Source organism: Manis javanica, chromosome 1 (genome assembly GCF_040802235.1).
Source record: "Manis javanica isolate MJ-LG chromosome 1, MJ_LKY, whole genome shotgun sequence".
NCBI lineage: Eukaryota > Metazoa > Chordata > Mammalia > Pholidota > Manidae > Manis > Manis javanica.
The window spans coordinates 117,263,861-117,324,808 of NC_133156.1; the positions used below are offsets into that span (position 1 = coordinate 117,263,861).

At 36.6% G+C, this 60,948-nt stretch overlaps 2 protein-coding genes across 8 annotated transcripts; both read right to left on the bottom strand.

The window, feature by feature from the left end:
• Nucleotides 1–17,681: 17,681 nt before the first annotated feature.
• Nucleotides 17,682–31,648, bottom strand: FBXO4 (F-box protein 4). 7 transcript variants are annotated; one of them, XM_073236637.1, is made up of 7 exons: nt 31,420–31,646; nt 29,986–30,167; nt 27,467–27,687; nt 24,000–24,075; nt 23,718–23,893; nt 18,998–19,173; nt 17,682–18,057 (listed from the first exon to the last, which is right to left on the bottom strand). In XM_073236637.1, exons 1-7 carry the CDS (start codon nt 31,606–31,608, stop codon nt 17,968–17,970), a joined length of 1,110 nt encoding a protein of 369 aa, XP_073092738.1. In that variant the 5' UTR covers nt 31,609–31,646; the 3' UTR covers nt 17,682–17,967. The 7 variants fall into 7 exon arrangements, 4 of the variants coding, with proteins under 4 accessions (XP_073092738.1, XP_017522312.3, XP_017522316.3 ...); XM_017666823.3 differs by having other exon boundaries at nt 29,986–30,221; nt 31,420–31,644; XR_012131371.1 differs by lacking the exon at nt 17,682–18,057 and adding an exon at nt 20,927–21,180 and having other exon boundaries at nt 19,037–19,173; nt 29,986–30,221; nt 31,420–31,648.
• Nucleotides 31,649–35,639: 3,991 nt separating this feature from the next.
• RIMOC1 (RAB7A interacting MON1-CCZ1 complex subunit 1) lies at nt 35,640–59,980 on the bottom strand. The gene is made up of 9 exons (XM_017666822.3): nt 59,856–59,980; nt 58,668–58,928; nt 53,821–53,993; nt 52,721–53,249; nt 49,579–49,685; nt 47,672–47,815; nt 46,412–46,543; nt 45,433–45,547; nt 35,640–40,274 (listed from the first exon to the last, which is right to left on the bottom strand). The coding sequence occupies exons 4-9, from the start codon at nt 52,818–52,820 to the stop codon at nt 39,991–39,993; spliced, it is 882 nt and encodes a 293-aa protein (XP_017522311.3). The 5' UTR covers nt 52,821–53,249; nt 53,821–53,993; nt 58,668–58,928; nt 59,856–59,980; the 3' UTR covers nt 35,640–39,990.
• Between the last annotated feature and the right edge of the window lie 968 nt (nt 59,981–60,948).

The window sequence follows — 60,948 nt, forward strand, 5'->3', positions numbered from 1 at the left end:
CCCGTGACCCCTCACACCATGTGTACTAAACATAATACCCCTCAGTCTCCTTCTTCCTCCCTCCTGACCTGCCCTCCCACATGCCTCCCCTTTGGTAACCGCTGGTCCCTTCTTGGAGTCTGTGAGTCTGGTGCTGTTTTGTTCCTTCAGTTTTGCTTCATTGTTCTACTCCACAAATGAGGGAAATCATTTGGCACTTGTCTTTCTCCACCTGGCTTATTTCACTGAGCATAATATCCTCCAGCTCCATCCATGTTGTTGCAAATGGTAGGATTTGTTTCTTTCTTATGGCTGAATAGTATTCCATTGTGTATATGTACCAACTCTTCTTTATCCATTCATCTACTGATGGACACTTAGGTTGCTTCCATATCTTGGCTATTGTAAAAAGTGCTGCTATAAACATAGGGGTGCATATGTCTTTTTAAGTCTGAGAAGTTGTATTCTTTGGATAAATTCCAAGGAGTGGGATTCCCAGGTCAAATGGTATTTCTATTTTTAGTTTTTTGAGGAACCTCCATATTGCTTTCCACAATGGTTGAAACTAGCTTATATTCCCAACAGCAGTGTAGGAGGGTTCCCCTTTCTCTGCATTCTCGCCAGCATTTGTTGTTCTTAGTATTTTTGATGCTGGCCCTCCTTACTGGTGTGAGGTGATATCTCATTGTGGTTTTAATTTGCATTTCCCTGATGATTAGTGATGTGGAGCATCTTTCCATGTGTCTGTTGGCCATCAGAAATTCTTCTTTGGAGAATTGCCTCTTCATATTATCTGCCCAATTTTTAATCGGGTTATTTGCTTTTTGGGTGTTGAGGCGTGTGAGTTCTTTATTTATTTTGGCTGTTAACCGCTTGTCAGATATGTCATTTACAAACATATTCCCCCATACTGTAGGATGTCTTTTTGTTCTGTTGATGATGTCCTTTTCCATACAGAAGCTTTTTAGTTTGATGTAGTCCCATGTGTTCATTTTTGCTTTTGTTTCTCTCGCTTGAGGAGATGCGTTAAGGAAGAAGTTGCTCATGTTTATATTCAGGAAATTTTTGCCTATGTTGTCTTCTAAGAGTTTTATGGTTTCATGACTTCCATTCAGGTCTTTGATCCATTTCAAGTTTACTTTTGTGTATGGGGTTAAACAATAATCCAGTTTCATTCTCTTACATGTAGCTGTGCCGTTTTGCCAACACCAGTTGTTGAAGAGGCTGTCATTCCCCCATTGTATGTCCATGGCCCCTTTATCATATATTAATTGACCATAAATGGTTGGGTTTTTATCTGGGCTCTCTAGTCTGTTCCATTGGTCTATTGTTTTGTTCTTGTGCCAGTACCAAATTGTCTTGATTGCTGTGGCTTTGTAGTAGAGCTTGAAGTTGGAGAGTGTAATCCCTCAGCTTTATTCTTCCTTTTCAGGATTGCTTTGTCTATTCAGGGTCTTTTGTGGTTCCATATGAATTTTAGAACAATTTGCTCTAGCTCATTGAAGAATGCTATTGGTATTTTGATAGGAATTGCATTGAATCTGTAGAATGCTTTAGGCAGGATGGCCATTTTGACAATATTTCTTCCTAGCCATTAGCACAGCCATTAGGATGTGTTTCCACTTACTGGTATCTTCTTTAATTTCTCTCATGAGTGTCTTTTAGTTTTCATAGAACAGGTCTTTCACTTCCTTGGTTAGGTTTATTCCTAGGTATTTTATTCATTTTGATGTAACTGTGATTGGAATTGTTTTCCTTATTTCTCTTTCTGCTAGTTCATCATTAGTGTACAGGAATGCAACAGATTTATGTGTATTAATTTTGTATCCCACAACTTTGCTGAATTCAGATATTGGATCTAGTAGTTTTGGAGTGGATTCTTAAGGGTTTTTTATGTACAATATCATGTCATCTGCAAACAGGGACAGTTGAACTTCTTCCTTGCCAATCTGGATGCCTTTTATTTCTTTGTGTTGTCTGATTGCTGTGGCTAGTACCTCCAGTACTATGTTGAATAAAAGTGGGGAGAGTGGGCATCCTTGTCTTGTTCCTGATCTTAAAGGAACAGCTTTCAGCTTCTCGCCGTTAAGTATAATGTTGACTGAGGGCTTGTCATATATGGCCTTTGTTATGTTGAGGTACTTGGCCTCTCTACCCATTTTGTTGAGAGTTTTTATCATGAATGGATGTTGAATTTTGTCAAAATGCTTTTTCAGCATCTATGGAAAAGATGATGTGGTTTTTGTCGTTCTTTTTGTTGATGTAGTGGATGATATTGATGGATTTTCGGTTGTACCATCCTTGCATCCTTGGAATAAATCCTACTTGATCATGGTGGATGATCTCTTTGATATATTTTTGAATTCAGTTTGCTAATATTTTATTGAGTATTTTTGCAACTATGTTCATCAGGGATATTGTTCTGGAATTTTCTTTTTTTGTGGTGTCTCTGCCTGATTTGGGTATTACAGTGATCCTGACTTCATAGAATGAGTTTGGGAGTATTCCCTCCTCTTCTACTTTTTGGAAAACTTTAAGGAGGATGGGTATTAGGTCTTCACTAAATGTTTGATAAAATTCAGCAGTGAAGCCTTCTGGTCCAGGAGTTTTGTTCTTAGGTAGTTTTTTGATTAACAATTCAATTTCGTTGCTGGTAACTGGTCTGATCTATGTGACTCATTTTTAAGAGAGGAAACCATCAATTAATACCTCTTTCAAAGATGGTCCAAATGTTAGAATTATCAAAGAGGGACTTCAAAATAACAATTATATAGTAAGAAATCTCATGAAAAAGGTGAATTGCATGTTTATACAGATGGGGAATTTTAGCATGAAGATGAAAACAACACAAAGGAGCAGAGAGTAATCTTAAAAATGAAAAATAAAAGATGAAGAGTTATTTTTGATGGGCTTATTAGCATACTCATCAGATGAAAGTATCAGTGAATTTGAAAACAATAAAAATTATTCTAATTAAAACACAAAGAGAAAAAATTTTAAAGGGGGTGATCCAGAACATCCAATTAACTGTGAAACATTATCAAATAGGCTATCATTTATGCAGTTGAAATTCCAAGAGAAAAGAACAGAAGAAAAATTGGAAGAGACAATTTTTCCAAAATTGGTGAATGAAAAATATCGATTCAGTGACATAAGTAGTTCAGTGAAACCCAAGAAGAGTAAATACAAACAAAAAACACACATAGGCATATCATAATCATACTGCTGAAATCAAATAGATGAAATTTTGAATCAAAGAAAAAAAAGAAGTATCTATACAATGAACAATGATGAGAATGATAGCTGACTTCGTATCAGAAAAAATGATGGGGATTAGCAATGTAAGGCCATCTTTAAAGTACTTGTGGAAAAATTTATCCAGAAGTGTGTATCTAGTAAAAATATCCTTTAAAAATGAAGTCAAAATAAAGTCTTTGGAAGCCAGAAAAACTGAAATGAATCATCTCCTGTAGACCTGCAGTATAAGAAATATTAAATACTAATGCTGTAGGTTTATTTTTCAATCATTTTTGTTTCATTTGTATAGTTTTGATCACCCAGTCTTCAAGTTCAATAACCATTTCTGCATTATTATTAATCCTACCAGGATTTTATTTTTCATTTCACACATCATAGTTTTCATTCCTGGAAGTCCAATTTTGGTCTTTCAAATCTTCTATCTTTACTTAAGCATGCACTTTATTTAGCATGCACAACATTTACTCCAGCTTCTTGAACATAGAGATTATATAATTGTTTACTGCCCTGGTTTACTAATTCTGTCTTCCATATCACATCTAGATTGGTTTGATTGAGGATTTTTCTCCTCCTTATGAATCATAGTATCTTGCTTCTTTGCATGCTAATAAATTTTTGATCAGATGGTAGACATTATGAATTTTATCTTGTTGGAAGTTGTATATTTTTACATTCCTATAAATATTCTTGAGCTTTATTCTTGAATGCTATTAACTAACTTAGAAATAGTTCAGTCCATTCAATCTTGCTTGTAAGCATTGTTCATAGGAACCAGAGCAATATTCCATTTAGGGTTGATTTTGCTATTGCTGAGGCAAAACACTTTCTGAATACTCTACACCACAGTCCATAAATAATGAGGTTTCCTACTTTAGCTGGTGCCCTCTGTAAGCTCTGGATATTATTTCAGTTCTTTCTGGTGGTTCTTTTTCCAGGCTCAAGTAGTTTCCTCACCTTCATGCACTGATCAATACTCAGTTGGAGACTTACAAAGGATTCCAGATCTCCAGAGATCTCTCTCCCCCTCTCTGCACAGCTCTTTCCTCTGACAGCTTCCTTGGCTTCCCTGGACTCCCTACTTCATCTTCTCAACTCAGGGAGAACACTAGGCTCCTCTCTCTTCTTTGTGGCCTGGGAAATTGGCAGGCAATGAGCTGGTGCAATTATAGGTCTGATCTCATTTGCTCATATAGTGAAGGGAATCACCACCCTTCATTGCCTGATATTCAATGTCTTGAAAACCATTGTTTCATATATTTTATTTAGTATTTCATTGTTTGGACAAGAAAGTAAATTTTATCCCTCTGGTTTTGTCCTCCATCTTGACTAGAAACAGAAATCTTTGTATGATGCTTTTTAAAATATTCCAAGTCTCTGTAGTCTGTACATTATGACAGAAATGCTGATTTTTCCTATCAGACCCATTTAGGTAGGAATCCTTCTAGGGTTTGTATGATATAAAATTTAGGATACAATATAAATAGTAAGTATTGGCTTTGGAATGAGTAAAATAATCCATACATGGTAGTACACACAAAAAAAGAAAAAGCATTTGAAAGAACAGTGACCCTATGACACTCATCCCGGTTTACCTACTTTCTTCTGCTTTTTAGAATTCTTCTGACACTACTTACCTTTAGGAACATATGTTCTTGTATTTCCTGTGATACTTCCTACTTTGGGGAGGAAGTAGTATAGGATGTCTAAAAACCCTTTTAGATAATGAAGATTTTCTAAGTTTCAAACTTTGTTTTGTCTAGGTAAAGTAGCCTTATGTGCTTTCTCCAGAATCTCTCAGAAGCAAAGAAATGCAAACACATGCAACACACACATATCTACCAATTTCATACTAAATCAGTGTCTATGCCTTAGTTTTGGACTGGAAATGTAATTTAAGGATTTACTTAACTGAAATTAATCTCTGATGTCTCTCTTTTAGACCTCCCTTCTTCACTTCAGATAAACGTATTTGTTACAATCAATGATTATGAAATGATTAAAATAAAGTCACATTGTCTTCCAAAGTACACTGAAAAAAGGGCAACATGAGTAGTTTATAAATGCTTCTATTATTTGCAGCATTGAGAATAGACCACCAGCTGGTGTTCATATAACTAAATCCTTTTACTGAAAATCTAGAATAGAGGGATTGGCTAGATGTGGATGATGCATTGTTTATATGATTCAGTGCTATGCTCAGGCCTTGTTGCTTGGAGGAGAATGGCTATACAGCTCTAATGACTAAGCATCTTAATTTGAAATTCATATTACATGTTGCCTGCCAATGAAATAGAAAAATGGGATTGTATGACACACGTAATAGAATACTTTTTGCTTCCATCTCTGTTAAAAAATATATAACAGCATCTTATGAAGTTTTTACTGTTCAAAATACCTTTAAATTTACCATTTTAAAGTAAAAATCGTATTAGTTTTTAAATATTAGTTAAAAGTTAAAAAATAGTTTTAAATCCTTACAAAGACAAACACTTTAATTTTACCTCTCTCAATTATGTTTGAGTCTATTAAAACAAAATAATGTTTAAAAATGTCTTAAAAATGAGAAAATTATTTGGATAAATTCAGGCAAAACTTTCCTAGGTAATGTTTGAAGAAAAAAATTGTAGGAACTGAAGCACTGGGTTCTATATTAAAAACTTTGACTGAATGCTGTAACTCTGGAATTCCTCACATCAATCCCTTTTTAGCCATATTCCATAGTTGACCTCTGAATAGGAGGGTGATCTGGCCTTTTGGCAAAGTGTCCAATTAGAATTTAAGACCTTTAGACCTGGAATGCTAGCTTTCTAGTTCAGTGGTTTTCAACTCTTGCTTAGCTTTGACACATGAAGGATGATGTCGCCATGCATTATACAAGGCATATGCATTATCTAGACTTCCCATCTGTAATTCCACTTCACGTTTAAGAAATTTGGGGAGGCAAGTGAAATAGCATGACTTTTTTATGGAATTAAACTTGAATCTTACCAAATTTACTTTTAAAGTAAATCATTGTCAGGGTAGGAAATAACTTGATGCATGTAGTCCCCAAGTACTTTACTAATAAGCAGGCTCTCTTAGATAACAGGCAGCCAATTTAGGGATAGCGTAACTGTCTTGAATATTTGAAGCCTTGTGAATGTCAAGTGCCTGCTTGTTCCTTTCATTCCTCACTATATACACAGACACTAACCTAATATTAAATTGACAGATAAGTGTGTGTTGCACATACTCAAATTTTTTATTAGTCTAGTTCTCCTACTACAAAGCCACAAGTCTGTAAGTATTTGAGTATTTAAGCTAACAATGAATTACATCTCATCTTCCTAATATGTTGTTTTCCAATGACTATAGAATACATGAGTTTGAGTATTGGCTCTGTCACTTACTATCTGGGTGTCTATGGTTAAATCACTTAATCTTGAAGAGTCTCATGTTACAGACATAGTTTCTCTAAAGACTTAATGAAATAATGAGGAATGTGGTAAACTAGAAAATATGCATAAATATAAGGAAATTTCAATATCAGTGCCCTAATTTGTGAGGCAGTGATGACATTTATATTTTTTTGTCACTATTTTGTTCCTATGGTCCCAAACTAGGTAAGTTTGTAGATTTTTTTTTTTTTGCTTATTCTTTATGCTCTAGGCTTAAGTTCATATTTCTTTCTTCCACGCCCAAATCTTCAGGTTTATTTCTCTGCTCTTTAATAAAGATATGAGATCACATGGAAGTAGAGGTGGGAAAGCCACATAAGGAAAAATACATCATTTAGCTTTATTTAGTCCCATTTTTGGTTTTCACTAGTAGCCACCACCAAAGTTGGTAAGAAAATTCTTGCCAATCATATATGCTCACTCTATCTTCTCAACTTCCACTGCCCCATTCAATTTCCCCATCATCTCATTAAGGTGTCTTATCATCTTCCTGTTTGAACCCTCTAAGTTCTGTGCTCACTGAAGTTGTTTAGCACTTCAGGATTTGCTTGCATAATCACATAAAAATCCTCTTGGTGCCACATAAATGAGAACAAGCAAAGCAGTACTCTTTTACTTGATTAGCATTCACTTTGCAGCACTAGACTTCTAATGAAGATTCATAAGTATTCATATTCATTCAGGCTATTCTACATTTTATTTGACACATTTGGCTAGAAACATTTAGACACATTAACTGTTCTGCCAGTCAGAACAAATGCTTCCTGCGTTTGTGGATAAGCCAATTGATAATTATCCTTTGTTAAAAGCAAAATATAAAAACATGTTTTTTCCCATTTTCAATCTCCCTTTCTGTATGTAAATCATTATATTTGGAAAAAAGGAGGTAATTGTTCTTAGAGAACATTTGAATTGTTATTTTTAGCTTTTTCCAATGGTAATAATGCCCTCAAATTATGTTACCAAATACAATATAGACATGAGCTGGAGAAGTTGGCATCTTTGATTAAAAAAGAGTGATCTGATGGAGGAAAGGGTGACTTGAAGCTCCACCACCTGAGTAATGGTTGAAGGATCGATAATTATTCCAGAGAAAATATTTTATGGGTTAGAAAACAGATTTTGTTAGAGGATAAGAGAGGAATTTGATTTAGTCTGTGTGGTCTCTCAAGACACATAAATAGAAATCATAAGGAAGAAAATTGCAACTCAAAAAAGAAAGACATACTTAACAATTATATTTGTTCAAAAATAAAGAAAAAAATCATCTATGAAATAAAGACTAAATTGGACAACATCCAAGGGAGAACAAATTAGACTGAGTATATAATAAGGGACATAAGAAAAAAATAACAAAAATAAAAGGTAAAAAGGATCATCAAGAAAGTTGACAGGGAAAAATTTTAAGGAAATGAGCATTAATGAAGATATTAATGCAAAGATAACCAGAAGGACAGAAATATAAACACCAACATAAAATACATATTTTATATACAACATGTAAAATACAAAAAAAATATTTAGAGAACATATAAAAACATAAATAGACAATATAGAAAAAGAAATGCAATAAATATACACAGTATAATATTACTTAAAAGAGTATGTAATAATCATATCAATAAACAAAAATGGACTTAACTGACCTATTAAATAAAAACATTCTCAAATTGTCTCATGGAGCAAAACCCAGTTGCTGAACAAACCCAACTATTAAATAAATGGACCCACTTTAAACAAACTGACTCAGAAAAACTAGACCAAGTAAATGCAAGTAAACAAGAAGTCCTGATATTCTATAAGGGAGACTTGAGGCTTAAAAATATTAAATAAGACCAAGAGTTTACTTCATAATGTGAAAGGATCCAATTCACAGTGAAGAAATAATGGCTATGAATATATATTCACCAAATAATGTAGTAACTTTCTTAATAAAGCATAAATTACAGAAAACACAATGAGAAATAAATACAGTAATAATAGGGGACTTTAATACTTCATTCTCAAAAATAGATGAAGAGAAAAAACTAAGTAAAGATACATACAACCTATATAATGCAATTAATAAGGCAGATCTTTTTGATACACATCAAAAAGAACATACCTTCTTCTCAAGTACACATGAATCATTCAGTAAATTTGACTATCTATGAGATCACCACAAAACTTCTGTTTCACAAAGGAAAATTAATACCACATTTGTGATTATAAAACAACCAATAATAATTAATTAAAAACAAAATAAAAAGACCTTCACTGAAAAATTTAAAACTTTCTATTCAACAATTCTTTGGAAAAGAGGAAATGAAAATCAAAATTTCAGAATTTCTAACATATCATAGTAAAACACTACATTAAAGGTAAATTCCCTTATAACTTGGGTATGGGTAAGGCATTTCTAACTATGACTCAAAATATAGATACAACAAAATAAAATATTAATCAATTGGACTAGATTTTTAAAACCTTTGCACAGAAAAAAATAAAGACAGAAAACAAATTATGTGCTGGGAGAAAATCCTTCCATAATGCATCAGAGATAAAGAGTAGTCTTCCTGATGAAGAGTGCTTTTAAGTTTGAGGAAGAACAAGAACAATCCAAAAGAAAAATGGGAAAAGGAAATGAACTGAAAGTTCATAGAAAAGAAATATTCAGATGGTTCTTGAACATAATCTTTATAATAACCTAGAAAAATCAGGCTAAAGAGTTGTCTATACAATTACAACATATCAATTTATTACTAGCTACTATTTCATTTAGTAAATTATTTGTCTAGATTTCTAACCTAGTAATATATTGTTTTCACATGAAAGGAAGAAATACATATGCTTCAGGATTAGCCACTGAAACTCACTAATGTACAGTGTAACTCTTCAAGAAGAGAACCAAGTGTCTAGACAGATGTTTGAAATAAATCTTATTGCCATCCACCCCCATCACCCTCTCCCCAGCCCTTAACAGTCAATTATTTAGTCTATAAACTTGCTTATTTTGGCTATGTCATATCAAAGAAATCATACATGCAGCCCTTTGTGAGTTGCTTCTTTGACTTAGCATAATATTTTCAAGGTTCATCCATGTTAGAGCAGTCATTACTTCTTTTTATTGCTGGTATTCCAGTCATTGTACGATATACAGCATTTTATTTACACACTCATCAGTTGATGGACAGTTGGGTTATTTTCACTTTTTGGCTATTATAAATAATGTTGTTATGAACACTCATACAAGTTTTTGTATGCACGTTTTTTATATTTCTCTTAAGTATGTACCTAGCACTAGAATTTCTGGGTCATATGGTAACATGTTTAGCATTTTGTGGAACTGCCAAACCATTTCCCAAAGTAATTGCACCATTTTACATCCTGACCAGGAATGTGTGTGCTTTTCTATTTCTCAACATCCTGGCTAATACTTCTTGACTATAGTCATCCTAGTGGGTATGAAATGGTATCTAGTTGTGACTTTGATTTGCATTTCTCTGATAGCTAATAACGTTAATTGTCTTCTCATATGCTTTATGGCTATTTGTAGATCTTCTCTAGAGAAACGTTTTTTTAGATCCTTTGCTCATTTTTAATTGTTGACTTTTTATTATTGATTTCTAATAGTACTCTACACATTCTGGATACAACTTTTATCATATATACCATTTATAAATTTTCTCCCATTCTGTGAGTTGTCATGAAAATATTTAAAGTCATAGTTTATTGGGTTTAAATTTCTCTAAAACCATTTTCCCTAAGTTTGTTCTACAAATATAAATATGTGTGCATGTGTGTGTGTGTGTGTGTGTGTGTATATATATATATATAATGTATAATATCCTTAAATATACTTTGTAAAAAGGGGATTAAGTATGAAATAAGTAAAATGAGAAATGCCCCCAAAGTAAATGATCTTTAATTCACATTTTATGTTAGCATATAAAATTATGAGATGTTTTGGGAAATTGGCTTTATTTAATCCACTAAGAACTAGTGTTAATTCAGTTATCAAAAGAATTATTATACTTTAGAATACTGAAAATTCAATCTGATCAAAATCATAAAAGTCAAGTTAAAATAGTTATTTGTTGGTCACAAATTCTCTTTCTGTAGGTAGCAATAGTACCATCTCACAGAAATCTGGGGATAGCAGGTGAGAGGATTAAAGATGGTGGCATGAGAGGTGAGAAGAGGCCTCCTCCTATAACCACATATAATATGAAAATATAATTAAAACTAATCCTGGAAGAGCAACAGGAAAGAAGGCTGCGCCAGACTACATACACCTGGAGAAAGAACAGACTTCATAGAACAGAGTAATGTACCAAAGCCGTGACCCGGCAGGACCCAAGCCCTTCCTGCACCCCAACTCACTGGCAGTAGGAAGAGAAACACAGCAGGGAGGGAGTGGAGGCCTGGGACTGCTGAACACCTAGCTCTGGAGATCTGCTCTGGGAGCACAAACCTATATTGCATGGTGCTCTGGTGATTAGTGGGGTTCAAAAGCTAAGACAGGCAGAATACCTGGAGAGACTGAGATTCCAGCCACTTGTGAAAGACAGGGATCCATATCTGGCTGCTCTGGGACAAAAGAAAGGCAGGCAGTCTGAGAGACTTCCTAACAGCAAGAGGGCTGCTAAAGAGTCAAGGATTGCACAGAGCTTACTGCTCAAGAGAAAGGACAGGTAGACAAAATTGTCCCGGTGCACTCTGCCTAGCAGGTTGGGAACTTGCAGGAGCTTCAGGCACTCCATCCCTCTGGCTGGATATGCAGATCCATAGCCCCCCACTGTGACAACACAGCCTGCTGCACCTTCCTCCCAGCTAGCCTTCACCTGGCTTGCCAACCAGCAGCCACTGCCCTGGCATCAGGCCAGCCAGAGGGAAGCCCTGCCTACAGCAACTACAATTGCAAAGCATAGAGGCTTAAACCTGTGTGTTCGGCCCACTGGTTCTGGCAGTGAACAGAGGCATAACAGCCAGGAAGCAGGAAACACCTCTTTCTTCCCCCAGGCAACAACATCACTCCCCTGCAACCCCCGACAATGCTCCAGGGGCTTAGCAGCTCCAGAGACTAGAGCTTCTGGGCACTAGAGGGCACCACATACAAATATAAAATGTCAAAGGAACCTGGTTCAAACAAAAATCGAACAAACACCAGAAAAAAAGTAAAAGGAAACCAATCTCATCAATCTTCCTGAAAGAGATTTCAAAATAAAAATCACAAACATGATGATGGAGCTACAGAAAAATATTCAAGAACTCAGGAACAAATTCCAGTCAGAGATCCAATCATTAAAGAACACAATGCAGGGTTTTAAAAGCAGATTAGATATGGTGGAGGAGACGATAAATAAAACAGAAATTAGAGAAGAGGAATACAAAGAAGCTGAGGCACAGAGAAGAAAAACGAACTCTAAGAATGAAAGAATATTGAGAGAACTGTGTGACTAATCCAAAAGGAACAATATTTGTATTATAGGGGTACCAGAAGAAGAGAGAGAAAAAGGGATAAAGTCTTTGAGGAGATAATTGCTGAAAACTTCCCCAGTCTGGGGAAGATCATCTCTCAGGCCATGCATGGAGGTACACAGATCTCTCAACACAAGGGACCCAAGGAGGATACCACCAAGACATATAATAATTAAAATGGCAAAGATCAAGGATAAGGACAAACTATTAAAAGCAGCCAGAGAGAGAAATAAGGTCACATACAAAGGAAAACCCACAAAGCTATCATCAGACTTCTCAGCAGAAACCTTACAGGGCAGAAGGGAGTGCATGATATATTTAATGCAATGAAGCAGAAAGGCCTCAAACCAAGAATACTCTCTTCAGTAAGATTATCATTTAAATTTGAAGAAGGGATTAAACAATTTCCAGATAAGCAAAATCTGAGAGAATTTATGTCCCACAAACTGTCTCTACAGTGTATTGTGGAAGGACTGTTACAGAAGGAAGTGTTCCTAAGTTTAAACAACTGCCACCAGAGGTAATAAAAACAAAGTAAAGAAAGTAGAACAATTAATTACTAAGCAAATATAAAATTAAATTAACTACCCCCAAAGTCAGTCAAGGGATAGACAAAGTGTATAGAATATGATACCCAATATATAAAGAACAGAGGAAGAAGAAAAAGGAGAAAAAGAAAAAGAACCTTTAGATTGTGTTTGTAATAGCGTACTAAGTGAGTTAAGTTAGACTCTTAGATAGTAAGGAAGTTAACCTTGAACCTTTGGTAACCACAAATCTAAAGCCTGTAATGGCAATAACTACATATCTGTCGATAATCACCCTAAATGTAAATGGTCTGAATTCACCAATCAAAAGACATAGAGTCACTGATGGATAAAAAAACAAGATACATCTAAATGCTGCCTACAAGAGACTCACTTCAAACCCAAAGACATACACAGACACAAAGTGAAGGGATGGAAAAAGATATTTCATTCAACTAATAGGGAGAAAAAAGCAGGAGTTGCAGTACTCATATGAGATAAAATAGACTTCAAAACAAAGAAAGTCACAAGAGACAAATAAGGACATTACATAATGATAAAGGGGTCAATTCAACAAGAAAATATAACCACTATAAATATCTATGCACCCAACACAGGAGCACCTACATATGTGAAACAAATACTAATAGAACTAAAAGGGGAAATAGAATGCAATGCATTCATTCTAGGAGACTTCAACACTCCACTCACTCCAAAGGACAGATCAACGAGACACAAAATAAGTAAGGAGACAGAGGCACTGAACAGATGGACCTAACAGACATCTACAGAACACTCCACCCAAAAGCAGCAGGATACACATTGTTCTCAAGTGCACATGGAATATTTTCCAGAATAGATGACATTCAAGGCAAAAAAATGAGCCTCAGTAAATTCAGAAGAACTGAAATTGTACCAACCAGCTCTCAGACCAAAATGTATGAAACTAGAAATAAATTATACAAAGAAAACAAAAAAGCCCACAAACACATGGAGGCTTAACAACATGCTCTTAAATAACCAATGGATCAATGACCAAATAAAAACAGAGATCAAGTAATATATGGAAACAAATGAAAACAATAACTCAACACCCCAAAATCTGTGGGATGCAAAGAACATGCTGAGAGGGAAGTATTTTGCAATTTCGGCTAATCTCAAGAAAGAAGAGCAATCCCAAATGAAGAGTATAAACTTACAATTAATGAAACTAGAAAAAGAAGAGAGAGAAAAAAAAACCCCAGAGCTTTGCATGATAGGAAGAATTAATATTGCCAAAATGGCCATCCTGCTTAAAACAATCTAGAGATTCAATGCAACCCCTATCAAGATACCAATGACATTCTTCAATGAACTAGAACAAACAGTTCTAAAGTTCATATGGAACCATAAAAGACCCCGAATAGCCAAAGCAATCCTGAGAAGGAAGAATAAAGCAGGGGGATTATGCTCCCCAACTTCAAGGTCTACTATAAAGCCACAATAATCAAGACAATTTGGTACTGACACAAGAATAGACCATAGGTCAGTGGAATAGAATAGAGAGCCCAGATATAAAACCAAGTATAAATGATCAATTAATATATGATAAAGGAGCCATGAATATACAATAGGGAAATGACAGCCTCTTCAACAACTGGTGTTGGCAAAACTGCAGAGCTGCATGTAAGAGAATGAAACTGGATTACTGACTATAACTCCATACACAAAAGTAAACTCAAATGGATCAAAGACCTGAATGTACGTCATGAAACCATAAAACTCTTAGAAGAAAACATAGGCAAAAATCTCTTGAATATAAACATGAGCAACTTTTTCCTGAACACATTTCCTCGGGCAAGGGAAACGAAAGCAAAGATGAACAAATGGGACTACATTAAACTAAAAAGCTTCTGTACAGCAAAGGACACCATCATCAGAACAAAAAGGCATCCTACAGTATGGGAGAATATATTTGTAAACAACATATCCAATAAGGGGTTAACATCCAAAATATATAAAAGCACTCACACACTTCAACACACAAAAAGCAAATAACCCTATTAAAAAATGGGTGGGGATAAGAACAGACTCTTCTCCAAAGATGAAATTCAGAAGGCCAACAGGCACATGAAAAAACGGTCCACATCACTAATTATCAGGGAAATACAAATTAAAACCACAATGAGGTATCACCTCATACCAGTTAGGATGGTCAAAAATGAAAAGACAAGAAACAAATGTTGGCAAGGATGCAAATGGGAACTTTCCTACACTGTTGGTGGGAATGTAAATTAGTTCAACCATGTGCAAAGCAATATGGAGGTTCCTCAAAAAACTAAAAATAGACATACCATTGGACCCAGGAATTCCACTCCTAGGAATTTACCCAAAGAAAACAAGATCCTAGATTCAAAAGACATATGCACCCCTATTCTTATAGCAGCACTATTTATAATAGCCAAGATATGGAAGTGATCTAAACGTCCATCAGTAGATAAAATATTCAGCCATAAGAAAATAAATCCTACCATTTGCAACAACATGGATGGAGCCAGTGGGTATTATGCTCAGTGAAGTAAGCCAGGCGGAAAGACAAGTACTGAATGATTTTGCTCATTTGTGGAGTATAACACAGCAAAACTGAAGGAACACAACAACAGCAGACTCACAGACTCCAAGAAGAGACTAGAGGTTACCAAAGGGAAAGGGGTTGGGGAAGGTGGGTGGGGAGGAAGGGAGAAGAGGATTAAAGGGCATTATGATTAATACACATAATGTAGGGGAGTCATGGGGAAGGCAGTATAGCAGAGAGAAGAAATGTAGTGACTCGATAGCATCTTAGTATGCTGATGGACAGTGACTGCAATGGGAAGTGTGGGGGGGGGACTTTATAATATGGGTGAATGTCACAACCACAACAGATTTTTGCGTATTGATTTTGTATATTGTGGTTCATAAGATTGTATGTCAATTATACCTTAATTTTAAAAAATGTAAGTATTGGCCAAATAGAAAAAGATAAACTAAGTTTTACTATATCTATAAGAGATACATGATACACTTAAAAATGAAGACAGATTTGTTTTGAATGTAAATGGATTGAAAAGATACACCATGAGAACATTTTTTTTTAAAGCTAAAATGGTTATATTAATACTAGGGAATGGACTTCAAGGCAATGAGTATTGTATTATCAGCAAAAAGAAGGATATTTCATGATAAAAGGGTTAGTTCATCAGAAGAATGTGTCATATATATGTATGTGTGCACCTAAAACAGCACCAAAAATAAATGAAGCAAATGGCAGAATTAAGAGGAAAATTAGATAATTCTATATAGTTGAAGCTTTTAATATCTATTAGTGAATGATAAAATAACTACAAAAATTAATATAGCCGTATAGAATATCTAAAAATTATCAACTACCTTGACCTAATATATAGCTGTAAAATTTTCTACCCCACAACTATAGAATATAAACTCTTTTCAAGTACATGTGGTACATTCACCAGAATAGACGAGAGAGCTGGGCCATAATGAAAGTCTCAGTAAATTTTAAGATTGAAATTTTCCAGAGTGTGATCTCTGATTTTAGGAGAACTGAATTCGGTATCAGTAACAATAAAGTTACTAGGAAATAGAGATTAAACAACAACAAAAAATTTCCTAAATAATCCATGGATGGAAAAAGTAATCATAAGGGATTAGAAATATTTGAACTAAGTAATAAAAAATATACATTACAATATTTATATTAACATAAACTATCTTAAAGAGGGCTGGGGGGAAATCCAGAGCTTTAAATGCTTATTAAAAAAAAAGAACAAGAATCAATGACCTACATTTCTAACTTAATAAATCTGAAAGGAGAAAATGAAATAAAGATGTTCTAAAAATCTAAAAAGCAGAAAAATATAGTATAAAACAATAAAGTAGAATAAATCCAAAAGTTGGTTCTTTGAGAAGAATAAAATTAACAGAACTCTAGCCAGACTGATCAAGAAGGAAAAAGACAAATTATGGGATGAATGAGGTGATGTGACCACACATATTAAAAGGAAATAAGGGCATCAATCCACTTTTGGCATAACAGCATGAGTTCCATGGAATGGCTTCTTAAAGAAACTGGAGAATATTATTTTAAAAAAGCAACTGTTTAAAGTCTCTGTAAATGGTCCTAAGAGCATACAGCAAAATGAAGTAACATTTATTCCAAAAAAAATCTACTAAAAAGCAGTAAAAACATTAAGAGTCTATGGGATTTGAACCAAGACCTTTTCCCTACTTCCCTCCTCCAGCTTAGAAAGATGGAATCTCCAATCTAGATTGAGCCAAGAAATAGAACTCCCTCTCCAAGTCAGAGGGCTGTCTTCCTTGGAGGGGCAGGAGAAATGTCAGCATTTCTTATCCTGCCCCCAACTACATGTTGCTGAAGCTAACTTATAAGATGAATGTGCCTGAGATGTGGGGGCTCCCTTCTTGGGAACAACATCCACTTGTGGGATGGGGTCTATCTTCGGGCAGCACCAGAAAGAATACTATGCTCTTTTATTATAATCTTAAAATTTCTCATTTCCAATGATAGAGGAGGGCTGTAACATTTCCTCTGCAAAGTGCAAGTCGTTTGTGAGGAGGAGGTCATATGATCGTGAGTCTCTTGAATGTTTTCTCTATGAGTATGGAATAGAATTTGGCTTTACTACCTTGTGAGCTTTCAAAGTTACCTGAAAATAGCAAGGACTTCCACGAAAAGATATTTTCACTGATTTAGTAATAAGTGTGATATAAAATTAATTTCTACTACCTCAGAAAAAAAACAGAAGCTGTATGACCACAATATTAAATGCAATGTCACTGAATATCCAGCCAGTAAATAGAAGCAATATATTTACGAAAAAAGAAAAACTTCTCTGATAACCAGTCAAGGACCTTTGAAAAGAAGCAATAGAAAGCTTAGCATATTTGCCATTCCCCAGTAGGGCAATTTTTGAACTGAAAAAAAAGAATAAAAACCACAAGGAATGAGAGAGGCACAAACTTGTTTTTTCCAGAATTTAATATTTTTAAGAAGACAGAAAGCAAAAAAGTTATCAAAAACATCTTAAGAGGTTCATTTTGGGGCTAACTGCTAGCACTGAAACTTTTTTCTTATAATTGATTTAAAGTAAAAAGGAAAAATTATGTTAAAAACACAGCAGCTACAGTGTCCAATAAAACCCACCTGCAAAAAGGCAGGACAAAATGAGCTGACTGAGGAAATATCCACATCATGACCTTTGCAGCAAGTATCAAATGGTTTCAGTTTCCAAGGTCTAAAAGGAGGATTATCTTGCATGCTTAGATTCTACTTCTTCAATAATCCACTGAATGCCATTTAAAAAACCAGTTAGAGTTTCAGCCTCTGTATCCTGGACCTGTGAGGAGATAAAAGAGACCACTGTTAGTTAAGAAACTGAATAAAATATTTTATGATTGTGAGGGACATTTTTCTAGACACTAAAAACAGGACTTACAAAAATCCCAATAAACTTTGGGTGAGTCATTCCAATTTTGTCTTTAGAGAGCTTACAGAGAAAATATAACCTTCTCTTATGTCTTATAATTATTACCAATTTGAAGCTTATTATTTATCTTGGAACTCTGTTTTAGAAATAAGAACTACCATTTCCATGACTTGCATGTATTAGGGAAAAAAATTCCTCTGAAGAATCCACTTCAAAAAGTAAAACATTTTTCAAAGAACCCAGCTTATCAGCTGATAAATGTGACACCTTGTTGCAAAAGTCTAGCTTTAGGACTGCCACTCCTCCTATTGATAAGCTAACACTCCCACCACTCAGAAAGGTAGGCCTCTATCAGCAGCTTTCAAACTGTGTTCCAAAGAGTCACCAGGGCTCCATGGAAGAATTAGAAGCAGGAAGGCAGGAAGGAAGAAAATACTGTTTTTCAGCAAAAGCATTTACAATTTTTATTTTTCTTTATTTTACCTAGGGACTTTCATGTAAGACTTCATTTGAAGAAAGGATTCCATAAAAACTAAAATTTGGAAATAAAGAAACTGTAAGATGGAATCTGTATTTCTGATGGCCCTTAAAGCATAATATATTAATGCCGAAAAAACTATGTAGTGGCATCTAAAAAAAAAATCCCCAATTACTATCTCATTCTATCTATGAGAAGAGAGGCAAGTAGGGAGACTTACAAACACCAATCAAATATCTCCCATCGAGTAATTCATTAAAACTGACTTTAGAATGGTATTTCATTAAAGAGAATGAGTAAGAATAAAATCAAATAGAAAACAGAGTGAAAACTAAAATCAGATTTTTCTCACCAGAGAAAATAGGACCTTACCATCCATGGGTGGTTTAGATGATTCAGTTGCAGCTCATGGGCCAAATAAAAACAGGGCATTCTTTTTACATTCGCTTGAGAAATACAAGATAAAACCAGCATTGGTCTTCCTGAAGATCCAAAAGCTGGATCTGTCATTGCCATAATACGAGAAAATTCATCTTGCCATTCATGTCCTAAGGAATGTAGTCAAAACCCTTAATTTTCATTATTTGTAATTATTTTTGAAATAAAATTAGATTTGAAAAACAAAACAAGGATAGCAAAATATTACCATGATTCAAACATAATAAACTGCTTCTTTGCTGTGTTAATTTACTGATCGTTCATAAAATGACATTAAGTAGTCTTGCAAGGATAGGAATTTAGGGGAAATTGGAGGGGAAAAAGCACCATTCAGATATCTCTATAGTTTAAAAGCAAAAGCACTCTGATACAGATACTTCCCTCTCATAAATTATGTAGCTATCACCACCCTTTCTTGCAAAGGCTTCAGGTTCAAAAATGTAAGCATAGTTACATCTACCTTTTTTATCAAAACTGACAGTATGCCTTTCATTGAAGTGTGTAAATCACTGATTATTTTGTGGTACGCAGAATTCTAAAATTAACTCAAAGATTCACACCCTTTATTATCCCTTCCCCCTTGAGTGTGGGAAGGAATCTGCAAATATGACAGATATCACTGCCATGATTATGCTATATTATAAGGCACAGTTGATATCACTGCCATGATTATGCTATATTATAAGGCACAGTTGAATTTAAGAAAGGCAGATTTTCCTTTGAGCCTGACCTAAGCAGGTGAGTCCTTAAAAGGTTCTTCCTGATGACAGGGATTCTCCATTGCCGGACTTGAAGACAGTGGGAGTCACAAGGCAAGGAATGAAGATGGCCTCTAGAAGCTGAGAACAATCCCCAAATGACAGCAGTCCCCAGCTGACAGCCAGCAAGGAAACAGGGACCTCAGTCCTATAACAATAAGGAACTGAATTCAGCCAATAACCTGAGTGAGCTAGAAGTAAATTTTTCCCTACAGCCTCCAGAAAGGGATACAACCCATCAGATACATTAATCTCAACCTGTGAGACCCTACGCTGAAAACCCAGCCATGCCATGTGCAGACTTCTGACATAATGAACTGTGAGCTAATAGACATGTGGTGTTTTAAGCCACTATGTTAGAGGTAATTATATATTAATAGAAAATGAATAAACATCTAATGTAATTATCAACACAGTGCATTTAAATCTATCACATACCTTTTGGATTTTGACTTGTCTCATCTGATCTTTGTCCATTTTTCCCCTCTTTTCCTTCTTGTGGACTGAGTTTATTAAGGGTTCTGTTTTATCTTCATTACTGGCTTATTTAATTATAACTCTACTACACATTGTCTTGCCAATGGGTTTCAGCCCTGGGCAAGTTCACTATGAATTCAGCATGACCAAAGAAATGACAGTAAAACGTTCTTGGGGTGAAAGGGTTATACCCAACTTAATTTCCATGGTGGCAGATCTGTCACTAAAATCCCACTCACTCAGAGTGAGTCGGCATGCAGAAAGCCAGTCTCTGCCTCTGGGCCTCTCTACCTGCACACCCCTCTCAGTCTCTGTCCTCAGCACTGCCACCACTCCAGTCTCATCTCTGCTCCCCTGCAGCCTTGCAGCCGTGCCATCATTTAGCCCAGAGTACTGGGCAGAGCTCTTTATATAGAGTCAAAACAACATATTGCCCACACATGTGTAGTGAGCCAGCTGACCAAGGCCAGGTGAGAATCCTGGCCACAGAAACCTTCACTTTATCCACACTCTACTCCTCCAGAATTCTCACCTCTCAATCTATGTGCCCTCAATCCTCTGCAATGGTCCCTGTGCAAGGAAGCTGAAACACTGTAAAAGAACCATGGGTGGGCCTTACAATACCCACCTTCTCCAGCCTCTCCAGCAAAAAGTCTTGCAGACACACAGGCCAATTGTTGCTTTATCTCTGCCTTCTGCTTCGTCCTCAGCAGCCAGAACTGCTGCTCCAGTCTCAGTTGTTGCCACAGCACCAGTCATCCAATTTCTTTCTGTCTGCTCCTGCCTTTTCAAACCAACCCACATCTGGGTCCTCGTGACCTTCACAGGGTCCTTTAAATTCTTCCTTCAAGAAGCAGACTGTATTTCCTTTTGTGCTTGTGCCTGAGGATAGAAGCAGAGCATGAAGGGCTCCACAACCTGAGGCGGCGGCTGCACCTCTCCTGGAAGAAACCGTGGTTGCCGAGTCCTTCTGGCTTTCCACCAGCTTTCAACCAGGTGGGGTTTCAACCGAGGAGGGGCTGATGCCTCAGGCACTGGCAGGGCTTACCCCACCCCGTTCATCAAACCTCTGCTCCTCCATTTCTGGGGCTGATGGTTCCACTACATCCTTCACCTGCCCCACAGCACCTGGCAGCCTGCACTCCCATACTGTTTCTTCTCGTGCCGCTCCTTCTTGGGCCGCTCCTTTTTCTTGTACTGCTTCCTCTCAGACATCCTTTACTATTTCCACAGCACTTCACAGTGACTCCATTTCAATCAGCAACAAATTTTCTTTCTCTTGAGGTGGACCCCAGCCCTCCACCCCCTTCACAGTACCATATATCCACTTGAATGTCTCCCCTTTCATTGGTGCAGCCTGCTGAAACACTCCTCCCACGAGAGCAGCCTTTTCTTTTCCTTAGTCAACAATGAATCCTGTTGACTGTCGCCAATTTTCTTGTGAATGGGTTTCAGCTCCGGGCAAGTTCACTATGGATTCAGTGTAACCAAAGAAATAACAGGAGAACGTTCTTGGGGTGAAAGGGTTATATCCAACTTTATTCCCACGATGGCAGGTCAGTTACTAGAATCCTGTTCACTCAGAGCAAGTCGGCATGCAGGCTGGTCTCTGCCTCTGGGCCTCTCTACCCACACAGCCCTCTCAGTCTCTGTCCTCGGTGTTGCCACCACTCCAGCCTCTGCTCTCCTCTCCTGCAGTCTTACAGCTGTGACATCGTGTGGCCCAGAGCACTGGGTGGAGCCCTTTATATAGAGCCAATAACAATGTATTGCCCACACATGCATAGTGAGCTAGCTGACTAAGGCCAGGTGAGAATCCTGGCCACAGGAACCTTCACTTTATCCACACACACATTTTAGTGGTTGCTCAAGGATTTACAACGTACATTTTTAACTTTTAACAGTCTACTTCTAGATAGTATTCTACAACTTCCAGTTACATATAAGTTAGAGCAGGGGTCAGCATGCTATATTCTGTGAATCCTTTTTTCACAAATTATTTTGGAAAACAGCTATCCCCATTCACTTACAAATTGTCTAGACTACTTTTGCACTGTAACAGCATAGTTAAGTAACTGTGAGATATCATATGGCTCATATGCCTAAAATATTTACTATCTGGCCCTTTAAGAAAAAGTTCGCTGACCTGAGTCAGATCACTTGATAGGTTGTCCCAGCTCTTGGATGCTCTGTTCCCCACCACTACTCATTTTTCTCTTTGTGTTTTAATTCGGATAATTTCAACTGATCTATCTTCAGGTTCACTGAAGATTTCTTTTGCTGATAAGTCTACTGAAGGTACTGTTTATCTAGTATATTTTTCATACTTTTTGCATTCTTATTTTACTTTTTCATTAGTTTCTTTCTCTCTACTGAAAATCCCTGTTATACATAGTGTCCACCTTCTCCAGTAGATCCTTTAACATATTAATCATAGTTATTTTATGTCCCTTTCTGATAGCATCAACCAACATACAGGGTATCTCTGAGTATGGTTCCATTGACTGCTGTATTTCTTGACATTGAGTCATTTCATTTTGATATGTATCTTATAATTTTTTAATTAATGTAGATGTTTTATATAGAAGAACAGTAGAGACTGAGGTAAAGAGGATTTACTCCCCAAAATGGATATCCTTTTTCTTGTCAGGCCACTAATACAAGCGGATAAGTCTAACTAGTCAGTAGTTAAATAGGATTTGGCTTTTATTGCTATAGTTAACTTCACTGCACCATAATTCTTTCAGCAATGGGCTGCTGCTATCTTATTCTGAGTGAGAATAATGTATATACGTATGCCTTACTTTGTACACAAAAGATTTGGAGAAGAAATTATAATACTGGCTTGTGGCCCAAATATTCTGATTTCAGGCCTATATAGCTTTGCGAATGGCAGTTATTCAGCATATATAGTGTTCTTAACTAGTCTACTTTATTTAAAGTAAATACTCCATGCTACACATCTCTCTACTACATGGGTAATTAAAACAAAAGTAAAACTTTTTCAGTTATCTGTAGAAATTATTTGAATAGGGCCAGAGGCAGAAAAAACATCAATAAGAAAAAGTACAGAGGCATACAACAAAAAAAAATACTATATGGTTTTAGTATTAAACTATGATATGCATCAGAATTCTGTAGATACTTGTTAAAAAAAGCAGTAGCCCAAGACACAACCCAAATCTATGAATCATAACCCATCAGGGTAGAAATCAGGCAGCTGTGTTTTTAATAAGCTCCCTACATGATCCTAATGCACACCAAGGATTGAGAACCCCCCATTAACAGTAATGATCATAGAATCATACTGACACATTAACCATTGTATTCTTAAATAGCCACAGTAAAGTCTAAAAATGTAGTTTTTAATTTGCTTGGGAAAGAAGGTACTTTTAAAAAGAAAATAAGATAATGCTTACTTTTATGAGCTTCAGCATTTGCAACGTAGATGAACCCATCAACAACTTCACACACCTTCTGAATTTGTGGAATTACGCTGTACCGGCTTCCTTGTTGATCATCTCCTTCATTCTGTAGACAGAACATCTTGTTAACTGCACTTGTATGCTCTTCTCTTGCTCTATCTCTTTCCTTCCTATAATAAAAATGTAAATATAAAACATAGATACTAAACAGGCTCCATCCCCATAAAATACTCTAGTCCTGATGTCTCAGGTAGGCCACCAAGTAGGTAGCCTTACCTGGTAGTTGAATATAATATCAGGATGTTGAATTTATGTTGGTTGCGCAACTGAAAACTGACTCCTGATCCAATACCTAAAGGAGAAAAATTATAGTTATTAAAACAAGTCATTAATAAAGACATCAAAAGATCCCATTGAAAAAAATTATCCAGTTTAAGCAAAAAGAGAAAAAACTATACCAAGTTATATATAGCTTTGGATTAAAATGAAATTATTGTATTGAAGATGCTGTATGCAGTTTTCATTCACATGGTAAAAATACGGATTTAAAAAAAAGAACTACTAGGCAAACAACATTCCTTTTCATATCATTATCATCATTAACTTTATTGCTATCATGTCAGAAGCAGCTGCATCAAAACAGCTACTTCTATTTATCCTTGAGACTAAGATTCATTTTCATATTTTTGTTTCTCATTAGTCTTACTCTCCACATATACATTCAATGATATGCCTTTTTCTCCCTGTGAGAAGGTCTTTTTAAATTGATGAGGAGTCACCAAAGCCACCTTAGAAAATTGAGGAAATAAGGCAGATACTAAAATTTGGAATTAAACTTGGGTTAGTATCCTGAGTCTGCACATACAGCCATGTTCATGTTGGCCTTAGTTTTGACATCAAAATGTAGAAATAATAGATATTTCTTAGGGTTCACGTAAGCATTAAGCAAGAAAACAAATGCAGAACTCCCAGAAGAATGGTAAATAACAGGTGGTAAATACTAGTTTCTTACCACTTTATACCTAAATCATTCAACTTTGTCATTTCTTAACCTCTTCTCTTTTGGCTGTGTTAACACTCAGGGGCTAATTCTCCTCTTGCCTCCTGGAAAGACCCTTCTCTTCTTCCATTGCTGTCCTTCCTTTTGCTATATAAATGTCCTCTTACAATCTGTCTACTTCTCTCCTCCTCACTCCTACCTTTTGGTCTAAATTATCATCATTTCTCACCTAGACTTCTGCAATCACTTCTAACCAGTTTGCTACATCCATTTTGCCCCCTACTGTCCAGTCTTCTAACAGCATGTGGAAAAATTGCTTAAAAATGCTTATCTAATTATGCCCCTTCCCTGTTATTCAGATAAAAAAAATCTTAATATTATCTGGCCTCTACTTACCTCGTTAGAACAACTCTACCTTTTGTATCTTTAATCCCTGTGTTATAACCAATCTAGTTGTTTAAATAAGCCATGCTACGCTATCTTAGGTTACCATGCAAGGCAGCACATACACAGAGATCTTAGTGGCTGGGACTGCAAGCATCCCAGACCAAATGACTAGTCTTCTGATCACCAGGTCTGGTGCACAACCCCCCCAAAAAAGGTCACCAAAACAAATTCTACCATGTCTCTGATCTGTTTTCACCAGTTTAACCTGAAGAGATTATGCTCTCAACATGCCTCACTTCAGCCCAGTATGATCTCTATGCTGTTCTGCACCACCTTACCTATGACCCACCCCATTGTCCTTCCATGATCTTGCAAGATTTGAGGCATAATTAGAACATTTTCAAACAATCACTCCAGCTGCTGTCTGGAGAATGAAACTGCCATTTCATTATCAGACTTCCCTGTATCTCCAGTCTCTTCTGGAAATGTTCCTGCCACTCCATGACCTTAAATGAAACTGCCCTGCCCGTAGATGTTGCTTCTCTTGCAGTGAATTCTTAAGTAACAAAGCTGCTTATTCTGTTACATCTCAGGGTAAAGAGGTGGGGTCAATGTTGTCTTTACTCCCCACTGGCAGGTCCTGACCATTACTCACCCATCCTCTCCAAAAACTTCATCTCTTTCAGACACCCACACCACTCAGCTGTAGTACCATCTCCCCTTCCTTAACCTTAACATTTATGAATTTCCTTTTGATAATTTCTTCCTCCAAACATTCACTGAAAATTTCAGCACTTGGTTCCCAATCTTACTCTCCATCCTCAGAAACTTACAAGTCCATGAGGACTCCATATAATTCCCAAATCTTGGTTTCTAGCCCAGATCTTGCTTGAGATCTAGATGCAAAAAGTAATTAATAAATTCATTCATTTATTAATCTATCAAATATATTGAGTGCCTACTGTGTGCCTGGCCCCACAGATACATCTAAAATAAAGCTGACATGAATTCCTGCCCCAAGATTAATGGAGCTTCCATTCAAGAGGATTGCTTAGAGCAGGCACCTCTCCTATTTCCCAAAGTTATCAAAGTCACCATATTTTAAAGAGTAGCTGTCACTCTCTCTATGCAGATCCCTCAAAAAATTTTCTCTTTCTTTTCCTGTGTTCCCTTATCCTAGTGAATGGCACCATCATCCAATAAAAACCACACCAGAAACCTGGAGTTATCCTTTTTACTGCTAACACTGATTCACAGTGGTTGCTCAATAGGTCTCCATGTCTTTATAGTTACTTCTAATTAATTCTCCACTCAGGAGCCAGAATGATCTTTCAATATTCAATCTTGACCACCCATTACTCTAATTAAAATCCTTCAACTGCTTCAAAATGATCAAGCATGGCATAGAAGTATGTTCTCACCTGACTCTAGACACACAGAGCTGCTTCAGAAGTGTCACACACACCCAGGCCTTTGTGCTTGTAGAAATGCAGTTCTCAGTGGTGAGAATATTTTTAACCTTTTTTTGATGGCCTACTCCTACTCATGCTAATGACGCTAGCCCAGATCTTGCTTGAGATCTGGATGCAAAAAGTAATTCATAAATTCATTCATTTATTAATCTATCAAACATATGAGTGCCTACTGTGTGCCTGGCCCCACAGATACATCTAAAATGTAACACATGTTAGGCACAGTGTCTAATGCGGAGCCTTCTCTGACCGTTATCTTTCTAACCAGGAACTAATCATATCACATTCTAATTCATCTTCTTACTTACCACTGCCCTAACGTAGATCAAGTTTCTTCAAAGCAGAGGTTTTTTTTATGCTCTACAACTCTAGCACCTAATGGGTGCTCTCAATAAATAAGTACAATATAAGCTAGATTATACTGTTTCTTATATTTGTTACATATCCTTCTCACCAACTGTATTGTGCTTTTTGTTGTTGATTTTAACAGAAATAAAGGGAAGGTGATAATTTAGCTCTTTTTAAAAATTCCAGTATATATCAAAGTACTTTGCATACAGTAGATGCTGAATGGTTTTTGCTAACATCTTTTAAAATACAGTTAAGTACTATACAAATACAACCTCTTTACAACATATAATTTACTTTCACATGATCTTATATTCTGGATTACACAAATTCAAGGAACTACGAGGAAGTCTACCTCTTATAAAAAGTTAATTATTTCAGTCCACTGGGACCTGGGGGGAGACTCCCATTCATGAAATCGCTATATTACATCAAAGAGTTAATGAATTAAAAAATTAATTTCTTTCTATTCAGCATTCTATTTCAAGCTTAAGGTGTTTTAATTATTATGTACTATAGACTAACATGAAAATTACCATCAATCTGCCTATGAGGCAAACCAGCTGTTGGGCAAAGTTCCTCAGAAGACATCAAGCTCAGCACCAAGGATGTATTCAGTTCTTCCAAACCTGGTCCAAACATAGCAAATCGTGGTTCATTCTGAATGATCAATGAGTGTAAAAATGAGGTGACAGCTCCATACACAGGATGGCTAGATTTTGAGGATCTTCTTGTATACGGACAGCACATTTTATAGCTGTATAAAGTCATCACAATTGGAAAATTAACACAGAAAAACTTATTTAGCCAATTACTCATTCAACAAGATAAAATTTATTGAGAACTTGCTAAACACACGGGATACAGTGACTATATAGTGCTAATCCTCATAGAGGCAATGGATGAGAGTAATCATAATATGTATGCCAAGTGCCATAACAGGAAAAAGCACAAGGTTCTATGGGAATAACAGTGGTCCAGAGTTGAGGAAGACTTCCCCAGAAAGTGATTACTTTGTAATCTTTCATTTAGATCCTTTCATAGAACACTTGGTCTAACACTTGATTCAGTAGTTAAAATTCACTATAAAGAGAAGTGATTCTCAACCTGGGGAGATTTTGCCCTTCTGGGGAATATTTGGCAATGTCTGGAGACATTTTTGTCATCACAACCTGGGGGGTGATGGGGCAGTGGCCCTGGTATCTAACAGACAGAGGCCAGGGATGTTGCTAGATGTCCTACAATGTACAGGACAGTTCCTATACCATCTAGTCCAAAACGTTAATAGTGCCAAAATTGAGAAACCCTGCATTGAAGATAAATTACAGACAATTACCATAAATGTCCCCAGAAGTAAACAAAACAACACATACACACAATTACTAAGGCCACCAATATAACCGAATTTCTTAGGTACTCTTATTAACAACATCAAATCTAACAGTTTAGTTAAGTGTTAAATACACAGGGAGGCTCAAATCTGCCCTTACAGATAACCTAGACAACTAAGAATCATGTGAAACAATGTGAATTCAATAGTGATCAATTTCTAACTAGGAACACCACATGCTATCAAAAATTAAAGCAAAGTTACCCAAATAAAAATAAAACCTAAAGCCTTCTTAACTAAATACAGCTGGTTAAGACAATCACTAACTTAACAAGATAATTATCTTGATTTAGGAACCTTGTAATCCAATAAGGAAAAAAATCAACTTTGAAGCTAGGTAGAGCTGACCAAGTCTCACTCTTTTAGTTAGTTATGTAAGCCACTTATCACCTAAACTTCAGGCTTTCCATATGCATTATTTGAGCAATATCAACCAACCCAGGGTTATAAGGATCAGAAATAACTTCTATGATTGCAAATGGTAGTTACTATGATTATTACTATCCTAGTGGAAAATTTGGTTCCACAGCATCAGATACACTTAATGATGTGGCTGCTTGTGGGACAATGTAGAAGTTAACGTCCAGCAAGTGAGAGTAGAGTAACAATAAAATTATAAATAACATTCACACACATTTTAATCAAGTAGTGTCACAGACTTGATGTAATGGTATCTGGATTTGAATAAGGAAAGATTCTGAATAATTTAATAAAGGTGGAAGAATATTTGTACTTTAGGTAAGAAGTGATAGTGCGCTTCATTTAATTTTTTTCCCCATCATTTATTCAAGATATTTATTTAATTTTATCGTGTATGTAAAAGACATTATTAATATTATTAATGTTATTGAGCAACTGCAGTGTGCTGGATTCTATGAGGGATACTTTATGTGTGTTTACTTATTTAATCCTCAGGCAGTAACAAGGTATTCACATTATGGATGTGGAATTGAGGTTCCTTAAATTTGGGGCTTTCAATAAAGCAGGTTATATCCAAATCCAACATGTATTTTTAAGACAGCCTGATGTGTTCTAACGTGAGCAGTCCTGTATTAACTAACTATATGACTTAGGAAAATCCATAACCATTCAACTTCAATTACATATCCATAATATGAAAAAAATGCCTTCTTACTGGGTGAGCATTAAATAAGCAAACATACATAAAGCATCCCTCATAAAATCCAATACACTATAGTTGCTCAATAACATTATTTTACCATTTGATATTTGAAAATGTCAATGCTTTTGGATGATAACAAAATCTTATTTCCCAGAACCTTGAGAATTGTTTTGTTCCTGTCAAAGAACTGCTCTCTGATCTCTGGCTATTTCTTCTTTTGATATGTAAAAGTATTTATTATTTAATAAAATGACAATGTTCTAAAGATAATGAAAATTCTAAGAAGTGTTTTCTTCTTGACACATGAACTACCAATAATTATTCAAATATTCTAGTCAGGCACTGTAGGGAAAATAAAATATGTTAAAGTTGAAAGTGTCCTACAAAGGAAGTCAATTAGTTTAACCCCCATTTTTTACAAAAGGACACTTAGACCCAAAATCCATGAAGAAACTTAGTAGCAGGGCCAAGACTTAGACTATTGACTTGCAATACAGTCAAATATAGTATCATCTTTTTAGTTCATTAAACTATATACTTACACTGCCATGTAGTCAAAAAATGCAGCATCAGTGATTTCAGATATAGGCTTTTTTAAGATTTCCAGATCTGGAAGAGACTTCCAGTCAACAGAAGACCAAGAAGGAAGATCCCGCATCAGGAAATATCTCCACAGGATTGGATCTCGTACAGTTTCATTCCAATAATGACTTGTACTTCCCAACTGACACAGATCATGAGGTGAAAGAAATGACAAAATATATAGCTGTACATCAATCTGAAACAGGGAAGCAACAAGTAGGTAAAAGCGATGAATAATTTATGTTGGAAAATTGTTCTCTTGATACTAAATTACAAAATAACAAATAATTATATTATACTAGGAAATCAAAGACCAACTGAACAGTCTTCCAGCAATTAAATCTATCAAGATAAATTACAAAACTAAAAGAATTACCAGACCAGATAACCAAAGATCAACTTAAGAACATTTTAAATAATTAAATACATCATTCTGAAGTCACTTTCCTGCCATAAGGAAAATCTTAACTGAACATCAGAATCTTAACTGAACACTTAATTTTGGACATACTGAAACATTCCTGAAAAACCAACTCTGATTCAAGTATTTTTCAAGCAAAATCACCAGTGCCCTTAATTTCTCATGGGGATTTTGCCGCACCATTTATTTCAATAAATTACTTAGGAAATAATTTATTCTTCAAAATAAAACCCTTATCAAGTGGACAAACCTCTGATTTTATTACTACATCAAAGAGTAAATTTGCTGCCTTTCTCCATAAAATCTATTAAGTCATTTCAAAGACTATCTGCACGGGGCAGAACCTTGGAGGCATCCACGTCTGCAGTTCTCAATTTCCGATGGATGTCTGAGCGAGCTGTCTGACATCCACCTACCTGAAAAGTTTTAACAGTAAATGATGTGCATAATTCTTGTGGCCTGCTGTAACGTGTGGCGCTTATAACTTACTCATTTTCAACGGAGTGGAAACTCTTGTTACTTGAAATACGGTAAGATAATAGCCACAATACCCTCGAGTGTTTGGGTGACCCCCCAAGTGTTTCGGTACGTTGAGCCTGGGGTGAAAGATGCTGAGAACACTGACGTTGGAGGATTTCCCGAGCTGACCAGAAAGACTGGGATGGTCTCCTTACTCCCTTAACCTGACGTTCAGGGTGTCCTAGACCCAAGATGTGTTTTGCGGGGTAGAAAACCTGAGCGTGCCCCTAAAAGTTGGTGTCGCCGAGACCTCTGGCCCGGCTGCGGGGCACCGGGGTCAAAGCCAGGGCGTTTCTGGCTAACGGCGGCTCCCACTGACGACAGTGCCCGGAATGGCACAGGGACAGCGCCAGACACAGCCCGGGCCGCGGGGAGGCCCCCCAGGAGCCGCCCGGGCCGGGAGCCCCTGCCACCCCGACCCTGAGTCCGTCCGCGGCCGGGGGCCGCCGCTCACCGGCAGCCGCGCCAGGGTGCAGGCCCCCTCATCCGCCTCGTTTCCGGAGGCTCGCGGCGCCGCTGTCTCCTTGCCCACCGACTGCCAGAAGCTCCTCCAGCCGCTGAGGATGGCCGTCTCCAGGCGGCCCCAGTCACTGTGGTGCGGCAGAGGGGAGTCGTCCCTGCTGCGCCGGTCGCTTCCCGCCATGGCCGCCGGCGCCTCACGTGACGCACCGCAGGGTCACGCCGCCGCGTCGGCCTCCCGAGCGGCCAGGCCCCCGCCTCCCGCCTGGCGGGCGGGTTGCCCTCTGCCGGCTGATCAGCCTCTAGAGCTGAGCAGGGAACGGCGAGAAGGCCGCGCTTAGACGTGATTCCGAGCGGGACTTGAAGCTCTCGCCAACAGTCCCTGCTCCGTTCGCTTAAGGCCTCCACCTCAGCCATGCTGACCTAAACCACTGCTGTAAAATAGGCCCCTTTTAACTTGGTTACTTCACCAAGATGGTCCCTGTAGGGGGGACCCATCCCTCTCAGCATTACCTGTACCTAGTATAGGTGTGGGGTATTTTGGTTCGTTTGTCTGTTTTTCTGTCTCCAATTTACTGTTTGTTTTCTTGGGTATTAGCATAAACAGACTAGACGGGTCGTTAGGAGCCCAATCATAAAGGACCTTATGCCAAAATGGTCTGGATCCACTATATAAAAATGTAAGTACATTTTAAAAGTTGCTGAATGTATGCATCTCATTAAATGGCAACAAAAAATGGCTCGAATAGGAAGATAAATCAGATACGATAGTGTTGAAATCCCACTAGTGAGTTTTCTTATCCATAGAACAGCGGTCGGTTTTGCTCTGTCCAGCCTTTCTAAAAGGGCTTTATGAAATTATACCACGTTACAAGATAGTCGTTTATATTAAACGGGGCCTGATAGGAAGCACACAAATACTTGGTAGGATGTATCAGTCGTTTTCAAATCAATTGCTTCACTTCATTTAATCCAAACACGTTGCTCAAAAACTGAATCTGTTTCTTAAAGGTATACTTCAATCTAATGTCATAAATACATAACTTAAAATCTCTAGGATTATCCAATAAAGATCATAACAGCATTATTTTTTAATACCATTCAATAAGATAAATACACCTAAATCAAAGTAACCCAGTGGTTTTAAAATTCCATTCTTGAGAGCAGACATAATAGATAACTACATAATCTAAACTGTCAACAGTAGTTGCTTACAATATCCAGGACATCCATTTTCTTTGTAAAGATACTCAATTACGGAAATTTTAAATTTTACAATCAACCTCTGTCCACCATTGTTTTATTATCTCAGTTGTCAGACTATTCCTCACATATAACCCAAATCAAATGGTACAAGAATTAATCCCATTTTTAATAGTCTTCATAACAGAATTCAAAATGGCAACTTCATAAAAAGTCTTCTGAGGATCATGATAGGCCATATATGAGAAACATATAAATTGGGTGTGTGTATACAAATATTTAAATATTCATGTACTTACTATATACTCACACCTACCTTTCTGCACATAGCAGAGTGCTCAATGCTTAATAATGGACACTTAGTGCTTATTGGCTTAAATTTACACTTCAAAAGCAAGTATCTGCAGATCTAAATGTCAAATGACAGAAATCCAATAAAGCCCAGTAACAGGTTCTATGAGATCTGAATTTGAATTTTCATTATTTTTCTTGCATGTTGCTAGAGAACGATAGCCGAACCAATTCTGAGAGGCTGTCTGGATGAGACAAAGACCCACTGTTAATTAACCATGTGGCATTTTTCCTTCCTTTCTAGGAGCAAGAAAGAACTAGCACAAGAAAAAAAAACACTAGTTCAAGTATGAAGTACTGAAATGGCTCTCAGCTCTCCTATAGTTATATGTGAAAATCTGTAAATGAATAGCTTACTATAATTTTTATTGGGGAAAATTCTGCATATATAAATAATATAATGAAATCCCATGTATCCACTAGCTAAGATTCAATAGATTCAACACCCAGTCAATCTTGCTCCATTGCTATCTCCACCTAATACACACATTCCCAAATCTAGATTATTTTTAAGCAAATCTCAGACATAGTTTCATCCCTAAATATCTATGTCTTTCTAAAAAACAAAGTAACTTTTAAGAAACATAAAGCACTATATCATCACACTTAAAAAAATTTTTTTTAGTATCACCAAATATCTGGTCATTGTTTTACTTCCCTGTCTACCTCAAAAATAATTTTTTTTACATTTAGTTTGTTTGAATTATGACCCAGATAAGATCCACATGTCACATTTGGTTGACATACTCCTAAAACTTTTCCATTCAATAGGATTCCCCTCCTTCCCTTGTTAATTTGTTAGAAAACGAGGTTGGTCTTTCTGGACTTAAGGGCATTTCAATTGCGTCTTTAACATATATTACTGTCTCAGGCTTGATCAAATTTAGGTTGGTTTTGTAAAATATTTCACAAGTAGTACTGTGTGCTTAAATTGGGTGCTATAAAATCATTCTATCTTCTAATGTTCAAAATGATCAATGGTTTCAAAAGCCTGATCCATTCATTATGAAATTCCCCATAAGCTTTTCAACCTCAAGGATTTAGCATTATCAATAATTGTTTACAAGTTACAAAATGGTACTAATTTTGTAGAAAAATTACTCCTCAGCAACTGATTGCTTTGTCCAAGATCTAAAATCAGCCTTATCTTCAGGGAGCATTTGTTCACTTTAATGGGAAATGGTATTTTTGATATTATTTAGGGGTCTTTATATAAAGAGAGTATATCCCACATTAAGAATTACAGAATTTTTCTTTGATTTTATAAGTGTCTTTTAAACTGGAAACCCTCATTTCTAATTACATTAACATAATTATTGACAAAATGATTACTGAGGAGTTCTGAGTTCTTTCCAGTTCTTTTTTTCCCTTGGGGATATCCTAGTAGGTGAACAAATTACTGTGCTTTAAAGATAATTGAAACATTCAAGCCACCAACTCAATGAAGACAGCTCTTTTGTTTATTTTGCCTTGGATTTTCAGGGACTACTTTTAATTTTCATGTAATCTTCTCTTATAAAAACATAGTACCTGGTTCCAAGGTGAAATGTACAAAATTCAAGGTTAATATTGAGAGAAGCCTAGGTTCCATCCCGGTCCCTTCCATACTTTCCCCCCACCTCCCACTGTCACCACAGGTAGCTGTTAAGGTTCTGGGCTTTTTTTTTTTTTTAATATAAGTAAAGTTATACATGAACATGTTTATATTCCTTCTTTCTTAAATGGAGTGTTATATACCTCCCTGTTTTTCAGGCGTTTTTCACCTTGTTTTAAAAAGGCCATTCCATAACTTCACAGAAATATTCCTCTTTGCTTTTTACAGCTACATACTACTCAATGATATAAATTTACCATAGTTAAATCTATTTTTAAATACGGCACATGTGATATTTAGAAGATAAATAGTTCATTAAATGCCTCTGACTTGTGAGGTAAGAGTGAGACCTAAAGGTACCAGAAACCAAGTCAATCAAGCTAATTCATAAATGTAGAACTTGGTATACAGTGCATATATATATATATACATTTGGAGGATGGGGCTGAAACATTTCTAAATATTTATTGTACATTTTTTTCCAGTCATACCTATACAAACACTTGAGATGCCTACCCAGCCAGTCATTTCCCTGAAACCTGCTGCCCATTTAAAATGGCCAGCACCACTTGAACTGAGGACAGGGCAGTGAGTGAGTACTCACTGGTGAGAACAAGAGGCTGTCACTCAATTATTCTGGCTGATGAGTATTGTGGTATTTTTCAGCATGATCAACAAGGTGTGCTGATACACAGAACTAGACATTAAGGAAAATAATAGTAATAACTATTTGAACTCTTGAACTGGCACTGAGTGAAGCACTTTGAACTATTTACTTGATCTTCAATAATCTGTGAGGTAGGTACTATTATTACTCCTGTATTAAATAATAGGATATTAAGGCACAGAAAGGTTAAGTAATTCATGTAGAGTCATACAGCTAGGAAATAACAAGGCTGGAATTTAACTTCAGGTCTCAGCTCTAGAGTCTATAATCCTAATTACTATGCTACCCATTAGGACCAGAAGAAATAATGTTCAGACATCAATAATAAACGGAGATGATGAAAGTTTTCATTCTGAAACAGCATCCAAAATATAAAAGAAGACAAAGAACAAGATATAAATATGGTAACATGGTTTTATTTGTTTTTTTACAGTTTATATGATTAACATTTTACTTGGAAATCTTAACTAGAAGTAGGGGGAAAAAAATGTAAAGAATACCAGCATGAATATGTAACATATTTTAATTATAGATACGTTAAAGGTTTTTTAATGTAATACTTCCATAATATGGTATCTCATTTTATGCTAAAATTAATACAAGGAAGTGAAACCAGAGATCAGATCCTGTATTCTGTAATAAATGGGGTATCCCTGTGGGAGCCAGAGAAGGAGTCCTAGAAGGTGGAGAGAGAAAAATGACAAGCAATCTAAACTAGCATGTCAACCAGCTACAGGGTTTTAAAAATGCCATTAAAATGAATCTGAGAATGCCTTTACCCACAGTTCCCACTTTAATGAACACAGGGAATTCAGTGAGATTGTAAAGGCAGGAATGTAATTTTATTGTAGGGTTTTAGCCATGACTCTTACCTAACTTTACTGTATGCAGAAGAATAAAGGAAAGTCTTTTGTCACCATTTGTAACTTAATCAGCATCAAACAATTAACAGAAGCCAGAAACTCTATAAATGCAGCAAAGCAGACAGGCCCTTAAGTAAGTCTCAAAGCCTTAAACATCAGAAAATTCGTGCTGGGAAAGAACCATACAAATTTAAAGATTATGAAAAACCCTTTAACAGAATTTAAGTTTTAGTAACCACCAGAGAATTCAAAATGGAGAGAAACTCCCCAAGTGGAATAATTGCAACAACACCTTTAGGTTATCACTCACCTACTAGTAAAACAATGGAGAAAAACCCTTTAGATATAATCAAAATGAAGTGCTTTTAAGTTGTAGATCATTCCTTAATTCAGTATCACACCTTCCAAAAGGGAAATTTTATAAATGTATTGAATGTGCAAGGCATTTTAACCAAAGGGGTGGAATTTGAAGACACAAACGCTAACAGAGGTGGTGTTTAGGGGCGCCTTTCCAAACAACACTCTTCTCCAGAGTTGCACTAGCCCCGACCCTACTTTATTCTTCACAGCACTTACCACTTAACACACTGTATATTTGCCTCTTAAAATGGGTTAACTTCCTCCACTAGAATACAAACACTGAAAGAAGGTGTTTTACAAAGCTAGGTCCTCAGTGCCTAGGGCAAAACTTGGCATGTAGTAGGTACATATAGTTGTTCATGAGGAAATTATACTACTTTGCTTATTTGGTATATTGAAATTACTGTATTCTAAATGAAACAGAATTTACTTGGCAGGTTTTAAGACATACAAAAATGCATTAGTAATACACCAGAGTAAAAGTCATTATATTATAAATGTTATGGTCTATAAATCACTCTCCAATTGTGTGGGGGATGGAAAACTGGTACAAAAAACACCCAATTGTACCCTCCTAACTATACCAACCAGTGAGAGACCCAAGTGGTTCACAAGGGTCATGAAGGCAAAATGAAAGTTCCCGGCTTCTAAAGGGAAAGTTCTCCTGTTTTCTCAGGTTCTAAATCTAAATAATACTTTATTCCTCTAAGGAGTAATTTCCTATTTGCCTTGTCAACCACTGGTGTAGTTGGCAGTCTGGAATTCAATAGCAGCAACCCTTTTGTGCAGAGTTCTGCAATTAAGAATCATGTCTCTTATTAACTAGAAAATATTATTAAGGATCTACCAGTCATTAAGCACTATGTATAAAGGCAATTTTTAAAATACAGAGTTCACCAAGCATAAGGAAAAAAACTATAAAGCAATGTGGTCAGTGTGATAATATGGGAGGGGAAGCAAAGGAACACCTAACTGACGAGAAAGGGCTTGAAGAAAGCCTTACATCTGCAACTGAGACCTAAAGGACAAGTAGGTGTTCACTAGGCTACAAAAAGGAACAAGCATTCCAGGCAGAAGTCATGAGGTCTTCAAAGGGTAATGAGGGAAAAAACACACAGCACACTGGGGAAGGAACCAGAAGTACTTGTGACTGACTATGATGCTCTAAAAGCGGTAGGGTGGGGGTGGGTGGTCTAAAATTCTAAAAGCCATACTAAAAATGATTTAAATCTTTATACCTAGAAAGCACAAAGGTATTTTCATAGTAAAACTTGTTAAAAAGCTAAGTTAAGTAAAAATCTTCTTAGCTGTGTAAGGATAAGGACACAGGGGCAGAGATAGGGACTGTCTCTGTGTCCCAAGAGGCTCTATCAGTAAGTTTATGTTCATCAAAAAGGAAGCTGGGTTTTAAATGTTTGAGGAACACTGGACTAGAATATGATTACACAGGATGAATTACAGAGAGGAGGCAGGGAAAGTAGGCAGAAACTAGGTTATGGCTTTCTGTGTTGCCCTGTTCCGCAGAAAATGGAAAAAAGAGGAAACATGAACTGGAAATGATTTTAGATGACGAGATTAGTTGTTTGGACATACTAAATTTGTAATTATTATGAGATGTCTAAGTGAAGATATATAATAGACAGTTAGAGAGTAGATTTACAGGGCAGGAGAGAAGCTGAAATTCAAGTTTCAAGATTGGAAGTCAGTGTAACATTACAGGTTGTGGAAGAAACCATGGCTATGAATAACATCACATGAATATCTATATAGCAAGTTAGAAAAAGAAAAAGGAGAAAGGAAAGAAAATGTAGAGAAGAGGAGGGACAAAAGACAAAAAAAAAGAACTCTAGGGAAGACCAATAACTAAAAGGTAGGCAGAAAAAAAGGAAGCCCTGGGGGAAATGAGGGAGATGACAAGAGAGACAAGATAGAAATGAGTAAGATTTCAACAGCAAGCAGGCTACCTATTTTCCTCTAAAAAAGGGGAATATGAGTAGGGCAGAGCTGGAATGTAGAAGTCAACCTCCTTACAGTCTCATTTTTCTGTAAGATGGGACCAAGATCCATATGCTAGGGGAAGCGACCGAGGGCCTGAGGAAAATGATGAGGGAAGCCAGAGGTTTGGATTAGCCACAGTGGGAAAGGGAGAGGGGTTGAGCTAATGACAAGAGCCTTATACTGAGGGCTTTCTAAAATTGAAGGCAAGAGACTGATTCCACTTTGAAGGGCTGTGCTTACTTCCCATGGAATTCAGCATCCCAGAAAAGGTTGATGACAGGATTGTTAAGAGCTTGCAGAATGATTAGGCTGACAGACAAGGGGAAGACTATGGAGAGTACTTCATGTGGTGTCCCATAAAGCTGAGGCTGGATAGAGAAGGAAGCACATGTCAAAGGGGCTGATAGTTTAGGAGAAAGGGGAGCAGTTAAGAAGGGGAGGCTACAAAGAAGTTAAAGAAATAGTAGAATAGAAACAACAGAGAGAGGAAAATCAGTAAAAATAAGGAAGTGATGAGCTGGAGAGATAAAAACTGCCATCAGTTACTGAAATTTAAGATATCAGAAAGAGAAACTCAGAATGGCGATATTCCACGTGGCCATGGCAGTAAGTTTCTGGAATGTGATGAAGTCACTGGCACAGAAGTCAAGGATATCAGCAAGGTACAAGACAGATCATCCCAAGATGACAACAGGAATTGAGGTAGACAGAAAGACTGTAAGCAAGATGCCATTAGGCTCTCTGGCCTTTATCACTCACCTTTACCATTAAAGACAAAACATATTAGAATTTAATACATATGAAAAGATGTACCCTAAAGACATATGACCTAATGGTAGACTAACCTAACTTGATTTTATCTTCGTTGTGCATTTGATTAAAACATGCATATTCTGTTAAACAAAATAGGGAAATCATTTAATTTTCCTAAATGCCTAATAGAAAAAAAACTATAAATGCTATTAATAATACATGGTAAATTAAACAATTCTTTTGTGGAATCTTTCATCAGTATCTTATTCTGAAAATGGAATCTGAATATGTTATAATTTTGTATTTCGCCAATTTTATGTCCCCAACATATATCCAAAGTAGTGAAGTGACTTCGTTTTAATCATTGAAGCACAGCAAACTTCAAGACAGGAGATCAAAAAATAACCTAAAGATAGTTAGAATGGTCAATTTTCTGTTATGTATATTTTACCATAATAAAAAAATGTGATCTAAAATAATAGAAAAAATCATTGTAAACTAAGTTGGATTCCTTCTTAGTATTGGTTACAGGGTATCTATAGTTCAGGTTCAGTTAGAACAGCATAGATGCCACTTTAGAAATTAAAGAATCGTTCCTTCACAGGCTTAAGAATATATATTGAAGATGGTGATGGCATTTAAAAAAGGGTAACCATGCTGGATATCTTTATGTACTATAACATTCTTAAATTCAGTGTCACTACGTCTTCTTTTCTGGAACTTTCCCATTTCATGGGTCTCTCTGTTTTTCTGTTTGAAAAGGAATAGATGAACTTACTAATTAGTGTGATGCCGAAAGAAGTTTAAAATTTGCTTTGCATTTGTTGTATTCCATCCTTGTTCTTTCAGGGGTCCTTCGCACACAGATACATACTTTTTCAAAATTTTTTCTCCTACTTCTCGGAAATCCAAGGGTTCTTTGTATGCAGTGTAGCTTGCTCCAGAAGCACCAGTATCCACTTCATGATTTTCTGGCTGTTGATCTGCACAATGCTTCAAGCCCCAGTAACACATTTCTCCACTGTACATCATTGCCAGCAAATGAATGTCACTAAATATTCCTGGGGAAGCCATTTAGAATTTAGAAGTTTAAAAAGCTACTCTGGTTACTAAAACTCTAATACATTCCTTTTATGTCATCAAACTTTTTCTTTCTCATTTAGCACTTAAACTTAGAAAGCCAAATTATCACTAATATAATCCTCATTTAATTAGCACTTCTATCTATATTCTACATATAAGAGAGGTCCATCAACCCTGGCCAAAAAAACAGAGTATGGTCAGGTAATTTTTTTAAAGAATGATTTAGGTCTATGTGTTCTTAATCTTTTCTGGAGTCTCTTTAGGACCTCTTTGAGAAGCTAACCTAATCAATGGAACCTCTCCCAGAACATATACCCCAAAATCTGCATACAATTTCAGAGTACCCAGAGATTTTTCTGAACCCCACCCATAAACACAACTTTTATTTTGGGGTATACTCTAGGATCAATGATATAGTTTCAGTTAAGTATTCTATACCTCCTTTATCTCTAAAATAGTCTACACAAATTATCATGCATAAATATGACCCTTAGAGGCCACATAATTCTACATAACCAAAGATGTCAAATTATATCTAAGATGCTGTATGTTTCCAGGAAAAAAGAAATGTACACTGCAAGATCTTCATCAAAAATTAAAAACATTATTATGGAATAAGGTAATTTTATAAACATTTACGGCACACAAAGTATATTAATTTTATAGAAAGACAGACCTAGGATCAAAAAAATCTGGTTATAAATTACTGATTTTTTAACTTTGAGCCCCTTTTTGCTAATCTGAAAAATGAGAATTACATATGCCCTACTTATTTCATGGAATTTTCTTAAGGAACACATAAATAAAAATGTATAAGAGCTTTAGAAGCCATAAAATGCTATTAAATATGACTATTCAACTTCTTAAAACCACTAAAACACAATGAAATGATTTATTCTAATGTGTGATTAGGAAAGTTTACCTCAAATAAATGAGAATAATCTCAGTTGCTCACCTAATATGGCCTACCAAAAATGACCAGGAAGGTATTAGAGATATGAAAATAGAAAAAAAATTCAACTTTCATAACTGTCAAGAGTTTCTATTATCTTGAATCTATTGCAAGCTTTCTCAAGTTTCAGAATTTATCCCTATAGCTATCCTTTCCCCTTCACCTCAAACTCAGCTTCTAAATAGTTGCAAGAGAAGGAACAGTTTTAGCAGAAGAGCTGACTCAGTTTATTAAACTGTTATAGCAGTAAAAATCATTTAAGAACAGAATCTGAGGCTTGCATTTGTGAAAACATGATAGTGGCACTCTAATAATTATGCTTTCTATGTATAAACCTATCAATAAGCATAATCATTTCTAACTTTATTCCTTCATAGTTAAAAGATCATAAACCTCAGAGAAAAAGCTGGACATAGCATTAGATGTTATTCAGAATTGTATTTGTATTAGATATGGCATTTTGTTGAATATCCTTCTTATTTCTGTGGTCCTATACTCTGTCTAGTTAATCCTAAACAGAATGGTGGAGGTGAATAATGAGTTAGAAGCAAAAATAAGGGAAAGGTTGACATTTTAAGCAGGCTAGAGCTTTGAGAGGAGGAACTGGCATTTCCTACAAAGTGAAACCTCTTGGGAAGGGGAAGAAGTGTTTGCCAAAGGAGATCTGGGATCCAATTTATGCCCAACTCTAATTAAGCTTCATTCTTTATAGCAACAAGGAATGATTGCTGCATAAGGTACACAGGTATCCTATGGCAAGGTGGTATTGAGCAGAGAATGAATGGCTATATGCTAAAGAGTGGGTCTCAAACCTGAGATGCATTAGAATTATCTGGGTATGCTAAATGCTGACTGCTGGGCCTCCACCTCTGGAGTTTCAGATTCAGGTATGGTATTGAGTCTAAGAATCTTCATTTTTTTCTCTCTTTTTACTAGTTTTTAATTTTCTTTTTAAATTTTTTTCTAATTGAATAATTGATATACAGTATATTGGTTTCAGGTGTACAATGTAGTGATTCAACAATTATATACATTACAAAATGTTCACCATGTGTCACTACACATTTATTACAATGTCACTGACTATATTCCCTATGCTGTACTTCTCAATTCATGTGACTTACTTACTTTATAACTGGAAGTTTGTACCTCTTTATCCCCTTCACCTACATTGTCCAGCTTCCCACCACCCTCCACAATAGCAACCACCAGTTTGTCTTCTATATTTATGAGTCTATTTTCGGTTTGTTTGTTTTAGATTCCACACATAAAGGAAATCATGTGGTATTTGTCTTTATGAATATGTATTAACAAAGTCCTATAACCTAGGCTGATGGCTGTTGGTCCATAGACCATGCTAAACTAAGGTATTAAAATATCAAAGGAAGGGATGAACAATGAAAGTAGGTACTTTCTCCCTCTTTACTCCCAAAAGAAATCCACTACTCTACAGTACTTTCTGCTGCTACAAATTTTCCCTGATATTTTTTCTGCTAATACTTAGCATGCTTTTTAGTAAAATACTTCACTCTGTGCTGTGCATGTCAGTGCACTTGCTGAACACACATATGATGGTGCGGGGTGCAAGGAGGGAGATGGAGAATAACCTAGGAGGTCTGAGTGAGGGCAGGAAGGTAACTTTCACAGAAGAAAAAAGGGGGCCAGACTGACATGCCCTAGGAGCAGTGATGCCTAAATATGGCTCCATCATAATAAGGGAGCTTATTAAAAATAGATTCCTGGACTCCATATATTGAATCAGAACCTGTATGTGGTACACAGAAATCTGTATTTTTAACAAGCTACCTAAGCAATTAGTGATGTCAGTTCAGAACTGCTCCTTTAGGGGATCTGAAATCCAGGTTCTGGGCTAAGCAATGAGCCCAAAAGGCTACTGGGAGGGGGAAGTCCTCAGTAGTATAAAAGGGCAGAAACCAAGGGTTTGCAATGTTCAACAGTACTTTTGATTTAACCCACTTGACTCAAGGGTTATTCTGACAAGGCTATTTTTATAAGCACCCACAGAAGAATGAGGCTCAGAAATGAGGTGAAGAAATTTACTGAATACAGTACTTGGCGATTTTTAAAGCCGAAAATTTAATGGCATACATATAATGGTAAAAGGACAAAATGATTATCTCAGCTTGAGAAAAATAAATAAAAATGGTACTAAGGATACACTGTTTTGAATTTTATCTAAAATTAGGTCAATTTTCATTAAGATCTGGCCACAAAAATATTTTTATGATTGATACAGAACTTTTCTTTTGGCAGTATTAAAGATTCTTCAGAATTACATTACATATTAGCTAATTAAAACCAAAAAAATTAGAACCTTTCCAGGGGGGTCTTAGGAGTAACTTAGCCTATGAAAAGTAGGCTTCCTGGTTTCTAATCTGCATCTTAAGAGAGATGGGTAGGGAAGAACAAACTACTTTAGATAAGGGTAAGAAGTTAAAACCAAAAGAGGACTGAGTCCTGTGGCAAAATGGCTACGGAGCAGATGTTTTTTTCTTTTTTTGCAAGAAAAGACATCCTTTTTGATTCCCCTATTGAGGAAGCAATGGAAGTTAGGGGCCAGTGCAATCAGAATTATGACCTAAGAGAAGACACCAGTATCACACACATGCTGAAAAAAAAATTCCACGCCATGAAAGTATCTTACCTTATGACTAGAAATGGGAGAAATGGGAAATTGGTGACTCATACCACTTTCTTTGGTTCAGAATAGGTTTTAGTATCCATCCCTGCTTTTTCTTTTATATCAATCTATGTGGATGGGTGAGGAGATTTTTAAAAAGGCATTTTCAATGTAGCTAATCAGTTCACTAGTTATCTGGAATAAGCACTTACCACACATAAATCAAAACACCCCATGTTGTCAAAACTTCGTGTACACTGAAGGAGCAGTATGCATTCATAGTAAGTTTTTTTAGGACAAGCTATTTGCCTGAATTAACTAAAAGTAACAACTTTTGGACACCAGTAGTCAATCATACGTTAATGACACTTAAATCATGCTCTTTTCTTCAATGTTTTGAAACAGAAAAGAAAAGCCTATAGAAGCTAACAGAGAAATTAAAACACTTAAAAAATTAAAATATAAAATTTTCCCTAGGTTTTCTTATTATTTGATTTTTTCCCATCAAAATTTCAGATGAAATATAAATGAAAGTTTAGATATATAATCTAAAGTCACTTGTGAGCTATGTGACCTTGAACAGGTCATCTGGCTTATTATAACCTCAGTTCCTCCATTTGTAAAAAGAGATGGTAAAAATAAGTGGTTCTTCCCTCCGGCATCTCAGTCTAAAACCCAAATGATACTCTACATCCAGTTCCTAACATTTTTAAGTGCACAGACACTTATGACAGAAGGTTAACTGTTACCACCTAAAATTAATTCTTCACTTCTTCCTAAGTAAAGACAATTTTATTTGGGATGGTAATGTATCAAGCACAGGGCTATACATCACATGTTTTCTTGTAGCTGTAAAAAGCCACGTGATTAAATTCTGGCCAGAATATAGGTGAAAGTGTTGTAAGAAATTTCCAACAAGGTTGCTCCAAAGAAGCAGACTTGGCTGAAAGAAACATCCTTTTGCCATTTCTGTAGACTGAAATGTAGGTGAGATGGAAGGAGCTCCAGAAGCATCTTGAGATATTGAGAATGGATGCAATATCTTCAACAAGGATGCATGTTGCACAACTCTGGGGAGTATTGTATACATAGTAGTTCTACATAAAGTGCTTTCCTCTGAAGCTGCAGTATTCCATCTCCAAAGATGATGGAGGAAAAAGATAGGATCCTGATGATACCATGGAGCCACCACAACAAGCTCTGGACCTTTTTTTATGTGAAGCAGTAGTAAATTTTTACCTTGTTTAAAAGTTACTTCCAGTCTTTGTTACAAGTAGCCAAACCTAGTGCAAGATTGGGGCTATGTGGGGATACAAATTAACTAAATGCAACACTACACATAACTCCCTAAATACTAAACAGAGATTAGCAGCATTTTCTGTATAACTGAGAAGATATCTGAATTTTTTTAAGAATCCTTATATTATTTTTGTCTATAATGTAATTTGAAATTTATTTAAATCAGAGTTAAATCTAATAAAACTTCTTAAAATCTTAAAAAGGTTTAAAACACTTAGAAAACTTTAAAAAGAAATCACATTACCTTCACTCAGTAACTTAGCTGTGTCTAGGTCTTGGAAAGAAACACCTTCATTTAACTGGATAGGACACCGATAGTTTAGCATCTGTAGCAAGTAACTGATTCCATCAATAAGGTACTAAATGAAAGTCAAAGCCAAAGAATTAAAACTATAGAAACTTCAAATGTTAACTTTTCCCCCATTCTTTACTCAAGAGAAAATTGGCTAACATATAGCTAAGTCTTATGGCTGTTACATTACAATGGTAGGACCCACCACCCCAAAACTTCTGTAGCATAACCCTCCAACTCCAATTAGTAAGAGTTTGGTGAGTGGGTAATATTAACTAAGAACACAATTCAGTAATATACTTGTCAAACATTATCAAAGGAAGAAAAGAGTAAAGATAATAAAGATGTGCTCAATAACAATTTATTAAAAATATATGTACTTATTGTAGTTTATAAATATTATGATCAAACTTTTACATCTCACAGTGTGACCTCTCATTTCCAGGTCCACATAAACCATGTGTACAATCAACCCTAGTTAGAATCCTTAGTGATACAGTACTAAGACAGGGTCTTTGTAATTTATTTGGCCAGAAGAGTCAAGACAAATTAGAGGTCACAATTTTCCAGAAGCAGGGAAATGTGGATTCTTTAGGAATGATCTGCTGAGAGTGAGGACTTACTACCAAGCCTGTTTTTTTCTGGCCAAAAAATATACTTAGAAATTAATACAGACTGTCTGTCTTACATTTTAAAGAATAAAAATCCAGAATTTACATAGAGTATGTAGAACTTCCCAGTTTACAAAGGGCTTTCACATGTTTTTTTTTTTGAAATCTTCACAGTAATTCCAATTTGTTTAAGATTACATAGCTAGTAAGTAAACACTTAGAATGACATTTTGATTCCACTACTCTTAATATTTTACCAAAGCAGCTTACTGAAACCTACAAATGTCAACAATCTAAAATATATAAGGAATGTCCTTTACCTTTTTAAGCAAACTAGATTTTCTTGTGAGCCACTCTCTCCTTTTGGTCAGAGAATGACAATACATGTAGAGTAGAGCTCCTCGTCTCCAAGAGAGACATTCCATGAGTTCATCCCCAAGCAAATCACAGTGCTGAAATACAACAAACATACAGCTAAAAAATAAACTTTACATCTGTAAAAATCAAAATTAAATTATAAAATACTGAGCAATTAAGAACACACTCATTTCACAAAATTTTCCCCTCATTTAACTACTTACACAGGAATCAGTAAGAAATAGAAATCTATTCCTACATGAAAATTAATATAACTACTCCAATTTACAAATTTTAGAAAATAATTCTGTAATAAACACTTATATTTGAAATGTAAGTATTCCATATTCACATTAAAAAGACAGCTTTCAGAAATATGTTACTTGAAACAGTATCATACCTATTCCTACTACTGCTAGAATAATGAAAAGATATACACAAAAACAATTTTAATAAATCAAGCATTTACTGTATTTTGTCATTTAAAACTTGGGATTGTTTCCATAGTTAGCAACCCCAGAAAAAAAGAACAAAAAAGTTATCCAGATAGAGAAAGATAGCAGGAAGTTAAAGATGAGAAATTATTTGCTTGAAAGAGCAGCCAGGGCTAGAGACAAAAATCTTGGGATCATCTAAATAAGGGATGACAGTAAAAAAAATGCATACAGGTTGTCAGGCAAGACAGAATGGAGACTATCAGATGATTAAGAAAATATCCTCGTTATAAGTCACTCTCTCCTTGTGGCCATAGGGAGTGCCTATGTTCCTAGAATGGGAGAGAGAGGAGATAATCAGGAAAGATCAAGAGCAAGGCCTCTCAGAGATAATGAAGAGAAGTATAATGGTCTGAGAAGTTTGGGAGACTCAATGGTAAGAAAAGTAGCAAATATCCAGAAGGATACGGACTATTAAAAAAAAGAGATGTAGTAATTAGATTACTAGGGACCTTTAAGAAATCAGCATATGCAAGAGTAAAGGAAGCAAAACTAACAAATACCTGTGTTTAGAAAATGTTTAGCCACTGTAATTATAATATCATGCCATCATGCAAATTTTCTGAAACGTATTTACTAAAATATGATACTTTAGTTGTGATGTTAGTCTGAAATGTTAAAATCTCATATATCCTTCAATTTTCATTTAAAACAAAGATACATTTGAGAAGAGCAGCATAGCAAGAATCAGCAATATTACACCATAATTCAAAGGAGTGCAAAACTTACTTTGGGATGCATATTATTTTCTTTAACTACAATTTCTGGTTCTGAAAGAAAATTGATCAGTTCTTTCACTTTCTGTGAAGAGTCTTCAGGAAAATCTTCATCTACTAGCTTATTCTCCTCAAAATACGTCATGTCCAAAATAGCCTGAAAAGAGGAAAAAAAAGTATAAATGATTTAAACTTGAATGAATACTCTTACAGTTTAACTTTACGTGTATAGATGCTTCATTAGACATTTAAATCTTCTAGCACAGTATTTAAACTTGAAAAATAGTCAAAATGTCCAGCTGTATACATAATGGACTTTATAGAAAACTTCATAGGTATTGTATTGAATTGCTCAATTAATGATAATCTTGTTTCACTCTGAAAATGGAGATCTTTTTAATTGAGATAAGCTAATCACACTGATATTAATTATGAGGAAAAGTATAATTATTATACTTGACTATTTACTCATACATACTTCCTGAACATTTTCTAACGCCTGCTATATCAAGTTAAGGTCACTACCTCTAGTTTTGTATATTGAATCATCAAAGGATTTATCTGTTTTCCCAAATGCAGAGACAGTATATGGGGACTTATATCCTGCCACCCAAAAAAGACAGCATACCACTAACATTATGCAATTCAAATGCTAAGTCCCCAAGATGCTGTATTCAAGCACCTTAAAACTACCCAGTCCTTCTTTCTCTTTTTAATCTACTGGACTACGAAGTATTAGTTCTACCATTCATCACCTAAAAAAACCAAGGATAAGCTAATTTTATCCTTGAAGCCTAGGTTTCTTCATTGGTAAAATGAAGACACTGAGCTAAATGCTTTTCAAAGTTTCTTGCTTTGAGGGTAACATGGATTAATATATGTAAAGCACTTAGAGCATTACCTAGTACACAATACCACTTAAATGGCAAGTCTTCTCATGTGGAAGACCTAAGTCAGGATGGGTGACATCTTCATTCTATGGAAAATGACCTGTTGATTCAGGTCTGGAGAATTTAAATCTATATTTTTAGGTATTTTGCCTTCTCCTCAGAAATAAGTTAAAATGTTTAGAACTCTCCCATGTGAAAGAAATGAAACAAGCCTTCTGAATGGTAGGAAAACCAGACAGTTCTTCCAAATTACAACAGCTCTTTGGGGTTTGCAAGTAGTTGTTATAGGCTCATTGAACCATAATGTCTGAAGGCAGAAATCATCTTTATATACCTCCTAGAAAGCAGAGTGCCAGCACCTAAGTACTATAAATGCGCACTTTGGAAACTTAACTTAATTTACTTTCTATAACCACTTTATCTTTATTATCCCTTAGTAATCAAAGAAGGACATATGAAGCACTCTATCAACTATAAAATGTTATATCAAAGTTAGTTACTATGATGAAATTATGTTTTTTAATATCAACTTGTCTCAGCTGTATTTGAGAAAACCAAGAAAACAGGTCTTGGACAGATCCTGAATTTGAGAGAAAAGTAAATGCAAAAAGGGGGAACAGAAAAATCTTCTGGACCTGACTGATAATAGCAGTGGGTATTATGTTAAGAATCCTAAGAAGAGATGAATTTCAGAGGAAAAAACCAGGGCCCTTAAAGAGACACCATTCCCTTTTAATAACCTTTAAGAGCTTGGAAATGGCATGCTTTCATGTTTTGCTTAATTATCTATAAAGGGAAGTACTTCTGTTATCTGCATTGAATTTTTTCTTATCAACATATCTAACAAATATTACTGTGCATACTGTATAAAAGTTTCACATCTATAGGCTTTATACATATAATTTTGAACAAAATTAAACACTTTAAAACAAAGAATGAATTGATTTTATTCACCTAAACTTTGGAGTCAGCTGTCTTAAATAAGCAATGTGCACCCAAAACATTTCAAAAACTACATCTGTTTCAGTACCTGTGTGTAAAGTTCTAGAAGGTTTGACGGATTTGAACATTCTTTGTCATCTCCACACAGAAGTTTCAATTTTTCTAGAGCTGCGGAGGCCCGAATTAAAAAGTGATCTGTAAGAGAGAAAACACAGTTTCAGAGTGTTATTTAAACACAAAGTTATACATACTGAAATGATGAAATGAAATTAAGGTAATAGAATCTTTCTTAAAACATGAAATATATTTTAATACCTAATCCTTAAGTTTACCATGGAAATTTATTCTGGGGAGTTAGACTGAAAACTTCCTAGGCTCAGGTACCACTTCTAAAAATGCAATCTCTTATTTTTATTATGCTGCTTTTATGATGTCGATTCACTCAGAATGTTTAATAAATTTAAAATTTTTATCGGGATAGTACAAATAACACACATAAATTTATACAAAGGGCTTCCACTGAAACTACAAGTTCATAAATGTATTTTCCAAAAGAATGATTAAATCAAATGGCTCATAAAATGTAAGCTCTAGCAATTACAACTTTCTCATAAATTTATGTAAATATGCAAAAAAATTTACAATTAAAATTACATAATCACCTGTATATTTTATTCCTTTAATAACCAAGAAATGCAACAAATTAGGTTCCTTCAAAACCTGGAAATAATTCAACTAAATACTTCTGATATGTCCTCTAAAAACTACTCACCCTCCCACCCCTCATATTACCTCATTTCTTCCCTTTCCCTAATGTTATATTCTCTTTGCTCCTATGGTTTCACTTTCTCTATGGATTTTTCCTCCCTGTCCTACAAAGTGTTCATACCAAGGTACTATCACCCCTCTGCATCACTTCATGTAGTCAAATTTAGATTTGTCCACCATCAAGACACTAAGTCCCTGAGTTTACCCCCTTTGCTTCCCTCTTAAATATATACCCTTTCCTCCTCATGGACCAATGGATGAAAAATTGGTGCGGGCTTGTCTAATCCAGCCTCAGCACTTACAATGACAATGGGTCAGATAGATGAGCTGCTCAGTGTTGAAGTGAAAGACCACCAGCTTAAATTATGTCTGTGGCAATTGTATGAAGACCTTACTCTCTCAGGCAAGGACTAACCTCTAACTAAGCCCGGTACTGATTGCTTTAAGGTCCACTATTCACCTGAATTAAAAGCTACTTCATTTGCACTGTCCTCCCATCTCTCCTCAGCCCAGAAGTATTATCCACACAACCCAAAAAAAGATTCTGTAGTGAAATGAAATTGTGTGGAACACAACACTCCTTATATACCTCTTTAGAGACTTAATTGATAATATCTTAATTTGTAGGATTATTTTAAATTTAAAAACTTGGACTGAATTCACTAAATCATTGCTGAAGGAGTATCTCATGTGAACTCATGATGTAACTATGGGGCAGGGGTGATGGCTCACATTTTAGAAAATTTTTACAGAATGCAGTGTTCTTACTGTAACCATTCAAAGTAATGATTGGCAAAGTAAACACAAAAGTGATTCTATAGAATCCATGGAAAAAAATCCCTCTCATTGCATACTTCCATACAGTAAACATATTGTGCTTGTACAATGAGAAATAAATGAAAAAAAATTGACCAGAAATAAAAAGGAGGGCATTCTTAGAATGGAATAATGTCTGGATGTATCTGATCTAATTTGAAGAAGACAACAGGAACTATTGTTCCTAAAACCTAATATAAATATACAGTTGTTACATTAAAGGACACATTTTGAATATGTATTATTTTTGTTGTGTGGGAAAAGAATGCCAGGTTCAATTCAAATACATTCAAGATGTTTTAATTTACATCATAAAACTAGAAAATCTTGGTATTAATGTTAAAGCTAATAATGTGTACCACTATCATTATAACATAAGTAAATTTTCAGAACTTTACAAAGCCTCCAAACATGAATATATACCACTTTATTTTTATTTCCAGCCCTTATTCTAGACTGAATTAAAAAAAACTCTTTCATGGGAAAATGAGAAAGGCTTTTGAGTTCAGTGATAAATGAGGAAAAACATTCTTCAATTTATTTAGATTAGTTCAAATGGTGCTGAATGGATGGAGATCATTTAGACTGGTTCAAACAGTGCTGAGTGGGGTGCTGTATGGCTTATTTAGAGGTAACTCAGGTACACTGCTGCTCCTGTGCATGAACTAACTACTCGTGCGAATCCTGGGATTCACTTACCACAGACCAAAAAAGTAGGCTTCAGGGTGGTGTATGGGTTTTGATGAACAAAATCCTAAGAAAAAACAATCCAGTAAATGATCTTTACCTAAAATAGTTATTTCACGGGGACCCTATTCAGTAAATTCACCAACTGTTCAATCACCTAGGAAAATGTTCCACTCTTACTACCTAGTCCAATGACAATGGATCGGTCCACAAGAATTTAAAAACCTATCTGTAGTAAAGGTTCAAAATTCAAAATGAAATAATGTAGAACCTCTAGCAGCTGAGAAGTAACAAAAGAGAAGTAGAGTTAAAATCAAAAGTCAAGGTAATTCTCTAAGCCAGTTTTTCCTAAGAAAACCGCTTAGACATTTCCAAAAGTGTTCTAATACTGACAGAGCCCTCGTGAGAATTAACGTGATGTATGTAAAAGAATGGTCTACATTATACCAATGTAAATAAAGCTCTTCTGTAGACACTGTTTACAGTTGAGTTTATAATCCAAAACACAAGACATAAATTTACAATGCAGCAATGAAAAGTGGAACTGTTATATACGCCTGGCTATCTTTACCGCACGCAAAACCACCATTCTTTGAGTATTACCATCCAGCTTTAACTACTCATTTAAACTTGTGTGTGTACTTCTGTGCAGATTTTGCCCTTCTCCCAATCGCTAACGAGACAGTTAAAGGCAAGCAGCACTGATTTTACTGAGATGTAAGAGGTTTCCATGGGTTATGAAAACTACGGTTTGAACGCAAATGCCTTGGTTTATGGCAATGTGAGTTTTGGAGGTGGACATTTGACGGGGCAGCGGGGGTCAGAAGCTCAACACCTTCTGTAGCTCTGGCCTGGGATCCGCTCGGACCATAGGCCGCAGCTTCCAGTACTTACGGCTGGCGAGTGCCAGCTCTGAACCACCGTCCGTCCGCCCGCCTCCCTCTCTTCCGCTCCCTCACCATCTTCGCCGGCGGCTTCGCTAAGTTGCTGTATGTGAGCCTGAGCCAGGTCACCGAGCTCCTCCACTCGCCTCACCACATTGGAGCCTGCGGCCGCCATGGCCACAACTGGCGGGCGCGCCCAGCCACGTGACTGCGCTGGCCCTGGGTCACCTGATTCCCGGCTCAGGCGGAGTCTGAGGGCGGAGCTCGGCTGGTTGGTGGGAGGGGATCTCAGCCCCTTAAGAAGGCCGGCCCAGGCTTGGAAATGTTGTTCTGGGTTACTTTCTTCCTCTACTTCCCATAATCCCGAGCAGCAAGATGTCGTTAGGGGCGGGTGTGACGTTGTGACACGCCTCTCTCCCAATGGGAAGGCAGCTTTCTCCGCAGGGCGTAGGGCAGATAGCGTGGCAGCTGCTAGCTGGCTGGCTGGGCGCCCCGCGGCCAGGGCTAAGCTTTCCCATGTATACTCCGCTTTCCAGTTGTAGTCAGAGCTGGCAGGAATGTCTGGCAATAGAACTGTCCGGTTTGGGCCTGATAGCGAGGTTACCTAAAATAAAAGGATTATAATCTTCTGATCAGAAATGTAAAATCTGACGGCCCCCTTGTAGCACATCCAAGTCTCAGAGGTTATTGCGCGTCTGGGTGAGGAGCTCCAAACACTAGGAGTTCCCAGTCTACATGGCTGAATGTCACTTTCCTAAATCTTAATTTTAGCAGCTGGGTTTGTTTTGTTTCTGATATGCATTGGTTAGCCCACATTTAATTTTGCTTTAACCGTGTCGTGTCCAATAGTACCACGATTTTGCAAATACAAAAATTTTGTTGCCCTCTCTTAAAGCGCACACTGTTGTGCAGTTCTTTCTCTCAACTACGAGTTACAAAGCACTTAGTCAACGAATCTAATTTACATTTTACATTCCCTATTTTCCTCCCTCTAGTCAAACAAATCTTTGACTCAGTTTTTCCATTTTTTGATTTGACACAGTACATCTTGAATCATCTCCATCTTATTTTACTTCTTATGGAAAGTAGTCTTTTATTTAATAGGAAATACCCAAAGTAGGGAAACAGTGTGTTGTGATTTATAAGCGATTGACCACAATGGGTTTCTAACTGACCTTTGTAACACCAGTTTCTTCCTCCTCAATCCACCCTAAACATAGGGACAACAATCATGTATTCTTCAGTGCCTCCCACAGTGCCTGGCACATGATAAGTACTCAGAAAATGTTAATTAATTGAACAGAAACTTCACATTATCTTGTCAGTATATTACTCTCTAATCAGGAAGCTGAAAGACAGGAAAGTTGCATTATATGATCAATGTGGGCAAAGAATTGAAACAAGTATTTAACACCTCAAAACACCAAACCTCACTAAGTGTATATTTTGAATAAAATTAACAATTCCAACGAGTCATTAAACAACTGTGGGCTTTCAGCAGTAAACATACTTAATGCTGCAAATTATTCCCAATTGGTACTCAAGTGCATGCATGTCTTCAGAGATCCCTTTGGAAGGGATGAGAGCATATAGTACAGCCTTAATTTCCAGATGAAGAAATTGGACAGTATTCAATTATTAACAACTCCAAACCCTAGAATACATTATGCCGTGATTTGTCCACGATCGTATCAAAGTAAGCACCTGTAGAAGACTGTCTCACCATAGATAATTAACAGGTAAAAGCCAACCCTCACCACTGCACACTGAAGAAAGTCTTAAAGAGAGAGAAACCCTGTCCTAGAGAATAGGAAATATGAGGAATTTTCTCCAGTTTTATAGATGGTTATTTTTACTTTAGGAAACCTACATGAATAGGTCCAACAGGAGAGAGAAATCACACAGTAATTTGAACAGGGAAAATTCAATGTAAAGAATTGTTGCGGGTTGAGTTTATTTTCCTCAGTTCTTGTCCCTACCACAACAAAGAATTGAAGGGCAGAGACATAGTAGTGAAGCAGAATGAAAAGTTTTATTTGAATACACTCCAAGGGAGGAGTGGGCTAGAGTCAAGGTAGACAAAGGCAGATTTACTTGAATAAAGCAGAGAGGAAGGGGAAGCTCATTGAACTCCTGCTCAGCACTGGGAAAATCCCTTGCCTCTTCTTAAAGCCAGGGTCACCTAGTGTCCAGTGTCTGCTTGAATCTACATGGCGTGGGGACTAAGTCCATACCACTCCAGGATTTGGGGGAGCCACAGAGCACTGGATAGAGTGAGATTACGTTCTGAGAACTTCCCAAAAGCAAAGAAAGGAGATTTTCAGGCAGGCTACTAAAGAGCAAGACTGTACAGCTGCAGTCCTGTCTGGGTCACCCAAATGACAAGGAACTTCTGAGCCCAAAACAGGGCTCTCATAGTTGCCCCTACTTGTCTGGAATAAAACGGGGAGAGTGACACACTTGAAGAAAGGGGAGTATGGGCAACCTGAGAAAGGAGGCGTGCTTAAGGGTTTAGGATTTGGGGTTTTATAGAGCTTTTTAGGTAGGAGTCAGCATAAGGCATGAAGTATACAGGCGATTAATTATTCTTTTGAAGTTTTGTCTTAATAATAGGGTTATTTAGGTGACTGTGTTGGTTTGGATTTCAGCACTCTTTGTCCACATAGGTTTATTTATACTTTGGAGATTTGTCTACTGCCCTGGTTACAAAGTTACTTGATTAACGGGCTGGAAGAAGAGGAAAAATAGCATGTAGGTTAAGTTAAAGAATAAGCTGGGTCTTTTTGCAGGCTAAGTAGATTTTACAATGACATGACCTTGTCTTGTTTCGCTACTCTACTTCATGGGGTAGGGCAGAGAAGTCATTGATAGACTTTTCTCTATCTGGGGAATATCTGGACATACCAAATTGTTCCTGGTCTTTGAAACTTCAAATAATTAACTCATTAACTCTGTGAGTCCTTTCTGGCTCTCTGGTTTTGTCTAGTTAACTCTGAGAGTCCCTTTTAGTGAGCTTTACTGGCTTTATTCTCTCTCCACCCATTCATATCTACTTTTCTGCTTAACATAATTATTAACTGTAACAGGAGTTTGGAGTCACAATGGATTGACTAGTAACAAGAATAGGATAGCAGAGATAAGAGGCAGCCATTGCCCCTGGGGTAGAAATCCAGACCTTGTTCGAGATTTGTGACCTTGAGTAGTCATGGGTTGCTGGCTGACAGAAGTCACTGTAGCCACACACCAGTGGAACTTGTTGGAACTCCACCTTCTGGAACTTTCCAGAAGTCTGCCCTCCAGGATGCTGGGGAAATCTGCTCATGGCAAGGTATCTCACAGGAGGTACTCTGCTATAAAGCTGCCCAAGATGGGTGTCAGCAGAAGTGGCTGGCTGCCATGCACTTCAGGAATCTTGTTCTAGGGAAGATACATGTATAGTGGGGTCCTGGTGCCAGAGAAGCTGCCCAGGCTGCAGAAGCCTGCCAAGAAAGGACTTCAAAATCAGAAGACCTTTGTCTCCTACCATGTCTCTTTAGTTCCTCTACTGACAGTTTAACATTGTAACAGCGAACAACAACAAAATATTTTAAAGGTCCATATGTATTTTCATAAAACAGGCAAAAAGGATAAATTTGGAGCTGAGAAGCAATAAATCTATAAAGAGCACAGTGGAGAAGAACATGCCTGGCACAGTGAATAGCATACGCAAAGACTCTGAATTTGGCAGTTTAGAGGGATGAAAGAAGGCCTAAAGGCTCCAAGTTGAGGGGAAAAGTGGAGAAAGGTGAGGCTGAAGAGCACATGCAGTGGTTCTCTCTTGAGGTGGGTGCCTCATTCACAACCAACCCTGGAGTGAGCCCAGATTGGCCATGTCTATATTAACTGACCCTGTCTTCTGGCCATGGTGAATTCAATTATTCAATGAAGTGATCATAAGGTCAATATTTAATGAGCACCTACTCTATGCCAATCACAAGTTATTTGGTAATATATATATTACCTACCTTTGTGGAGATAGATCCAAGGGGAGATAATAAATAGATTCAGGGTACAACTCTGACAGAAGCCAAGCTGATCACATTCTTTCTCCTGGCAGTTTGAAATATTGAAGAAAGAAGCACAGAGAAAGACTAATCTCATTAATGTCAGCACTCCAGGGAGACAAACCCACCTACTACTGCTGAGGTCCCTGGGGAAGGCCTTGGTTTCTTTACCTCCCTGTACACAAACTTTCCCTAACAGTCTCCTTTATTTTTTTCCTGAAACTAATTAAAAGTCAGATTCTGATGCTTGAAAAAGAAAAAGTTACACAACACAGGATGGCTATAGGTTAGTAGGGTCAGATCAGGTAGGGCCTGAGATGCCATGTTAAAGATTATAGACTTTACCTTTAGTGGAACAAAATGCTATTGATGCATTTTAAGCAAGGGAGTGATATGATCCGATTGTATTTTAATGACCTCACTCTGGTGCTGTGAAGAGAGTGGAATGACACAAGCATGAAAGTGGGCAGTTCAGTTGGGAGACCATATCGTTCTCTAATGACAAAGTAATTCATACTGGAATGGGGAGAAATAGAAATGAGAAATGAGTGACTCAATTTGATACACCATAGAAATCAATAGGACTTGGTGATCGGATTGGATGTGAGAGATGGAGAAGAAAGAAAGAGTCCAGAGTTACTTGGCCAATGGCAGTGACATTTACTGACTCAGACAAATCTTAAGGAGGAACAGATTGGTGAGGGAGAGCAAGAATTCAGTATTACTGATTTTAGAGGTTCTATGTAAACTCAAGCTAAAAAAGACTTTTAGCTAATGTACTTTTTTACATTCATCTAAAAAAGCAATTGGCAATTCATTTTTGAATTTTATATTTGCTGAAAAAGAGAAAATTCCTCTGTCGGCATAAGAGCTGCTCTGTACGAAAGGACTTCAAAATTAAAGTTATTATAATTGAAGGAGTTGTAACTAATAAGAACTTTATATAATTTAAGCTTTAGAATAAACTCATTCTGGGACAGAACAGAAATACTGTTAGGTCATTTAGGTTTTCTAGGTTTCATTTCACCTCACAAGAAACTGTATACCCTCCTCTACTCTGCAATATAACATCGACCAAGGAAAGACAAAGCTGTGAAACAACTAGTTGAGTTTATTTGGGGTCTTAGGGATTGCAATCCTGGAATATGGTTCAGGAGGAAACCCAAATACATGCTCCAAATTGGGAAAAGGGATTAGGGCTTTTAAAAAGCAACAGGTTTTTAAGGGGGGAATTCCCAGGGGGCTTACATGAACTGTTTGAAAGAATTACCATCGGCTAAAGCTATTGTTCCTACATTTAGCTATACATAATTGGTTGCTTAGGCTATTTGCTAGGCAAAAGTCTATTTTATTGCAGGCAGCACGTTTGTCCAGGATATTTATGGTTCGAGGAATGTGAACTTCAACATTCTTCCAAAAATAACCAGTTCCCGAAAAGAGGACATACATAGACCCTACTTACCTAATGCCTTCCTGACTCTATTTTAGTTCCTCTCGTTGTCAATGTTAACTCCATTTTGTCTACCTTTACAATAACTAAACCTTTTCCATATCCTATGGGCAGTCCTGTTTTATGATTTCCTTTAATGCTTTTAATGATATCTGTATTACCTGCAAGACATATCTGCCAGATATACAAATTCTGGTAAGTATGTACTATTGCTGCAATATTATATAATTTCCAAGTTCTGTGCTTTGTCAGGGACCTGACATTTAAAGATAAAGCATATTATTAGAAGTTCCCTAGAATATTAAGAATCTTAATACTTCTAAAACAAATTAACAGAACACACTGAAGCCTTCAAATAATTATTATTTAACTTGCAAAGATTCTGTTAAAAGCTACACTTTGACTTATATTACCAGTTTTTAATTCTTAATAAGCAAACACTTTTAAACTACAGCATGATTTTAAACTAAACATGATTTCCAACTGGCAGATCAGCCACATCAGCTTCTTAATATCCTAAAGAACTTACCTTAAAGAAAGCATTGTATTAGGTTGAATAATTTTGGCTGCAGCTCTCATAAAATCCAAGTACAACCTAACCAATGAAGGAGGTACCTGGTTAGGAAAACGAATCCCAGAGTTAAGACAGGCTTCAGCGCTGACATAAACCAGCAGCCCAAGCTCCATTTCTCTGCAAGTCTCTTGGCTCTGCCTTTGTGTGTTGGCTTCATCCTTAGCTTGACAGTGAAAGGGGTGTCAGCTCTCCCAAGTCTCATATCAAAGGAAACTACTGTCAGAGGAAGAGAGAGGCAGTTACTACTGAAGGTCTCACAGAATTGTAAGGAAGAATTTCTCCAGAACTGCAGATCAAATATTTCCTCACATTTCATCAGTTCAATCTTGGTCACATGCCTGGCCCAGAACAATCAATGACAAAGGGTTAAAATTATCCTTATACTGATCAAGCCTGTATCAGTCAGAGATCCCCAGAAAAATGGAACTAAGAGGGGATATATATATATATGTATATATATATATATGTGTGTGTGTGTGTATTATACAAAAATGTGTGTATGTATGTATGTATATATAGACATTTAATATAACATTAAAATAATTACAAACTTAAAACAATAATATATATGTATAATTTATATATATAATAAGGATATTCTCCTTAAAGGCAACTGATAGTGGATGTTAATCACATCTACACACTACTTTATAGCAACACCTAGATGAGTACTTGATTAGGTAACTGAATACCATAGCCTACCTAAATTGATACATAAAACTAACCATTGCAACTTCCAATCCAAACTTGTGAGGAGTGTGTCAAAGAAGGGTGGAAATGGAAACCTCTACAAAATCGATATTCTTTTAGGAGGAGGAGGAGTGGAGGTCAACTAGTAAAGAGAAAACATCCACTTCTAACATCTATCATAAATAAGTCCACTTATCTCTCTCATTTCTACTGGCAATTCCCAATAACATATTTATAACGATGAACATTTTCTCATATTGAAATTGTGGCCATATCAGAGAGTTGAGCTTCATAGATGAATTTATAGGCAGTGTAATGTTTGGAGAGGCAGACACACATAAAAAGGGTTTCTTTCAATTATACACTGTATCAGTGAATTAGAATTAGATTTATCTGTCAATTATCGGAAAAAACCCCAGAGGTTTAAACAAGATAGATGCTCATTTCTCTCACATTCAAGATGTCTAAAGGTTGTCTGTCCAAAGTTGTATAGCACTCCATGGTGTCAGGGTGCCAGACTCCTTCTGTCTTGTTGTTCAGCCAGAAGTGGTTCCATTCCCAAGGTTACTGGTGGAAGTCTCGTCATCATATTCACATTCCAGCCAATAGAAAAGAAGAAAGTGAGAGCATGTTCTCTCCTTTTAAGGGCATTTCCTGGAAGCTGTGCGACTATTTCCGCTTACCTCCCACTAGCCAGATCTTAATCATATGGCCATACCAGGCTATCAGAGGCTGGAAAATGTAGGTTTCATTCCTGGCAGTCCATGTGCCTCCTAGCGGGGAACAGCTATCCTGGTCTGCCCAAAATTTAGGGCTTACATGAGACACAGGACTTCAAATGCTAAACAATTGGTCACCATAGTTGCATTACTCTGGTAGGAAAGGAAAATGCATATTGGCCATCTCGCCAATGAGAGAGATGCTTTTTTGTTGTAACTGACAAGAAATCAGACCTATAATAGCTTAATATGAATAATAACTATTTGTTGGCTAATACAACAGAAAAACAGGCCTAGATAAAGTCACTAGAACCAGGTTCCTCAGCAACTGTCTATTTCCCTCTCTGTTGGCTCCATTCCCAGGCAGGTACCAATGGTGGTAAAAGGCTGCCAGCAGCATCGAGCTCCCAACCTAAGAAGAAATTCATCAGAAAAGGAGAGCCATCTCTTCACTAACAACCAGAACTAAATCAAAGAGCCTGGCTCTCATTTACCCTAATTTGACCATGCTTATCCCTGAACGCATTCCTGTCCCTAGAGCATCACTGTCTCTCAGGTCAGGGGGTCCATATCACTCAAACTTTCAGATCTGAAAGAAGGAAAAGAAAGGTTTGTTTTAAGAACTGTGGGTACTATTGTCAAGAAAAGGATGACTGGAGGCTGCTGAGTCACAAATACACAAATCTCCATTACAAATTGGTATTTCTATGGTTCCTAATCTCTTTGCTAAGACTACAATGTCTGAGGGGAGAGCTTCAGTTCACTGCCAGGAAGAACATCTTGCTGTTACAAAATGGCTACATGCACAGGATACCTAGATGACGGCA

Excerpts from the sequence above, each read along its gene's own strand:
- FBXO4 (XM_017666823.3), bottom strand. The coding sequence starts at position 31,608 with ATGGCGGGAAGCGACCGGCGCAGCAGGGACGACTCCCCTCTGCCGCAC. Across the intron at positions 27,688-29,985 it reads TTTTTTGACTACATGGCAGT|CTATAAAATGTGCTGTCCGT; the intron begins GTAAGTATATAG and ends GACTTTATACAG. Across the intron at positions 23,894-23,999 it reads ATATTATATTCAACTACCAG|GAAGGAAAGAGATAGAGCAA; the intron begins GTAAGGCTACCT and ends TTTTTATTATAG.
- RIMOC1 (XM_017666822.3), bottom strand. The coding sequence starts at position 52,820 with ATGGCGGCCGCAGGCTCCAATGTGGTGAGGCGAGTGGAGGAGCTCGGT. Across the intron at positions 49,686-52,720 it reads CGAAGCCGCCGGCGAAGATG|ATCACTTTTTAATTCGGGCC; the intron begins GTGAGGGAGCGG and ends TCTCTCTTACAG. Across the intron at positions 40,275-45,432 it reads AGCTAAGTTACTGAGTGAAG|GAATATTTAGTGACATTCAT; the intron begins GTAATGTGATTT and ends TGGCTTCCCCAG.